This window comes from Trachurus trachurus, assembly GCF_905171665.1.
Source record: "Trachurus trachurus genome assembly, chromosome: 9".
Classification (NCBI taxonomy): Eukaryota; Metazoa; Chordata; class Actinopteri; order Carangiformes; family Carangidae; genus Trachurus; species Trachurus trachurus.
In genome coordinates, this window is record NC_139895.1 from 23,849,578 (window position 1) to 23,904,891 (window position 55,314).

Sequence of the window (55,314 nt, forward strand, 5' to 3'; positions counted from 1 at the left end):
CACTTAACAACACCATTTAAAAATGTATCAGGATCATGCATTGATGTACTCTACGTGTCATTAGAAAAGTAATTTGACAAATGTAATCTTAAATATGTTTGACTTCTATCACGTCTTCTAACTCTAAACTAATTAAACTGTGTAGAGAGGTTTAGTCCTATAACCTGACTTGATTAGAGGTTTGGGTGCATTAAGGGTCAAAGTGCTCCAGGTGATGATGATGATGATGATGATGATGATGATGATGATGATGAAGATGATAATAATGATGGAGATGAAGACAAAGATCTGCTACTTGACTGACTCCACCAGATTCCTCTTGGCTTCCTACAGCACAGAAAACACAGCTGATGTAATCTTTTTAGCCTTATTATGGAGCAATGCCAACACCATCATCTTAATTTCCTTGATGAGAGCAGTCTCCTCTTTGTTATTCCGCTGGTTCTCACCCCAAGAAAACCAGTGTGCTGATATTCACTAACCTGGGACGTCTGGCTGAGAGCAGCAATTGTGAGACTTTTATTGTGAAAGGACATATATAACGGATGTTTAGCATCTTGTCTTTGGTTTGGGTGGAGTTCTGGCAAGCGAGCTATAGGCTGTTACCGTGTTATATTTCATTATTTACAAAGTCCTTCTCAATATTAGAACGTCTACCGTACGGGCGTGTACAAAATTAGGCCAACTATGTTTGAGGAGATCTTCAAGAATTTCAACATAAATGTCAACGCTTTAAATGACAGGAATACTTTCTCCAGCGGCGATCCAGTAACTGGACATGTGTCCTTCGACCTAACGAAAGAGACAAAGATCAATTCGATATCGATGCATGTGAAAGGAGAGGTCAATCTCCAGTGGAAGGGCTACACGGGGAACTTGGAACGGCGAAAGTATCACACAGCCAAAGTGGACTTCTTCGACTTAGAGCATGTCCTCGTGCAAGCCAGCAGTATGTACCTGTTGAATTTGTTTGGATGCAACAACTATTATTATCAACACATTGTCAACCTAACTGTGGTCTTTTTCTCACAGCTACCGACGATTCTGTGACACTACAGCCCGGCGCACACATGTTCCCGTTTTCGAGTCGGCTGCCTGAGGGGTGGGTACGAGCTGCTTTCTCCATTCTTTTTTCATCTGGGGGGTCACGTGGTTTTCCAGAAACCAAACACATAAAGTAGCTGTCATAAATTCTATGGAGAAACAAATGCAGCAGATTAAACCAAAATGTGTAAATAAAGTTAATGCCTGAATTTGATGCATTTTCATCTGAATGTTTTTCTCTTTGTTTGTTTCCACCTTTTATTTTGAATGGATTTGCATCAACGCAGAAGCTTCCCATCCCCCTTCAATGGACATTATGGTCAAATAGTCTATTACATAATTGCGGGCATCAAGCGGCCTTGGCATATGAAGAAGGAGTTTGAGATAGGGCTGAACTATGTAAACCGCATTATTATGGACCAGCCTGAGCTGCAGGTAGGTAATGCATGACTGGATGATGTAACTCACCAAGGATGTCTAGGGTAAATACAAAGAAGCATCTCTGCCAAAGTTCCTGCTACAGGTTTTCTCTACTTTATATTGTGAGCTTTAACAGCAACAATATAAAGGTGTTTGCTTAAACTTGATTAAATCGGCATATATTAGATACCTCAAACCAATAATAACACAAGTTGTAACTTAGTAGTCCAGCAGCGAGTTCACTATAGAAAATAAATGAAACTGAATGTACGAAAAATTTACATCACTGCCCCACTGTGCAAATTTACAATTTAAAAAGCAGGAAATGTATAGGCTACAGTATTTATTTTTTTTTTTTTTAAAGGTGGTGAGAAGATTAGAAACGTTATTTAAAGGTGCAGTTTGATTTAAGTTTGTGGGTGAATGTACATGTATTGTGTTTTTCAGCACAGTAGATAAAATCTGTTGATCAGTGCTTCACCTCTGTAACTCTGTCAACTCGTCTCTTCTGTACAGGCTCCTCTCTCAGGCTCCAACGAAATGACAGTGTGCACTCTGTTTTGCTCCTCCTATCCTGTCTCACTGAAAGCCAGTACAGAGAAGAAAGCCTTCATTCTTGGTACTGTTACCATCCACCCATCGTTTTTTCTGATATGCATGATAATGAAGTTATCAAAAATTGTCCTCCTGACACTGTGTCTGTTCTTCCTCCAGGTGAAACTGTAAAAATAACCTTCATGGTTAATAATGGGTCACCTCGTACAATTACTCCAAATGTGATGCTGCAGCAGACACAGGTCTACAAAATCCCCAACAACATTTCCAACCGGCAGGTTCGCAAGACTTTAGAGTCAGTGAGGCAGGTTCGCGAGACTTTAGAGTCAGTGACTGGACAGCCTATCAGCGCTTACACCTCTGACGAGCACACTGAGATCATGCTCACTATTCCCTCATCTGCAGTGGCCTCCATCTCTAACTGCGAGAACCTGACGGTTCAGTATGAAATTAAGGTTGGTACTAATGGAAGCCGGATACTGGAAGATATGATTCATTTGTTTGTGATCCAGTTTGACTGCAGAAATAAAAATCAATTATGGACTCCTTGAATTGAACATTTGTTCATGTTCATTTCTTGTGTCTCCTGCAGGTGAGCCTCAGTGGGTGGGGTGTCCCCGGCCTTGCAGTTGTGTTTCCAATCGTTCTGTGTGAGCCTCCACCTCATTTATGAGTACATATAGAGGAAGGACTCGCCAGGATCCATTTCCTTGGTCTGGTGTCCACTTCTTTTACCTGTTGGGTCAAATTAACTAACTCCTTGGAGTTGTGAAGTTGCCATTTCAGTTTATTTGCGTTGTTGTTGTTGTTGTTGTTGTTGGGAGCGCCTTATGCTATTTCTCAGGATTTTTTACTCAACCCTAACCTGGGATGACTTCTGCCTTTTAACAGGTCAAGGACATGACTGTTTTGACAACCAAATTTGGTGATTTATTTATATTTTTTAAGATGCCTACTTTTCCTAGTTTGACAAACATATGTTTCAAATGTATGGTGCTAATGAAATGTGGCATTGAAAGCAGCATCTGAATATAATATATGTTGTTCTGAAAACTTTATCGTCAGGAAGTGACGAAGGCTCTCAGCCAAAACGCATCAAAGCGTCTTTTTTTACTATATTTGGCCCTTAATGCAGACATTTTAATATTTTTATTTAAGATGAGTGCCTTGGCACTCTCTTTTTTTCAAAATGTATGTTGTTTCGAAAATTTGAATTAGTACTTGAAAGTATTTGAAATACATTATTTTGAGGGGAGGAGCAAGAAGCCTGACAGGTTCACTAATGTTCGCGCTTATTGCAGTGATCATATCTGTTTTATTTGTTAGGATCCCATTAGCTGCGCTCTAGAACGCCGCTAGTCTTCCTGGGGTCGCCGCTAGTCTTCCCGGGGTCAAATCTAATGTAGAAATTAAATGTATTGTCAGCTTCTACAGTATATACAGCATAGTGCCTCACTTATATAGGAACTGACTCTACAGTATATGAATTACAAGCCAAACAGTGCAACAAGTTTGCTTTGTGGAAACTGCCTTAAAACAACATACAACCATCAGACACAACTGAAACATGAGGGTAGGGATGTTACAGTTTGAATATTATTACCACTTAATACCATTTAAAATGTGCTATGATCATGCATTGATGTACTATAGGCTACATGTCATTAGAAAAGTCACATGAAACATGTTATATTAAATATGAACGTTTTTATTGTTTCATCTCACAGTTGTTTTATGGTATTTAACTGGTATAAAGTGTTCCATGTTTTAGTGCAATATTGCAAAATAATTTATTGTATTCATGAAGCACTTTACCTACATACAGTAATTGGTAAAAAAAAAAAAAAAAAAAAGTGGTAGATATTATGGCATGCCGTTCAGGAAATTAATATTTGAATATGGAATGAACCATATTGAATGAAACTCTGAATATATTGAGTGAACTTTTGAATATATTGAATGAAACTCTGAATATATTGAATGAACCTTGAATATGTGGAATGAACTCTGATTAAATGAAACTCAACTCACTAATAGATTATTCCTTTTTGGGCTATCAATTGTGTTTTTAAATATTTTTTTGTGCATGTTCAGTTGATAACTTGATCTCTATTTACCTATACATGAATAAAGGTTCAATACAATTCTAAAATACATGTCATGTTAAAAGTTAACATGCAATAAATGCAGTAAAAAAAAAAGAAGCAATTATAATGATCTCGTGAATTTGATCATGGTTAGTGGGTCTGAGAAAAAACACCAAAATAGCTGAACAATGTAGTCCTTCACAAAGGAGGCATTGATTTGGACAAGAAACAGTAATCCTAATTTCATACAAGAAAGTTCAATAAAATAGCGTGAGCATATGTAGCCAATTGTTGCACCATTAAGTGTTATTAAACAATGTTTGAAGAGCAGACAACTTGAATAGCTTTTCATGGACTTTGCTTTTATGTCCTGCACTCTTCTCATATTGCACATTCACTAATTGTGAGTGACCACACACAGCAGAAGGAAGTGTCTCAAGTCTTGCAGACCCAGGACCGCAGCCCTCCGGCTCCGCCTTAAATATGGGCTGGGCCCTGGTACATTCTGCGCCTGCGCGGTCTGTAAAGCAGTTTTGTTGACGAAAACTGAGCCAACGTTCCTCAAAGGAGGATAGTAGTTTTGCTGTTGCCACTCTTAAAGCAGATATCAGCTTCACGGCCGTTTCGGCTAATGCTGCGTTCAAGGCAGGCTTTTGAAACCGTAAGTTACAGCTTCAAGTCACAACTACGACTTGGTAGCGTTCCAGGTAACCCGTAGCTCGTGTTTTTACCATCCTGTTGTCTGTGAAAGTTCCCTATAACGGCCACTCGTAACTTCCGACCCGTGAACTCGTACCAGATCGAACTGGTATGACTTCACAGGAAGGAAAAACACAAAGTACGAGTTTCTTTGAACGCACCATGAGTTAGCAGCCCCCGCCCTTGTCAGGCATCAATTGGTCCTCGTGCTACGTCACCACATTCACGCGCATCCATTGGCTGCACACACAGCCCTTCATGCCGTTCTCTCTCCTCATTGGATAACACTTGTATCCCACAAGGAAAATTTTCTCCTCGGGTTACAGCAGAGCAGAGTGACGGAGAGACTCGTGTTTAGGCTGAAATACTTCATGTAAGTGATTGCTGACGGAAAATAGGACTATTTAGGACTTATATTAACAAAAACATTCCACTGATATCTGCTTTAAGTGTCTTTTATCGTAGCTCATCGTTTATTTGGCTTGGCGGTGAGTGTGCGTTGCGCGCGTGTTTTTGTTGTTGTTTTTACTTAACTTAGGTTTTAACGATGTTTCAGGAGACCTTCGAGAATTTCAATATACATTTCAACGCTTTAAATGAGAAGAATACCGTCTCCAGTGGCGATCTAATAACTGGACATGTGACCTTCGACCTCTCGAAAGATACAAAGATAACTTATATATCAACGCATCTGAAAGGAGAGGTCCATGTCCACTGGACCACCGGCGGAGGGGGATCAAGGAAAAGGAGGAGACAGCGGAGGGTTCACAGTTGCAAACTGCAGCTCTTCGATTTAAAAGCCGTCCTCATGCAAAGCAACAACAGTATGCCCTATATTTGTTCGGATGCAACATTGACAATCATCAGCAATAAAAGTCATGGTGAACCTATATTGTCTTTCTCTCACAGCTACCGACGTGACAATTCAGCCTGGCACGCATATGTATCCGTTTTCATGTCAGCTGCCAGTGGGGTGGGTATGCTGCTTTATCCATTCTTGTGTCCATTCTCAACTCAGATGTGTGTTTATAGGCTTTTATCTGATCTTAATGTATTATCATCGAGCTTTTGCAGAACTTTGTGTGTATTTTTTGTTTTTTCTCTCTTGCTTCAAGATCTCTTTGTTTCTTCATTTTTAAGTGGTCCGGTCGTCTTCGCTAATGCTGCGTTCCAGGCAGGCTTTTGAAATCGTAAATTACAGCTTCAAGTCACAACTTACGACTTTGTAGCGTTCCAGGCAACCCACTCGTGTTTTTCCGACCTTCTTTACCGGTGAAAGTCACTATAACGGCCACTCGTAACTTCCGACCGGTGAACTCGTACCAGATCGAACTGGTACGACTTCACGGTCGGAAAAATACGAGTTTCCTTGAACGCACCATAACAGTCCTCGTCACTACGTCGCCACATTCACGGCGTTCCTTGGCTGCACACACAGCCCTGCATGCCGTTCTCTCTCCTCATTGGATAAAAACTGTAGGATACGATAAATGTTTTCTCTTCGGCTCAGAGCAGAGCAGAGTGACTGACAGACCCGTGATTCAGACCAAACACTCTATGTAAGTGATTGCTGTCGGAAGATATAACTATTTAAAGGTGTACAGAAAAGAAAACTGAATTTGAGCCCACTCTGGATCAAAAAATTAATGTGATAACTCATCTATCAGACGATGTGGGCCAAACTTTGTGCAAAATTCTATTTTTGAGTAAATCCGGGATGAAAGTGTGTATTTTTTTTTCCGCATTGGATAATGCAGGCGCACGGATTATACGTCAGCCTGTACACGATTCACCAGCCACTGATATTGGATCCGTCATCCGTCATTCAAACGTCTGAGACACGCACACACACACGGAGCTCGGTCTCGCCCCAAGCTTTGAATATCCCGCCCGCTCGATAACGACCAATCAAATTCGTTTTCCTCACTCGGGTAAACTCGTGTTGCAGCTCGTGACAACTCGGCGCGACAAACAGGACAAACGGCCATTTCTGTACACCTTTAAGACTTATATTAAAGCAGAAGTGAGTGGTCCGGTCGTTTTCGCTAATGCTGCGTTCCAGGCAGGCTTTTGAAATCGTAAATTACAGCTTCAAGTCACAACTTACGACTTTGTAGCGTTCCAGGCAACCCACTCGTGTTTTTCCGACCTGTTTTACCGGTAAAAGTCACTATAACGGCCACTCGTAACTTCCGACCACGGACGTAATTTTAGGGGGGGACGCAGGGGACATGTCCCCCCCACTTTTTCAAAACGCCGTTTTTGTCCCCCGCTGTTTTTACCGTCCACAAACAATGTTACACTGTATTAACACTAGCACCGCCATTGCACACTATATACCTATAACCGCCATGAGTCGTTCATTGGACGAACTGTAATAAAGCGTTAATTAGTGCTGTATAGGTGTTACATTTGTCGTAGTCTTTTAACAGCTACTCTGGGCCATGAAGTAGGCTGCACCCCGCAGCCTCCGCGAGGCAGAGGGGGGGCGGGGGGGCGGGGGGGGGGGGGCATACCGTAGGAACCCCACCCCCGCCTGTAAAGCCAGGTTTCCACCGTATAAACGACCTTTTTTTTCTCTCTCTCTCTCTTTTACGGCAACATCCATAGTCCTTAGTGATCTTTGTTTGATATGTCAGGTGGAGCTGCCCATCATACCGACGCAGGATTGCCCCCCCCCCCGCGTGCGCTCACGTCGGCGCTTTACATGAAGAGCACAGCGACTCTGTTTTTACACTAGTTTGCTCCTAAATACTGGCTTTATAAAACGAATTTCGTTTTCTTTTGATATCATATTGATATTTCCCCCCTGAATGTAGGCTACACCTCTTCTACAACTAGTCTGTCCAGTCTGGAAAATAATTTCTGCACCGTGCGTGTGTGAAGTGTGGACGTGAGTGTGCAGCCTGCGCACGTGTACACACAGAGATACACATTAACACGCACGCACGCACGCACGCACGCACACACACAGAGAGAGAGAGAGAGAGAGGGGGAGAGAGAGCGCATAAGCCCAATAATGTCGGCGCAAATCGGTGAATTCTCTGGTCGTCCAATGAACGAACGTGGCGGTTATAGGTAAAAATGAGAAAACATGATCGATATTTTTTTGTGTGAGTAATATTGATTGTATTTAACAAAACGGGGTGCTGCCCAACATCATTTTAGGAAAAGTCACAGACTGGTGGACTTCAATGTATTTTTTAAATAAAGTTATGCACAAATGAAAATCAAAGTCGTCCGATGAACGGCAGTTGGCGGTTCTAGTGTTCATAGTCACAGCCATAGTCATTGTTCAGTCATTGTTTTATGGTATCTGTGCATCCCTAGTAGAAAACTAAAAGAACTGCTAGAAAACTGTAAGAAACTGAAAGAGTTTGGGTTTTATTAAAAATATGTCCCCCCCACTTCTAAAATCAAAATTTCGTCCATGCTTCCGACCAGTGAACTCGTACCAGATCGAACTGGTACCACTTCACGGTTGGAAAAATACGAGTTTCCTTGAACGCACCATAACAGTCCTCGTCCCTACGTCACCACATTCACGGCGTTCCTTGGCTGCACACACAGCCCTGCATGCCGTTCTCTCTCCTCATTGGATAAAAACTGTAGGATACGATAAATGTTTTCTCTTCGGCTCAGAGCAGAGCAGAGTGACTGAGAGACCCGTGTTTCAGTCCAAATACTCTATGTAAGTGATTGCTGTCGGAAGATATAACTATTTAAGACTTATATTAACACAAATATATCACTTACTTCTGCTTTAATTGTTTTGTATCAATGCAGAGACTTCCCATCCTCCTTCTGCGGAGTTCATGGAAAAATACTTTACAATATGACAGTGGGCATCAAGAGGCCATGGCATATGAAGAAGGAATTTGAGACGGTGCTGAATTTTGTGCACCACATTAATATGAACCAGCCAGAGCTGCAGGTGAGTGATGTGTGACTTGATAATATAACTCACCCAGGACCTTCAGGGCAACTAGCAGCTCTGCCAACCTTCCTTGTCCCTCCCACATTTAGGCTACTTTATATTGTGACCTTTCCCAACAAGAAAATTATGGGTGTGACTGCTTTCATTAACAAAAGCTCTCTGCAGTTATGTGTCTCAGTGCTTGTTTTTACTTGACCACTTTGATGTGTGATGTAACAATAAAACTGAACCGAGGTTTGAGAACTTAGAATTAGACTGAAGGTCATAATTATGCACTACTTCAGTCCTGTTCTAAGTAAAATATCCCTAATTGGTAGAAACACAATCCGAGTCGTAACGCCATACACTAATTCCAGGGAGGATTTGAGTGAGCTCACTATGGTGAAAAGAAATGAAACTGAATATGTATGAAAAATTCTTTAAATGTGTTCATAATTTGTGCTCTTGCTTCACTGTGTAATTCACAATTAAAATGGTGGAGGTATAAAAGCAGCCAATATAAAACTAAATGGTGGTGAGAACATTAGAAACTTTGTTTATGGTGGCATTTTATAGGTGCAGTTAAAGCTCACTGGTGCATATTGTATCATGTTGTTAACACAGTGGATCAAATCTGTTGATTTTTCTCTCCTGTACAGGCTCCTCTCGCAGGCTCCAACCAGACGCAAGTGTGTTCTCTATTTTGTACCTCCAATCATCTCTATATGACAGCCAGAACAGAGAAGAAAGCTTTCATTCCTGGTATAAAAGCAGCCATCCATCCATCCATCCATCCTTGCTTTCTCAAGAAATAACCATTTGCATGAAGCAATCAAAGGTTGTCCTCCTGACACTACGTCTGTTCTTCCTCCAGGTGAAACTGTGAAAGTAATCTGCAAGTTTAGCAACGGGACAACTCGTACAGTTACTCCGAAGGTGAAGCTGCAGCAGAAGCAGAAATACTCTCTCACCAACAGTGCTGCCAAGAGTAACTGTTCCAAGATTCTGGAGTCAACGACCGGACAGCCCATCAGCGCTCACAACTCTGACGTGTACACTGAGCTCATGCTCACTATTCCCTCATCTGCAGCACTCTCCATCTCTAACTGCAGCATCCTGGTGGTTGAATATGTAATTGAGGTTGGTAGTACTAAGGAAAGCCTTATACTGGGAGATATAGTTAATTTGTTTGTGATCCACTGTGACTGCTACTTTAAGGTGGAAACAACTTATTTAGGAACAAATTTTAATTATTGACTCTGTGAGTTTCACATCTGTTTATGTTCATTTCTTGTGTCTCCTGCAGGTGAGCCTTGGTGGATGGTGTGTCCCCGATCTTTCAGTTCTATTTCCCATCATACTGTGTGAGCCCGCTCTACAAATCTATCCCCAACCTCATTTGTGAGTACATATAGAAGGAGGGCTCACCTGGATTTATTTCCTCCTCCCTCTCTCTCCCTCACAACTTGGTCGTGTGTCACAATGTGACTCCACTTACTTTACCAGTTGATTCAAATGAACTACACTCCTTGGAGTTGTGCTGTTGCAACTTCATTTTATTTACACTGTTGTTGGGAGAGCGTTGTGCTATTTCTCAGGATTTTTGACCCAACCCAATCAGGGATGACTTCTGCCTTTTTATAAAAACATTGTCTGGCTGCAAAACCAATTTTTATGGTGTTATTTTGTTTGTTTTTAAAAGTTGCCTCTTTTCCAATTTGTTATGGTAATGAAATGTTGGCATTGAAAGCAGAATCTGGATATTATTGTTTTGAAAAATTTTTTATTAGTATTTCAAGGTATTTGAAAAAGTCTTTTGAGGGCAGAATCTGAATCAGGTCTGACAGCTTCACTCACGTTAGCACTTGTTGCAGTGTACCTATGCCAAAAAATCATAATTAACATGAACCTAGTGTAGTCCCATGTAAGAAAAGCAGCACAGAGAGAAGCAGACTGTGGCTCAGATGAACTTGGTATGTGTTTCTGTTAGACCTTAAAGCAGAAGTAAGCAATCCGGTCGTTTTGGCTAACTTCTTGTCAGCCGATGGAGTTAGCAGTCCCCGCCCTCGTCCCTACGTCACCACATTCACGCGCATCCCTTGGCTGCACACACAGAGAGGACCACCCCTTTATGCCGTTCTCTCTCCTCATTGGATAAAGGTTGTAGAATACAAGGAAAGTTTTCTCCTCGGCTTACAGCAGAGCAGAGTGACTGACAGACCCGTGTTTCGGACCAAACACTCTATATAAGTGATTGCTGTCGGAAGATATAACTATTTAAGACTTATATTAACACAAACATTCCGCTTACTTCTGCTTTAAATAAAGAAACGGACGGGAAAAAAAGAGGTTGAGGCACTATATTGAGATTCTGAGTTAAATATCACCAACTTTCTTGTCAAACACATAAACACTTAGAAAAATAGAAAATGAACCATTAACAAGGAATGGGAGTATGACAAAGCTTTGGCTTCCAGATTTTTCTTCTAAACCTTTTTTCCTGCTGTAAGTGTTTGACCGACTTTTAATTTACTGACAATGCATAGGTTCGGTATGTTTCAGTGATGACCAAATTCTTGATTTTGTGATAGCTGCCAGAGGGCAAATCTAGTAGCTATAGTTAGCGATGCATTGCCTCTTTACATCTGTGACAACTCAGGCACAATCTCTAACTAGTCATTTGTCCATGTCCTACTACCAACCCAAGAAAATCTGATAGTGTAGACACTGCCGGTGGGTCTGTTCCCTTCTCAAACAGAACAAGACAGCAGGTGTGAAATGATCTGCGATCAAGTTCACTTGTGCCTTGAGCTATTAGGCTACATGCCTTGTACTGACAGTTTTAATGGGTCTTTATATGCGTTTTATGGCTGTATTGTGTATCATAACCCCATCAAAGGGCAGTTAGGTAAACCACTTGTTATCAAAGCATAAGACATTATGTTTAAAATGCCACTGTGCAGTTTATTCCTATAGAGCAGCTCTGAAATGACTGAACTGTATCTTAAGGAAATATGACATTTAGGTTTGTAATGTCATGTTAAAGGGATAGTTCACCCTAGAATGATATTTCGCTCATTATCTTCTCACCCTCATGTTGACTAAGGGCTGGAAGAATTATCAGAGTCCACCGTCCCTTCTCTTAGTTACAGGGGGTCTCGGCGTAGCAGTGAATTTCAATGCAACGGTTGCAAAGGGACACCGGAGCTCTTCGTAAAAAAACACACACAAAAAAACATCCAAATACCTCCATGATGCTCGTATGTAATGTCCGTCTTGTGCTGAAGCCCCAAATTGCGTAATTGTCCCGAAAAAAAATTAAATAAGTCTATATTTTAAGCTTGTTTGTAGCGGAAGCTTCTCGTCTTCTTCTTCTTCTCCTATTCCTGGTCCGTCCAAATATCGCGTGATTCGCATTAACCACAATGACGCCGGCGCAAATCACGCGATATTTGGACGGACCAGGAATAGGAGAAGAAGAAGAAGAAGACGAGAAGCTTCCGCTACAAACAAGCTTAAAATATAGACTTATTTAATTTTTTTTCGGGACAATTACGCAATTTGGGGCTTCAGCACAAGACGGACATTACATACGAGCATCATGGAGGTATTTGGATGTTTTTTGTGTGTGTTTCTTTACGAAGAGTTCCGGTGTCCCTTTGCAACCGTTGCATTGAAATTCACTGCTACGCCGAGACCCCCTGTAACTAAGAGAAGGGACGGTGGACTCTGATAATTCTTCCAGCCCTTAGTCAACATGAGGGTGAGTAGATAATGAGCGAAATATCATTCTAGGGTGAACTATCCCTTTAAGTTGTCAGTAAGTCGTGTACAGTCATGGCTTGTTCTGTTTGATCAACATTGAGCATCACAGTCAAGTCTTGAGTGCCATCTAGTGGTTTAATTAAATTGGGCCATAAGGCGAATCGTGGCCCCAGACTCCAGCAGGCCTTCAACAGGACAATGGAACCACATGTGACAGTAAACAAACAGACAAAGCAAAAAAAATAAATAAAAACAATGGCCAAAGCCATATGTCACATGGAGGTTCAGCACATTAAGGGTTTTCAGTATGAGATTTTCCATTTCAAATTGACCCATGCCCCTGAACACTACCGTAATACCCATCATAAATTCAAGAAAGGTCCATCTAAAAACCACTCAATGCTATGACCAGTACAGTTAACAACCAGCAACTTGTTTCCATGAATAAGTTAACAAAGACATTCTGCTTCCTCGCTGCAGGTGAAGCAAAGTTGTAGTTTCTATTAATCTATTTTCAGAAACATCTTCAACCAAATACAGTAAAGGCCTACTACAGAGGTCTGATCAAACTTTGCTTGCGGAAAATTATCGCAAGACCTCCCCCCTCTGCCAGAGTGGAGCTGCGTAAACAAACCTGATACAAACCCAGGAGAGGAGGATGTATTCAGGTGTAGATGACATGTTGTGGTCGTGTCTGATGCTGACCTGGTGGTGGTGGTGGTGGGCTGGACAGGTGGAAGCTGAGCTGCAGGAGGACGGCAGCAGCTGTGTGTTGGAGAACCACCGTCAGTAAACTGGACATGAATGCGGGCACAGTCCGGCCAAACAGCCGATGAATCCACAATGTTGACGACGAAAGAGAGTTTGGACAGGAGCAGCCCCAGGTGAGGGGCAGCCATCTTGAAATGCTCTTGGTAGCTCTCTTGCTAGCTGATGATGGTCGACCTTTCAAGATAACTGTGTAGCCAAAGTTTTTTTATCAGAGTTCCAATAAACCCAGAAACTACACAGTCTTCTTCAATTGTTTCCACAATTTCTCTTAATTGCTCTACTTTTTTCCCCCGTTAGGTCTTGTTTCTTCTTGCTCACTGACACTCACCCACTGACAACTTTCAGAGTAACTTAGCTAACGTTAACTTACATCCATGCCGATTTTAATATTCGTGAATACCCTGAAGATGCCGCCGGGAACTAATTTTGCTGCAACCCTTTAACGAAATATGACTTGCTGTCTTGATATCAAATTCATGTGACATCCACTTGAATCATAGCCTGACGAGTCAGACTATATCATTATAATGTACCTACGGAGCAAATATATTTGCTGCCGATAGGGTGCGTCTAGATTTCTAGGCTACTTGAATCACCCAGATCAGAGCGATTTACTGTTATCTATCGCTCTGACTCTCTGACCCAGATGCCATCAGAAGAAAAAATGTGATTGGTCCATTGTATTAACCCATTGTTTGCCAAGAAAAGTCTACAACAATAATCTAGAAATTATTATTTCAGTAGGTAGCCTAAAAACTAACAAACATGAATTAAAATAAAATACTTTATTAGTAGCCTAAACATTCTTTCAATATTTTATATTAAATGTTAGGCTAAATGACAGAACAAAACGATTCACTATATTATCGCTATAGTCATTTGGAGGAGTGACCATAAAGAAAATGTGGGCAAAAACATTTTAAACCAAAGAAAACATGCAAAATGTAAAGTCTGCAAAGCAACGTGTGAAACATTAATCATGGTACAGTAATATCTGCTTCAGTAAACTTGGATGAGGTGCTTTGGGAGTCACCACTATCATTATAAGCTTAACGTATACTTAAGCGTACTACACTACTTACTTAAAAATGCGCAAGTTTTGAGTAAATGTATAGGCTCATTCAACATGTTCTTTTCTCCTTTATCATGTCCTTTAGATATTCATTCAGTAGGTCTACGCAATATGGACAAAAATATATTATAACCTAACACAATATTTCTGATTACCTTAATCTATAGGCTTACTGTGAGAAAATTTACAAAAATTGTATCACAATGAGAATACACTACCAGTCAAAAGTTTAGGAAACACCATGATTTTTCCATTTTTTTAAAAATTATTTTTATTGAAAATAATGCAGTTTAATGTCTCAGTACTCTGAATGAAATGAAATCGTGGAACAAATGATGGAGTAGTTTAACTATTGGGTCACCAAAATCTATATTTTAACAGCATACTAGACATCCTTTAATACAGTCTAAAAAACATTAATTAAATTTGATCTTTTTATGAGAAATTATATTGTTTTTTCAGTTGACACCACCTATTTTGTCATGTCATTGTCATTTTCAACGCTTTGTGCCCTTTTACAACTGTGTGCTGATTAGAGTTATGGTACATTCCATCTGTTTTCCTAAAGGGGGCAGCAGCATACTGTATCGAGCAACCACCTGTATCTATGTTTTGTCTTTGTACAGTATCGTCCCTCCACCTCCAAACCCCCGCATCAGCATGCCACAATCGTCCATCAACTGTCTGTACCACTGATCTGTGCAGGGGAGGCCATTCCAGCTGACACAGAGCGAGGGCTGCACCACCTGGACAGGTCACTAGTCTGTCATAGGACTGGCTAACAACGCACACACACTCACATTCATATCAACTGGCAATTTAGAGTCTGTAGAGAGCAAACCAGAGTAGACAGAGAGAGAGAGAGCCCACAAAGTTCATACACATGAGCAAACTCCAACCAAAAATGTCCCAGGCCTGGGAATCCAACCTACTGTAAAATGTCAATTTAAAGCTAAACTAAACACATAGTTGTGTGATCTGAAGTCAACAACCTGAGCAAATAGAAGGGGCGGGGACTGCTAACTCCATCGGCTGTCAAGAAGTTAGCCAAAACGACCAGACTGCTTACTTCTTACTTCTTTTTTTCAAATAGTTGTTTCGAAAATTTGAATTAGTACTTGAAAGCATTTGAAATACATTATTTTGAGGGGAGGAGCAAGAAGCACATGATTTATAGAGATTTATTCAGAGGCCTGACAGGTTCACTCATGTTAGCACTTGTTGCAGTGGACCTTTGTCAAAATGCAGTCGTTAACATGATCATATGTAAGAAAAGCAGCACATAAAGAAGCAGACTGTGGCTCAGATGGACTTGGTATACGTGTTTTACAACACGCGTTGATCTGCAAGTGCAGTACAAGTGCCTCCTCGGTATATTAATTACAAGCCAAACGGCACAAAGTTTGCTTTGTAGAAACTGCCTTAAAACAACAAATTACTATCAGACACACTGCCATACAGTTCTTAGTGTGTGTCTATTTTCTTTATCTATGTAGCCTACTGTCAATCTTGGATTATTGCAGATGTTTACAGGACATTCATCCAGTTTCACCAGTTGACCAAGTTAACTGAAATGTGAGGGGAGGAATGTTACAGTTTGAATATTATTAACACTTAACAACACCATTTAAAAATGTATCAGGATCATGCATTGATGTACTCTACGTGTCATTAGAAAAGTAATTTGACAAATGTAATCTTAACCCTTTGATGCACAACATATGCACACCCCCTCTAATGCGCAACATGGGTCTAAAATGACCCGCATTCATTTTCCATGTGAATTCATGCTGGGTGAGTGTTTCTTTGTGGTATCTTTTAAAATCAATATATTTTATGATTGAATCCTCCAAGTATCATTTGAATATCTTGTTTTTAATTAGTACAGGGTGTTATTTCCATTTTTACTTTCTTATTTTATGAACAAATAGACAAAAAGTCTCTGAGAGTGGACCAGTTAGCTAGCTAGCAGTTGACATCTACATTCTACTGTATTAGTTAACTGCAGTAGAACATGTCACCAGCTAGCTAGCTAGGTAGCTGTTGACATGTTCTAGCTGGTGTCTACAATAGAATATTATTCTATTGTAGACACCAGCTAGAACATGTCATCATGTTAACAGTTAGCTAACTTGCTAATATTAAGATATTTCCCTTTATGACAAGTAATGTAGCTACTTATTCAAGGTAACTAAAACCTTATCAATTATGCACAGTTATCTTTAATGAGTCATCAAATGTTTCTTTAGGTAAATTGGAATAATTGTAAAACAAGTAAATATGATTATATGTGCTTAAAAAAGAATATTTACTGAAGAAAATGATAAATACTGTGCAGTGATTTGAAAGATATAACATTGAAATAGCCTACTCAGATAGAATAAACTATGGCTAGCTGTTGACCACAGTAGAATATGTCAACAGAGCTATAAATGGGGGGAAAAGGACAAGTAATGACTAGTCATTATTGTAATCAAGGAAACAATGGTCTGTTGTTGGTATAGATAGTGAGGGAATGCTAAAATCAAAGTATTCTTGCTATACTTGTTTTTTCAACTGGTCCACTCACTGAGACATTTTTGTTCATTTTTGTTCACAAGTAAGAAATGAAAAATGGAAATAATGACCCCACTAATAAACAACAAGATATTAAATAATACTTGGAACATTCAATCATAAAATAGATAGATTTCAAAAGTTACAGCAAAGAAACTATCACTCAGCATGAAATCACATTGGAAATGAATGTGGGTCATTTTAGACCCATGTTGCGCATTAGAGGGGTAGTGATACAAAATGTGTTTTTATTAAAAAAGTGAAAAAGTAAAAAATAAAATAAGGATGTATTATGATCAAAAACAAGTTAATTGAGGAATACCTGGAATTCTATATGATGAAATAAATTTTTCGCAATATAGCACAAAAAAACTCACTCGGGTCTATTTAGACCCATGTTGTGCATCAAAGGGTTAAATATGTTTGACTTCTATCAAGTCTTCTAACTCTAAACTAATTAAACTGTGTAGAGAGGTTTAGATCTATAACCTGACTTGATTAGAGGTTTGGGTGCATTAAGGGTCAAAGTGCTCCAGGTGATGATGATGATGATGATGATGATGATGATGATGATGATGATGATGATGATGATGATGAAGATGAAGATGATAATAATGATGGAGATGAAGACAAAGATCTGCTACTTGACTGACTCCACCAGATTCCTCTTGGCTTCCTACAGCACAGAAAACACTCTGATGTAATCTTTTTAGCCTTATTATGGAGCAATGCCAACACCATCATCTTAATTTCCTTGATGAGAGCAGTCTCCTCTTTGTTATTCCGCTGGTTCTCACCCCAAGAAAACCAGTGTGCTGATATTCACTAACCTGGGACGTCTGGCTGAGAGCAGCAATTGTGAGACTTTTATTGTGAAAGGACATATATAACGGATGTTTAGCATCTTGTCTTTGGTTTGGGTGGAGTTCTGGCAAGCGAGCTATAGGCTGTTACCGTGTTATATTTCATTATTCACAAAGTCCTTCTCAATATTAGAACGTCTACCGTACGGGCGTGTACAAAATTAGGCCAACTATGTTTGAGGAGATCTTCAAGAATTTCAACATAAATGTCAACGCTTTAAATGACAGGAATACTTTCTCCAGCGGCGATCCAGTAACTGGACATGTGTCCTTCGACCTAACGAAAGAGACAAAGATTTATTCTATATCGATGCATGTGAAAGGAGAGGTCAATCTCCAGCCGAAGGGCAATACGGGGAACTTGGGAACGCAACGGCGAAAGTATCAGCCAGCCAAAGTGGACTTCTTCGACTTAGAGCATGTCCTCGTGCAAGCCAGCAGTATGTACCCGTTGAATTTGTTTGGATGCAACAACTATTATTATCAACACATTGTCAACCTAACTGTTGTCTTTTTCTCACAGCTACCGACGACTTTGTGACACTACAGCCCGGCGCACACATGTTCCCGTTTTCGAGTCGGCTGCCTGAGGGGTGGGTACGAGCAGAGCCAGTCTATTGATCTATTGATATCAATATTAGAAATTCTCTGGTACGAGCTGCTTTCTCCATTCTTTTTTCATCAGGGGGGGTCACTGGTTTTCCAGAAACCAAACACATAAAGTAGCTGTCATAAATTCTATGGAGAAACAAATGCAGCAGATTAAACCAAAATGTGTAAATAACGTTAATGCCTGAATTTGATGCATTTTCATCTGAATGGTTTTCTCCTTGTTTGTTTCCACCTTTTATTTTGAATGGATTTGCATCAACGCAGAAGCTTCCCATCCCCCTTCAATGGACGTTTTGGACAAATAGTCTATTACATAATTGTGGGCATCAAGCGGCCTTGGCATATGAAGAAGGAGTTTGAGATAGGGCTGAACTATGTAAACCGCATTATTATGGACCAGCCTGAGCTGCAGGTAGGTAATGCATGATGATGTAACTCACCAAGGATGTCTAGGGTAAATACAAAGAAGCATCTCTGCCAAAGTTCCTGCTACAGGTTTTCTCTACTTTATATTGTGACCTTTAACAGCAACAAAGGTGTTTGCTTAAACTTGATTAAATCGGCCAAACCAATAATAACACAAGTCGTAACTTTACACAGTAGTCCAGCCGCGAGTTCACTATAGTAAATACATGAAACTGAATGTACGAAAAATTTACATCACTGCCCCACTGTGCAAATTTACAATTTAAAAAGCAGGAAAGGTGAGAAGATTAGAAACGTTATTTAAAGGTGCAGTTTGATTTAAGTTTGTGGGTGAATGTACATGTATTGTGTTTTTCAGCACAGTAGATAAAATCTGTTGATCAGTGCTTCACCTCTGTAACTCTGTCAACTCGTCTCTTCTGTACAGGCTCCTCTCTCAGGCTCCAACGAAATGACAGTGTGCACTCTGTTTTGCTCCTCCTATCCTGTCTCACTGAAAGCCAGTACAGAGAAGAAAGCCTTCATTCTTGGTACTGTTACCATCCACCCATCGTTTTTTCTGATATGCATGATAATGAAGTTATCAAAAATTGTCCTCCTGACACTGTGTCTGTTCTTCCTCCAGGTGAAACTGTAAAAATAACCTGCATGGTTAATAATGGGTCACCTCGTACAATTACTCCAAATGTGATGCTGCGGCAGACACAGGTCTACAAAATCAACTATTCCAAGAGGCAGGTTCGCGAGACTTTAGAGTCAGTGACTGGACAGCCTATCAGCGCTTACACCTCTGACGAGCACACTGAGATCATGCTCACTATTCCCTCATCTGCAGTGGCCTCCATCTCTAACTGCCAGAACCTGATGGTTCAGTATGAAATTAAGGTTGGTACTAATGGAAGCCCGATACTGGAAGATATGATTCATTTGTTTGTGATCCAGTTTGACTGCAAAAATAAAAATCAATTATGGACTCCTTGAATTGAACATTTGTTCATGTTCATTTCTTGTGTCTCCTGCAGGTGAGCCTCAGTGGGTGGGGTGTCCCCGGCCTTGCAGTTGTGTTTCCAATCGTTCTGTGTGAGCCTCCTGTACAATTAATCTCCAACCTAATTTATGAGTACATATAGAGAAAGGACTCACCAGGATCCATTTCCTTGGTCTGGTGTCCACTTCTTTTACCTGTTGGGTCAAATTAACTAACTCCTTGGAGTTGTGAAGTTGCCATTTCATTTGCAGTGTTGTTGTTGTTGTTGTTGGGAGCGCCTTATGCTATTTCTCAGGATTTTTTACTCAACCATGACCTGGGATGACTTCTGCCTTTTAACAGGTCAAGGACATGACTGTTTTGACAACCAAATTTTGTGATTTATTTATATTTTTTAAGATGCCTACTTTTCCTAGTTTGACAAACATATGTTTCAAATGTATGGTGCTAATGAAATGTGGCATTGAAAGCAGCATATGAATATAATGTATGTTGTTCTGAAAACTTTATCGTCAGGAAGTGACGAAGGCTCTCAGCCAAAACGCATCAAAGCATCTTTTTTTTTACTATATTTCAGACATTTTAATATTTTTATTTAAGATGAGTGCCTTGGTACTTTCTCTTTTTTTCAAAATGTATGTTGTTTCAAAAATTTGCGCTCTAGAACGCTGCTGGTCTTCCTGGGGTCGCCGCTAGTCATCTAATGTAGAAATTAAATGTATTGTCAGCTTCTACAGTATATACAGCATAGTGCCTCACTTATATAGGAACTGACTCTACAGTATATGAATTACAAGCCAAACAGTGCAACAAGTTTGCTTTGTGGAAACTGCCTTAAAACAACATACAACCATCAGACACTGCCATACAGTTCCTAGTATGTGTCTGTTTTATCTATGTGAAGTTAACTTTGGATTATGTACAGTACAGGACATTTATCCAACCATCTGACTGAGATGACTGAAACATGAGGGTAGGGATGTTACAGTTTGAATATTATTACCACTTAATACCATTTAAAATGTGCTATGATCATGCAATAGGCTACATGTCATTAGAAAAGTCACATGAAACATGTTATATTAAATATGAACGTTTTTATTGTTTCATCTCACAGTTGTTTTATGGTCCATGTTTTAGTGCAATATTGCAAAATAATTTATTGTATTCATGAAGCACTTTACCTACATACAGTAATTGGTTAAAAAAAATGTGGTTGATATTATGGCATGCCGTTCAGGAAATTAATATTTGAATATGGAATGAACCATATTGAATGAAACTCTGAATATATTGAGTGAACTTTTGAATATATTGAATGAAACTCTGAATATATTGAATGAACCTTGAATATGTGAAATGAACTCTGATTGAATGAAACTCAACTCACTAATAGATTATTCCTTTTTGGGCTATCAATTGTGCTTTTAAATATTTTTTTGTGCATGTTCAGTTGATAACTTGATCTCTATCTACCTACATGAATAAAGGTTCAATACAATTCTAAAATACATGTGTCATGTTAAAAGTTAACATGCAATAAATGCAGTAAAAAAAAAAAAAAAAAGCAATAATGGCAAGATCTCAGTGGGTCTGAGAAAAAAACACCAAAATAGCTGAACAATGTAGTCCTTCACAAAGGAGGCATTGATTTGGACAAGAAACAGTAATCCTAATTTTATAGGCCTACAAGAAAGTTAAATAAAATAGCGTGAGCATAAGTATATGTAGCCAATTGTTGCACCATTAAGTGTTATTAAACAATGTTTGAAGAGCAGACAACTTGAATAGCTTTTCATGGCTCGACAGGAATGTCCTGCACTCTTCTCATATTGCACATTCACTAATTGTGAGTGACTCCCACAGCAGAAGGATGTGTCTCAAGTCCCAGGACCGCAGCCCTCCGGCTCCGCCTTAAATATGGGCTGGGCCCTTACACTCTGCGCCTGCGCGGTCTGTAAAGCAGTTTTGTTGACGAAAACTGAGCCAACGTTCCTCAAAGGAGGATAGTAGTTTTGCTGTTGACACTGTCTTTTATCGTAGCTCATCGTTTATTTGGCTTGGCGGTGAGTGTGTGTGTGCGCGCGCACGCGTGTTTTTGTTGGTGTTTTTACTTAACTTAGGTTTTAACGATGTTTCAGGAGACCTTCAAGAATTTCAATATAAATTTCAACGCTTTAAATGAGAAGAATACCGTCTCCAGTGGCGATCTAATAACTGGACATGTGACCTTCGACCTCTCGAAAGATACAAAGATAACTTCAATATCAATGCATCTGAAAGGAGAGGTCCATGTCCACTGGACCACCGGCGGAGGGGGATCAAGGAAAAGGAGGAGACAGCGGAGGGTTCACAGTTGCAAACTGCAGCTCTTCGATTTAAAAGCCGTCCTCATGCAAACCAACAACAGTATGCCCTATATTTGTTCGGATGCAACATTGACAATCATTAGCAATAAAAGTCATGGTGAACCTAACTATTGTCTTTCTCTCACAGCTACCGACGTGACACTTCAGCCTGGCACGCATATGTATCCGTTTTCATGTCAGCTGCCGGTGGGGTGGGTATGAGCTGCTTTATCCATTCTTGTGTCCATTCTCAACTCAGATGTGTGTTTATAGGCTTTTATCTGATCTTAATGTATTATCATCGAGCTTTTGCAGAACTTTGTGTGTATTTTTTCTCTCTCTCTCATGCTTCAATCAAGATCTCTTTGTTTCTTCTTTCATTTTTAATTGTTTTGTGTCAATGCAGAGACTTCCCACCCTCCTTCTGCGGAGTTCATGGAAAAATACTTTACAATATGACAGTGGGCATCAAGAGGCCATGGCATATGAAGAAGGAATTTGAGACGGTGCTGAATTTTGTGCACCGCATTAATATGAACCAGCCAGAGCTGCAGGTGAGTGATGTGTGACTTGATAATATAACTCACCCAGGACCTTCAGGGCAACTAGCAGCTCTGCCAACCTTCCTTGTCCCTCCCACGTTTACTTTATATTGTGACCTTTCCCAACAAGAAAATTATGGGTGTGACTGCTTTCATTAACAAAAGCTCTCTGCAGTTATCTGTCTCAGTGCTTGTTTTTACGTGACCACTTTGATGTGTAATGCAACAATAAAACTGAACCGATGTTTGAGAACTTAGAATTAGACTGAAGGTCATAATTATGCACTACTTTAGTCCTGTTCTAAGTAAAATATCCCTAATTGGTAGAAATACAATCCGAGTCGTAACGCCATACACTAATTCCAGGGAGGATTTGAGTGAGCTCACTATGGTGAAAAGAAATGAAACTGAATATGTATGAAATATTCTTTACAGTAAATGTGTTCATAATTTGTGCTCTTGCTTCACTGTGTAATTCACAATTAAAATGGTGGAGGTATAAAAGCAGCCAATACAAAACTAAATGGTGGTGAGAACATTAGAAACTTTGTTTATGGTGGCATTTTATAGGTGCAGTTAAAGCTCACTGGTGCATATTGTATCATGTTGTTAACACAGTGGATCAAATCTGTTGATTTTTCTCTCCTGTACAGGCTCCTCTCGCAGGCTCCAACCAGACGCAAGTGTGTTCTCTATTTTGTACCTCCAATCATCTCTATATGACAGCCAGAACAGAGAAGAAAGCTTTCATTCCTGGTATAAAAGCAGCCATCCATCCATCCATCCATCCATCCATCCTTGCTTTCTCAAGAAATAACCATTTGCATGAAGCGATCAAAGGTTGTCCTCCTGACACTACGTCTGTTCTTCCTCCAGGTGAAACTGTGAAAGTAATCTGCAAGTTTAGCAACGGGACAACTCGTACAGTTACTCCGAAGGTGAAGCTGCAGCAGAAGCAGAAATACTCTCTCACCAACAGTGCTGCCAAGAATAACTGTTCCAAGATTCTGGAGTCAACGACCGGACAGCCCATCAGCGCTCACACCTCTGACGTGTACACTGAGCTCATGCTCACTATTCCCTCATCTGCAGCACTCTCCATCTCTAACTGCAGCATCCTGGTGGTTGAATATGTAATTGAGGTTGGTAGTACTAAGGAAAGCCTTATACTGGGTGATATGGGTAATTTGTTTGTGATCCACTGTGACTGCGGAAACAACTTATTTAGGAACAAATTTTAATTATTGACTCTGTGAGTTTCACATCTGTTTATGTTCATTTCTTGTGTCTCCTGCAGGTGAGCCTCGGTGGATGGTGTGTCCCCGATCTTTCAGTTCTATTTCCCATCATACTGTGTGAGCCCACTCTACAAATCTATCCCCAACCTCATTTGTGAGTACATATAGAAGAAGGGCTCACCTGGATTTATTTCCTCCTCCCTCTCTCTCCCTCACAACTTGGTCGTGTGTCACTATGTGACTCCACTTACTTTACCTGTTGATTCAAATGAACTACACTCCTTGGAGTTGTGCTGTTGCAACTTCATTTTATTTGCACTGTTGTTGTTGGGAGAGCGTTGTGCTATTTCTCTGGATTTTTGACCCAACCCAATCAGGGATGACTTCTGCCTTTTTATAAAAACATTGTCTGGCTGCAAAACCAATTTTTATGGTGTTATTTTGTTTGTTTTTAAAAGTTGCCTCTTTTCCAATTTGTTATGGTAATGAAATGTTGGCATTGAAAGCTGAATTTGGATATTGTTGTTTTGAAAAAAAAAAAAATAGTATTTCAAGGTATTTGAAAAAGTCTTTTGAGGGCAGAATCTGAATCAGGTCTGACAGCTTCACTCACGTTAGCACTTGTTGCAGTGTACCTATGCCAAAAAATCATAATTAACATGAACCTAGTGTAGTCCCATGTAAGAAAAGCAGCACAGAGAGAAGCAGACTGTGGCTCAGATGAACTTGGTATGTGTTTCTGTTAGACCTTAAAGCAGAAGTAAGCAATCCGGTCGTTTCGGCTAACTTCTTGTCAGCCGATGGAGTTAGCAGTCCCCGCCCTCGTCCCTACGCCACCACATTCATGCGCATCCCTTGGCTGCACACACAGAGAGGACCGCCCCTTTATGCCGTTCTCTCTCCTCATTGGATAAAGGTTGTAGAATACAAGGAAAGTTTTCTCCTCGGCTTACAGCAGAGCAGAGTGACTGACAGACCCGTGTTTCAGACCAAACAATGCTGTCGGAAGATATAACTATTTAAGACTTATATTAACACAAACATTCCGCTTACTTCTGCTTTGAATAAAGAAACAGACCAAACCATTTACAGTACCAGTCAGGCTTTGTTTTCACGAGTGTTTTAAAATGCCAAAATTTTATCTCTTCCCACATTTTGATCTCTACTGTTTGATTTTGATGCCTGTCTCTGTATGTGTGCTGTAACTGCACATTTGACTTTCTTACTTGCAATTAACAGCCTATTGACTGTTACTGGCGACGAAGGACTCGTTTTTTATGGGCAGTTCAAATTAGGAGAGATTGGTGAGGAAATGTACACTGCTCCTTCTTCCTCTCCATGGTCATCCTTAAATCTACACAATTCAGGTTCTCATTGTTAAGAGTTAAACAAGTATTTTGATCTATTGAAGCATAAAATATATGTAGAAATGTATTGTCAGCTTCTGTATACACCACAGTGCTTTGTTTATACAGAAAGTGACTCTTCAGTTCTGTATATAACTAACAGGCCAAAGGAACCAAGTTTGCTTGGTAGAAACTGCCGTAAAACAACATACTACCATCAGACACACTGCCACTGCCATGCCTAGTGTGTGTCTGTGTTGTATCTACAGTATTTACTGTTGCTTTTTAGATTATTGCAGATGTTTAGTTTCATCTAAACACATGAGAGGAGGGATGTTACAGTTTGAATATTATTACCTCTTAATGCTAAAGCCATTTATTTCATATTTCAATTAATGTTATGTATATTTTATTGTTTCATCTCGACTCCTATCATATCTTGTAGCATGATAACTTGTCAAATCAGTTTGCATGTTAACTGTGTAGAGAAGATTTTTATTTTATAAACTGACTTGATTAAAACTTTGGGTGCAGGAAAGGTCAAAGTGGTCCAGGTGATGATGATGATGATGATGATGACAACGTTTTTTAATGTGACTGTTTAATGGGCTGTATAAAGCAGTTTTGCAGTAAGAGCTAACACCTTGACAGCATCCATTCTCAGTGCCTCCTGTGGTCAAATTCGGGCCACCCTGTAGTCAACTGAACTGTGTGCCGATAATCATATTGTGAGTAAATCTTATAATAATGTGTCTATATTGTTGCCTAAAGAGTGACTCTGTCACAGCAGAAGCTGTTTTGACTTAATGAATAATAATTGCTCCCCCATCAGGTGGACTGTAAGGTGTCATTTAAATTCATCATTCTATTGGTGTGCTATGAATGTGACATTTATGGAAAATGTTCATGCTACAGTGATATTACATCATAAAAGTAGGGCATTTCATTAGAAGTAATTTCTTCATTGCAGACAATGCATTGAAACAAAAGCTAACAAAAGTGGTCAGTACACCAAAAAATGTCAATGTCTCAATAACTCATGTGGCCTAAGGAAGTCCATTTCTCTCTATTGCAACCTGCTGATGACGCTCTGTGACACTCTAAGCTCAGTGGCAACTTCCCTCTGACAACATCCCATCATTTTAAGCCTTGCATTGGCCAGGTACTGTTGATCAATTATGTGTTGTCTCGGTCTCATCTCAAAATATGAACAGCATGATGAAGAGGAATGTTTAAATACAAATTTTCATTGAACCAGAACATTTAATGGTGGATTCGTGGATCAGACGCTTGTGATTTTTGTGGTTAATCACCTTGTCAGAGAGGAGCATGTTATGTTATAAGAACTGAAACGTTGAATAGTTGGACATGTGCATAGGGAAGGTCAAATTAAGCTTACCTGTTAACTCTTTCACTGCCAAAGACGAGTTATCTCGTCTTAGCGAATCCAAGCGTAGTCTGCCAAAGACGAGATAACTCGTCTTAGCGTTTTTTAATTGCAACGCCATGTTGAATGTCTTGCCCTACTCCTCTGTGAAGATCAGACTTGTATCATCAAAATAAAGTGCAGAAAAACACATTTGGATTGAGAGATATAAAAAATATAGCGTGTTTCTCCCCCCTCACGGAGCGGAGCGGGTGTCTGACTGCAGCGCAGTGTTGCCAACTCCTCAGTAAGCAAAGTCGCTATTGGCTGTCGTAAAAGTCGCTAAAAGTCGCTAAATGACGTCATTATCTCAGCGGGGGGGGCGTCGGCGGCGGCCAGCGGCGCTCTTTATGTCTGTGGCGTGGAGCAGTGCGTCCCTGAATGCAGCGGAGGCAGCTCCGTGACACTACTGTGTGTAGGCTGAATACCTGTGAGTGCCCGCGGCAGCGCTGCTGCTCGTTGAAAACAGCTGTGATAACGTGATTTCAGGTCCAGAAACGTTTGTAATATCACGGGAAAAAGTCGCTAGATTTGTCGCTAGTCGCTTTTGACAAAAAAAGTCACCAAGAGGGGTTGGAAAGTCGCCAGATTTAGCGACAAAGTCGCCAAGTTGGCAACACTGCTGCAGCGGCGCCGCTCCGTGACACTCTGGCCGCCGGTGAGAGCTTCGGGGGCGGCGGCGGGGCTCATGGCGGCTCGGCAGCTCGTCGAAGCTCCGTGCAGCTCCGTGATACAAAGCACAAACGTTAGTAACAACAACCCCGTTGATCGCTCGTCGTTAGTCCTCAAGAGCGTTTGGAAAGTCGCCAGATTTTGCGAGAAATCACTGGGATAGCAGCTTGAAAATCCCGCGATCTAGTGTGGATGAGGAACGGACGGCGCCGGCGAACGAGACGAGAGCTAAAGATGGTGTCTGTCTGTTGTGAGCGTCAGCGTACTGTCTGTGGCTGAGTTCAGGGGGCACGTCAGCCAGAGCTGCAGGCTGTGTGTAGATGTGTGTGTGTGAGACAGAGAGAGTGAGAGAGACCGCTGCCTGCTGACCAGAGGACGCTGGATCTGATCTAATGCGCCGTGTTTTCGGCTACAAAAACCTGTCGAACTGATCCGCGCACACGCGCACACACACACACAGACAGACACACACGCACGCACACACACACACACGTACGTCACGTACGCACATACACTAAAAAAAGGAAAGAAAAAGTTGTAACTCAAAGAAAAGAAAGAAAAAAGGCTGCAGTAGTGTGTGTCAGTAGCTAAATGTTTTGTTTTTTGTCATCAAAAGTCATTTGTCAGTGTTGATTTAGTTGTTGTTTACAAGAGAACAACTGTACAGATGTTGAGGCATCACTAAAGCAAAATATAAAGGAGCCAATTGTACTGGTCCACCTGAAAATGACGGCCGACACAAAAACCTCTTTTTCTCAAGATTTTGGTGCCAGAATGGCATTTTGGGCTAAAGTAACCTATATTCAACCGCCAATTTCACAAGACTGGAACAAGATAGAAACAAACAGGTTTTTTTGCTGGAAAGTAGAGACCCTCATCTTTCCTTTGATGGGTTGAATGTGTATGTAGTAACAGTACATAATATATGGTGGGTCTACGGAAATCAGTCAAAAAGCTGGAAAATGCCTGGCAAGCTGGAGGAAGCTGCTGTGAGAATGGCTGGCAGTCAAAGAGTTAAGATTATAGTGCATTTTAGGTGTACTCTGAAATTTTATCCAATATACTGTACCTTCTTAACTTTTTGTGAGTAGTGTATCTTGTATGTACTTGTACTCCTTTAATATTTTAAAATATTTTTTCCAATTTTATTTCTGCTTGTGGCCTTTTACAGCTGTGTCTTGGTGGCAATGACAGTACTTTCCATCTGTTTTCCTGTAGGGGGCATAGTTATACTGTGAGGATCAGATTTCAAGTGGAGGCCTGGCTTGCCTTCAATTGTTAACTCACTGTTCCGTATTACACATTTATTTACCGCCTCTATTTCCCTATGTCACAAACATGTCAATTTGATGCTGAAAAAATGTCTTTACCATGAGAAAGTTATCACTATTAAAGGTGAAGAAAGTTACTACTGTAGATCATTACCATGTGTCCAGGATGACTCTTGGACTGGTGACAGTGTCCTGAGAACTACTTTAGCCATATAACTGCAGTTGTTTTAAGGTGTGACCACTCAAACTTTCAAATTACACTTTTTTTTTTGTATACGGAAATGTATTCAACTGTAATACAATAAACATTATTATGTTTCAGTGCACAGGGCACAATATAGCATGTTCTTTGGTAACCATGAAGCACTTTGTAATTATGGTTTATATCAATCAACTTCACTAGGCTATTTAAAGATGATTGGGGGTTAGACACATCCTTGTCAAAATATGTTCTTTATAATATTGCTCCCATTACAATGACAAAAACAGTAGGTGTACAGTAGCTCCTCCCTTGGTTTCCATGGACTCATTATTTCCAGCAACACATCAGCCCACATGATCATTGCAAATGCCTTTGACACGTGGTGGACACTCCCATGTAATGAGGGTCACCTGTAGCTTTTAGCCGCATATATTACCATTAAAGCTGTAAGCACTTCTGTACTGGAAATGTTTAAGCACTGTGTTGATTTATTCAAGAAACATGTATGTGACAGTTCTATCCACAACATTTTGTGACAACCAGTTATTCTTTGTTTATTATGATGGATCAGGTCAGTAAGAAAGATTTATTGAAGTCCCGTGGTTTAATTATTACCAAAACCAGGATGTCTATCTGCACACACAGGCTCACCTCACTATATAAAATCTGTGTCTTTGCTATCTCACCAGACATTCTTGTCTTGTACTCACAGCTTTGCTTTGCAGTCACACAGTGTATCATGTCAAACAGTGTTAAGATATTTTCAGTGGGATATAATCCCATAAACAACAGCAACATCTTCACCAATGGTGATTGGCTTACAGGACAGGTTACTTTGGAGCTGACAAGTGACTGTAAAATAGACTCACTCTGTGTCAAGATGAAGGGAAAAGCAGAAGTTCAATGGACTGAGAATCATGGAAAAACAGTTATAGTATATCATAGCAAGGAGAAGTACTTCAGCGTCAAGCAATTTCTCATTGTGGAGTGCCAGGGTAAGTGCAATACTTACTATGCCATTCAATGTAGCACAATCTGTTGTAATGAGACTTCTTAAATTATATTGTATGAATGTGGTCTTTTGCTTTTCTGTGGTTTATTTAACCTTTTTTTTGTTTTAAATGAGCCTAAATGTCTACCCATGCCTGTCTCATCTCATTTCTTGAACCAAAATAGCTTCTTTTTGAATTTTTTTCTTAAACACGAGTGCATATCAGAGTTTAAATACAGTAAACCTCACCATCTGCATTGAAACAGCAAAATTAAGAAAAATCTACAATAGGCTGTTTGGATTTTAGACCCATTGTATTTCTGTGGCTCAGATGAATAGTATGTCTTAGTTGATTTTATTAGCCATGCTGCAGTTGCTGATGGAAGCCATATTAAATCACTTTGTTTTACAGGCAATAACACTGTTGGTCCAGGAAGCCACGTCTACCCATTCAGCTTTCAGATTCCAGCACAGTGAGTTCTTCTTGAATTACTTTTAAGGGAAAAACAAGAAAGCTTCATGTAAATGCTTATTGTTACTTGTGTGGGCTGTTTCATACATGGTGTTGTCATGTCTTACAGAGAGCTCCCTTCCTCCTTCAAGGGCACTCATGGAAAGATCCTGTACACACTGGAGGCGAACCTGAGCAGGTCCATGAGAATGGACTGCAAAGCTAAGGCCAAGTTCAACGTTATCTACAAAGGAAACCTAAACAGTGATCCCTCGCTGATGGTACAAAACTTACAGTAAACACACACAGACCAAGATCACAACCGCTGTTTGACTTTAATGCACCAATAATAGTTCTGATGAATTTGTAATTTGTCTGTCAGACTCCACAGAAAGATATCATTGATAAGAAATTGAAGCTCTTCACATCAGGAACAGTGAGCATGGATGTAAACATTGCACGAACAGGCTTCTACCAAGGTATTGAATTTATACCTTTACTCCAAAGATTATCTAACAATCACAAGTAGTTCAAAGTCCCTTTCCTTAACATTTTATGGTAAGATAAGAAAACAAGATATCAGAATCGTGGGGACAGGGAGATAATCCAATATATTCTCTAGTTTAGAAGGGCTGCCTCTTTAAATCACACCAAGATGTTAACTTAATAATCAATACATTTTTGAAAGAAGAGAGAAAAAGCATATATTCACTCTAATTCAAATCAAAAGTTGAATTTCAAAATATGAAAATGCAATTACCTACACTGTAACATTGTAAGATTAAAGCAGATATATTTGTGTATGCAGTATGAAACTACTGCCATCACCTCTGTATAGGCTTCAATTTCAGAGTGAGATTATTGTGTACTGAGTGTTTCTTTTCTCTCCAGGGGAAGGCATTAATGTGGTGGCCTCCATTCACAACAAATCATCTCGTGACATTAAGCCCAAGTACTGTTTGTATAAGAAGATCAGCTACTTTGCAAAAAAGAAGAGGAGAGTTGAAACCAAAGACATCCTGAAGGAGGTGGGTGAAGCCATCCCACCTTCTGCAGCTCAGACTGTCACCAGGACCATCACCATCCCTCCCACAGAGTGTGGGTCCATCCTAAACTGCAACATCCTCAAAGTCGAGTACAGGCTCAGGGTGCGTATTTCCCTTTCCAAAACACATCAGAGCATGTCTTTAAATGTCAACAAAACTCCACAATAGACATATTAAGTGCTGATTCTTTCTCTATCACAGGTCTATCTGGACGTTAAGTACGCTTTAGACCCTGAGATCAAGTTCCCTATAGTCATCCTACCCGCTGTGCAGGGGCCTGGTGAGGAGCAGCCACCTCCATATTTTGACAATGGGTTTGGAGCATTTGCAAACTCAGGCTGGGCAGGAGGGACCAGCTTCCTACAAAACCCAACAGCACCAGGCCCGTCTGCTCCACCTCCACCCTATGCTGCATATGGGATGTACCCATCCTTGACTGGTTTTAATGGAAAGTCATGAATCATTTGAAGGTATAGCACATGACTTCATATCAAGGATTGAATACCATTATAATTTAATGAGCAAATGTAGGCTATGCTTTTATTCAGACAAATGGCAATAACAATTCATTAGAAAGAACTCTCAATCTCACTCAATTAAATGCTAAAGCCATCACACGCATCGCAAACACAATAATACAAGACAACACACACCCACTACACCAGTACTTCACATTACTGCCCTCTTGACGGAGAGATAGAGTACTAAGATATGATCACGGTTAATTAACAGCCTCATACCTTCAGCCATCACAGAACTAAATCAGATTTGTTAATCTGCAGGCCATATGTTTATATATGTACTGTGGATGTTGTCCAATGTCACTGCTGTTGCCATTGCATGTAAGGTGCTTCATATCTTTGTTCAGAACCTGTGGAAATGAATTTCCCAAAAGGGACAATAAATGAACTAACTAACTAACTAGCTAAAGATAGTGGATTCCTTTGAATATTTTCTGGAAACTATCTGGGGTTTTTATGTAAAGCACTAAAGAACTGTTATTTATGTCATGAATGGTGCTTATAAATAAAGTTTATTATTAAGTTCAAGCAATATCGAAATGTTATACACCTATATTGTGAACTATAGCCTACTTGGCTTTACTTACTTGTTTTAACACTTCAATGAATTGAATGAAGTATTATTTACAGCCCCATAATCAGGTATCTTATTCCATAAATCATTTAGCATTACTCTGAGAAAACAACTGATAATTTAAACAATCAATGAGTCCTTTGAAAAGTATAATATAGGCCTACAGTGTAATCTTTAATCACAGAATGATATTACTTTTGGATTTGACAATAACAAATAAACTGCACAATTGCTGTGTAACCATAATAATAATAATAATAATAATAATAATAATAATAATAATAATAATAATAATAATAATAATAAACTAATCTAATTTATGATTGATATGGAATATTGTCAATAATGGTTCATTATCTATATCTCCTACTTTACATTTTCAAACCGTAAAACAACAACATCCATAAAACAGCAGGCATCTGTGACTGTGCCCATTCCAGAGTTTCAAATTACAGCCACACCCACTGGCTTCCCTATGAGGATCATCAACTCCAAGTTTTTCCTCGACACAATCAAAACAGAGAGAGATCTGTTGATTACACTACAATCATTTTAGCTACATACTCATTGATTGGAGCAGATAAAATATCACTGGCATCGTCAGTGTTGCTGAAGGTTGCACAAGACCCAGGTCTTTCTTGACGCTAGAGGTCCCAATTTATAATTTCAATATGAATACGTTTTAGTAGAGTTAAGAAACAATAACACCTCAATATTTTTCTGAAGGCAGCAAAATCATAACATAGCGGGAAGTAAATAGCTGATTCCTCCGTGAAGTTAGGACACACCCCATTGAGGAAACTGGAGGAGAGCTTAACGTATTCTTAGCAGCGCAATCATGTCGTCCACTGTGCAGAGCTTAAAAGTTACCTACAACCCTATCAATGCTGCAAACACCTTTACCAACGGCGACTGGGTTTCTGGTCAGGTCACTCTGGAGGTGGCCAAAGACTGCCAGATAGACTCTCTGCTCATCCAGTTCAAAGGGAAAGCCGAGGTGTTGTGGAGCGAGCGGCACGGGCAGACTACTGTTGTCTACCACTCCAAGGACAAGTACTTCAGCCTGAAACATTACTTCGTCCAAGAAAAGTATTCCAGAGGTTTGGCATGTTTTTTTTTTTTTTTCACGCATCGCCACGCGCTGTCATGTTTTTGATGTTTGGTAGGTGTGTGATATCTTGTCTCACGTGCGAAACTTTTTGAAAGGAATTTCAAGAATTTTCAATAAACATAGGGGAGGGGAAGGGGGTTGGTTTTGTGAGGACAAACAAGAGTCTAAATGTAGGAAGTTTAGTTGTGTTGAATCTGTTAGCAGATAGACTATGTTGCACGAGTATTTTACTAGTATTTAGATAGTGGTAGTATTTAAGTGGGTAAAAATACTGGTTGGGATAAACTAAACAAATCGTCTCCCAGTACTTTGTCACAGCCATTACCATTGAATTGAAAAGAGCCTCCCTTATGTTAACTGTCGAGACTGTCAAATAAAAAAGTGTAGAAAACATTTATCAGTCAGCCACAGACCCTTATCAACATCAGAGAATGAGGTTTGACCCTCTGACCAGCCTCCTGCAGAGCCCATGGTTGATAACATGGTCGGTTAGAGTCGTCTGGATCTCATATTTGTGACATTTCTCCTATTTCTTCTTCTTGCCTCTCCTTGTCCTTTTTGTCCTCCACCTCTTGCTCCTTCTCCTGGTTCTCCTACTCTTTCTTGTCCTCCTCCTCTTACATGAACACCTCTGCATCAGATTCTTTCTCCACGGGCCTACATTTATATGCAAACCAAAGAGCAAACAGAATCCTATTTATTGGGTTAAAGTTTTGATTTTCAAGTGATCTCGTTGGTTACAGGTGTTTTCACAGTTGCATTCTGTTTGCAAGTGATTGATAATCGAGTGTGTATTTCTGTGGCAGTGTTTAGCAAACAACACACACAGGCTTGTAGTTTTGAATGATGTGTGTAATGTAGATAACCGTGTGTTTTCATTTGCAAAAAGTGTATTTTAGAATTGCAAGCTCAGTAAAGCAGACAATGCACTCATGATTCAGCAGTAGATTGGCTACATGAGTTAGTGGTTTCAATAGCCGTGCCACAAGCACCAGTTTTTGTGTCTTAGCAATGGAATCAATTAACTGATCAGCCATTTGTTAGCCGTTTTCAGACCAATGCTTAATCTGTAGATTTGTCCTTCAAAAAATGAATGGCGGTAGGCTAATATTTAAGTCAATTGCTCAAACTGACAAGGTGTGCTTCTTTCACTTTAGTTACTGAAGACCAAACAGTTCTGACAAACCAGCATGGAGACACATGTAAGTATCTGACAATTCTGCCTCAGCCTCTGATGTACGTGGCTCAGTTTTGTTTTTCATTGTACTCAGATCCCATGTAGTGGTTTCAAGCCACCTTGGCCCCTATATTATTTTGTTGGCTAGTATTATTACATTACAGTCCAATCACAATCTTCAAATTTGACAAAAACACAGTGTCACTTTTGTTTCTACATTTTCAGACAGCAGAGTTGTTGCCCCAGGATCCCACGTCTACCCATTCACATTTCAAATCCCTCCCCAGTAAGTAATAGGCTAATTTATGAAACTTAAGTATTTTTTTGCTAATGTAGTTCACTTTGAGTTAATAGATTCAATCAAATGATTTTAAAAGCCTTGCAAAAATATATTTTCTTGCCTATTCTGTTCTGATCAGTCTCTCATGCTCCTCTGTCTTACTTTCTCTCATGCTAAAGGGACATGCCCTCCTCCTTTACTGGGAGTGTTGGTAAGATTAAATACTCGCTGATAGCAAAGCTGAGCAGGTCAATGAGGATTTCAACTAAAGATTCCACTAACATCAACTTTGTGACAAGAGCAGATGCTTCCAGTATGCCTGGCATAATGGTACGTTCTGGGTAACATCTTCATTGCAGTCATTCAAAAAATCAGTTCTGGTTGTTGATAGTTGAGTTACCAAAATCCGACCCTGTATAATACTTGCAAGTTGTGTTGGGCAATGTTGTCGATCACATCAGGACTGGCTATTTGATTGTGTATTTTAGTAAAGGGATGAACACACAAATTTGCACTGTTTGGCAATATCCTTAAATTGAAATATGTATGTTTTTTTAAGTATATTTTTGGGGTCTTTTTCGCCTTTAATGAACAGGAGAGTTGAGAGAGAGAGAGACAAGAAATGGGAGGCAGAGAGGGGAGGGGGGGGTGACACGCAGGGTAGGGCTGCTCGATGCGGGATTCGAACCGGGGCCGAGGACTATAGCCTCAACACATGGGGAGGGTGCTCTAACAACTGAGCTAAACACCGCCCCTAAATTGAAATATTTTAGTTTACCTGTGAGAATAGTTGTTTAATTTTAGGGGAAGGCAGTGGGCAGGACAATTTGAGGCACCAGAATAAAGTCTAAAACTGTTTATGTTTATAAGAGTGTTGTATTAATGAATCTGGTCTTTCAGGCACCACAGCATGAATCAAAGGATAAGAAGCTGAAATTCTTCTCTTCAGGAGAAGTATCCATAGATGTAGACATCGAAAAAACTGGATTTTTACAAGGTGAGAGCTCTCATAATGATACTTACCAATTTAATGCTAGGGCTGGGACGATATGCTTTTCTCCCGATTCGATCCTTCTACGATCTTTTGGATGCTGATTCGATTTAAATTTTGATTCTACGATATTGCCGATTTTCTCGATTTTTAGTCTACATTTTTAACACCAGTGAAACAGTTGAATGATTATGATTGTCTACAGCCTATTCCAGGAACCATATTTCCCCAAAAAATACACCTCGGTTTTTAAGATTTATTCAGCAGCAATATATATGTTTACTCTCTTTTCAAAAGCCTGGACTGCATAAAACAGGTAAAAATAAAAGAGTATACAAAAAACAGGCTTCTGAAACCTTTCTGACAAAATGAGATATAGACTGAGGTAAACTGCTACATTTTAACATTTATCTGCACACAAATACTGTAGGAGCCTATAAATTAACGTACTCCATTATAAAGTGAACTTAAACCCTTTTCAAAACCTGGACTCTCTGTATGTAAAAAAAAAAATGCACATTGCACAAAATAAACAATAAAAAATAATAATTTTTGAAAGAAGAAATCGATTTAAAAATCGCCCAAAGAAAAATATTGGATACTTATGTGAATCAATTTTTTCTCCCACCCCTATTTCATGCTAAGGATTACTTTCACATTTCTGGTCTTCTTTTAGGTGAAGGATTGAAAGTTGTGGCCCTCATTCAGAACAACTCCTCTCGTGAAATCAAGCCCAAGTTCTGTGTGTACAGCAAGCACAGCTTCTTTGCCAGAGGGAAGAGAAGACTCCATACTAAGGACCTCTTAAAAGAGGTGGGACAGCCCATCCCCCCTTCTGCTAAAACAAATGTCACAAAGATCATCAACATCCCCCTTGATATGGAGCCCTCCATCTACAACTGCAACATCATCAAAGCAGAGCACAGACTCAGGGTAAGCAGCTCTATGTGTGCACTTTTCACACAACTATACACAAAAAGTATTATGTCTTCTAAAAAAAAGTTTTCTTGATGACAGAGAAATAAGTTGGTCTGTTGTTAGGGAAGAGGGACATTAATGCTCTGGAGACATGAGGCAAAACAAATGAAATCCAACAGTGTAACATTAGCTGTGTTTTCCACAGGTCTACCTCGATGTCAAATATGCTTCAAACCCAACGATCAAATTTGATATAATCATCCTACCGGCCTCTCAGGTTCCTGCTGTGGCACCAGCACCTGTTGCTTCCGACTTTGGTTTTGGACCATTCGGGAACACTAACCCACAGGGGGCAGCTTGGGGCATCCCTCCACCACAGCCACCAGCAGCCTCCCAGGCTTCTGATCCCCCTCCTCCCTATGCAGCACATGGGATGTACCCGCCTTTGGCAGACTATGGTACCAAATATTAGTGACAAAACTGAAGGTATATGCACATTTCAAATAAATGAAATAGAGGTTATATCATTCTTATATTGTGGTGAAGGGTTTTTGTTTTCTAAAGTGAGATTTTTTTCACCATATTCTGATCAGTGAGGCTATTTATTAGACTGCAGTATTTACTGATACAGTACATAATCTATAAAAGGAAGTTTATTGTGCAGTCATGATAAGATGTCTCCAATTGTAACTTGTAAACAAAGTATGACAAGTGGTCTTTCTCCAATTTCAGATACAGCTTTATTTTTTTGTTTGTGAGGTGAGACTGACCATAACTGAGCATTTTGTATATAGTGTTTGTTTTTATCTGGATGATTTGTAACTGGAAATACATTTAAACCTTATTAAACCTTGCCTTTTAAGTTGCATTAAAACACTGTGACACAGTCATTTACCTTTTTCCCCCCAGTGGTTCTTATAATGAATATGTGTGAGCAGTTCATATAACAGTTTTATATCGATATTTGTATCCATGCTAAGAATTCGTTCTAAAGGAAAAGCCTAACCGTAACCCATTGTAAAAAAATGTCTATAAAACCAAAAATTTTAAAATGATAAATATTTTTGATGTGCTAATCACTTGCAAAACTGTCAGTTGGACAAAGCTGTTATCACACACACACACACACACACACACACACACACACACACACACACACACACACACACACACACACACACACACACACACACATTGCATTGCATTGCATTGGTAGGACAACTGTAACTGTAAATGCTATTTCCAAACTTCCTCACTTAGCTGGTTTGCGAGGAACCTGACAGAAAATACATTATTCGGCACTTTTGCAACAGTGTTGAGACACAATGTCAATGACATTTGTGGTTTGTTTGAAGTGTCTGAGGAAATATACCTGTGCAGATAGTAGGCCTAATAATTTAGCTGGAACATTCCTTGATGTAAACTCTCATTATGTACAGCAAATGGACATTTACTTGACATCATAGTGTCATGTGACACACTTAAAAAGCCTCAGCATATGGCAGGTCCAACCTTGATCAAAACAGGTGTTACTCTTCCTTGAATGAATGATAAGAGAAAATTAGCAAGACAAGATGGTAACGTTGTTAATATCAGAGACTACTTTCCAGGTCATGGCGGTGATTCGGAGCAGGTATTAGCGGCAAAAGGCTCACACACTGTATGGCTGTGATCCTGCAACAAAAACTGGTTTGACAACATTTGCATGCTTGTGGTCGGATATCAACAGTCCGGCTGCACTGCTGTCTTCACAAGGCAAGTTTCTTCTTGTTTTTCACCGCTTTTTTTCACCATTTACTTTTGTAAGATGATCATCCAGAACTTGATGCCAGCAGTAATTATACCTTCACATGGAGACACATCAGATTTAGACATTTCTAAAGAAACAAAACGACACTCACACAAATTACATCCACAACTGCAATGTCATCAAAAACATTGCTGCCACCTTGTGACATGTGTTGGTCACTGAACTATAATCATCACACAGCAAGATTATAGTTAACATTTACAGTGTGTAATTTAGATCAGTAAATTAACATTATTTTTTTAAACTGTCAGTGTGAATGAAGTACAACAAAAGCTTTGCATCATGCATATTTCTTATGGGATTAATCTGTGCACAAGAAATGTCATGTCTCCTCGAAAAGTATTATGATACCAGAAAGATAAGTTAATCAGTTGGAAGGGAGAAATGCTCATCATGACTGAACTCGTTGAATTGCTCCTCTTTCTGTGTGATCTGTGACAGGGAAATGAAATGACATGTATGTACAGTTGTTTTTATAATCTATAAGCATTTCATAGCAGTTTGATTGTAGATGTGATTTTTCTATTATGAACTTACGGCCTTTGTAATATTGTTTTGTATCATCTTGTCTCATATGTACTACTAAATGAGTCAAAAAAAATCTCCCATTTTCTACCTACGACGTTCGATGTACGTTTGACCAGTAAGTCTGCCATGGTTATTATCAGGATTAATTTCTGTAAATACAAGATGTGCTGTGAATGCAAATCTACTCAATGTCATGATTGCGCAATATGTCAGGTGACTAAGCATGTGACAGTCTCAAGCCTGGATCAAAGCAGGTGTTACTCCTGCTTGACTGAATGGTATGACTAAATTTGCAAGACAAGATGGTAATGTCATTGATCACTTCATATCAGAGACCACTGTCTGGTCATGTTCTGGGTCATGATAGTGATTTGGTTCTGGTAGAAAACAACCATGCTCCATTCTTCAAGAGGAAAGACAATTTTGGATTCTGGCAGTTAATAGCATTATCTATTGCCCAAATATAGCTACACAGTGATAGCCTCTCATTAAAGTCGTGAGTCAGTATTTGGCATCCAGTGGTCTTTCACCCAGTCATTGTGGACATTGTTGACCTGTAGTTCAGGGTGTGTCTGTGTATCATGCTTTCCTTGAGGGTTGCTCAAGGTCAATGCTGATAGATGTAACACTCTTTTTCACACGCACGCACGCACGCACGCACGCACGCACGCACGCACGCACACACACACACACACACACACACACACACACACACACACACATATGTACATATAGTTCATTTTATAGTGTCTGTGTATCTGTGTGTGTATATATATATATATATTTTATATATATTTTTCTTTCTGAGTGTACTGTCTTTCTCACATTTTTTGTATTACCTTGGTTACAGGTTGTGCGAAAAAGTGTATTATGTCCAGCATCCCCACAATCCTAACACATAAAAGTTATGACGATCAAGGTGTTGTTCTATCATTTGGAAATTTCCTTTCCTTTCCTCATATATCATTACAGGTGTGTATTTCCAAGTCATAGCTGAAATCAGCAACCAGCAACCATCTTTCAGAGGCTCCAATGAGATAATAAAATGAGAAAAGGAGTTTCTTTACCTAGGGCTGCCTGAGAGTTTGCTTACGGTAAAAGATATTCTTAGACTTCTTATTTAGCAAAGAGACTGTGACCAAGGTGAGCTCCATCTTTGGAGAGTCGCAAACTGCTCCAGATAGTCATGCTACAATACAAGCTGAGGTCATCAATCCTGCCAGTATTTTGTTCATAAGCTTGGTTACCATTTTGTTAAAACACCTGCTAATAGGAAGCTTGTAGCAACTTGTGTTCCTGTTTGTACATTTTCTGTTGCTAGTGAAATAAAAAATCTGCTACAAACAAATCAATTATATTAATATTCTTATTACTTCTGCTGTCATGATGTAACATATTGAAAATGGCAAAGAAGTGGGCAAAAGGAAGATGAGTTTTACTGACGGATATTAAATAAATTCTTATTCCAATTAGAAAAACCTAAGCTCTGCCTTGAGCTAGATTGATGCAATTTCTTCCAGTTAAGAATATTAAATGAGCTATTTGAAAGATTTGCTGTTGCTACAACCCACATTTGTACTAATAACTATGTACTCAAAGGTTGTTGTAATGCAACGTAATTGTGAAGTAAACATTGCATGCAGGCTTATGTTAAGGTATTAGTCACTCCACAGTTTATCTAACAGTGAGTCTTTGTAGTTGAATTACAAGTATCTCAAAGTCCTTCTGTGACAATAACCTGAGTTGTATGTAGTCCTAGGCTCTGGTTTAAAAACATTGGGGGTGTATTGGACAACATCAGTTAAACCAGTAAATTTGGGCCATGTAACATTTTACCCAGTGGAATATTTTTTTATGGTCACAGATAAGACAAATGAGATAAAGTAGTGGCAGTGAGATAATCCAAATGTGTTCTCTAATTTAAAAGGACTCCCTCTTCCAAACAAACCAAGCAACACAAATGCTAAATTAATAATCAATAAATTTTGAAAGAAAGAGCACATCCACTCTGATTCAAGCTAAAAGTTTGATTCTTAAAAATGAAAGCACACCTCTGCTCACTTTTGCTTGGATTTGCTTACATGGACTCACTCTGTCTGTTAACAAAGGCTACACGTACTATTTGTATAACAGACAATACTGAATCAGGGGGTGGACTTTGTAACCCCTCCCTGCCTATGCTACTACTGGTTTTAGCATTTGTAATAGGAGTCAGCCTTGCTGCACCAACTACAGCAACAGAAATGGAGCTTGCACCTTAAATCCTAGAAGTCAAATGACAGGATGACTAATGACAGTTAATCTCTACAACTAACGCAGGTGCAAACGCCGACTTACACTGATACCTAGAGCTCTAAATCTATTGTATACGTATGGTTATTGTGTTGTGAAATGCTGCTCTGCTTTCCAGGGGAAACATTAGTAGTAGTATAGTGATATGATGTAATGTGTGATGGCATTTGGAGCACTGGGCCTCATGTAGTTTTTAAACAGGAACCAGTCTAAGCCTTTGCTCTGCATACCTTTTGTATCACTGTAACCCTACCTTTTGTATATTGATGAGGAAAACAAGTATGTCATTAAGTAGATACATTTTTATTTGCTTGCTGGCTGCTGCTGTAACTGGAAAATTTCCTGGCAACATGGGAATCAAATGTTTACTGCAGGCTATAAAATGAACGTTTCGTTCTCATAGATCTTCATCAGGATGGATCCTGATCTTATAGTTTACAATTAAGTACAATTAAGACTTCACCCTTTTTCGAAAAGTCTATTGATAGTCCTGCAATACTGCATGTGCGTGCTCTATCCCACTATTGTGTTCTCAACATCAAACGCACACCCTTAAGGTCGAGACAAAGCTAATCAGACAAACACATGACCATCTTTCTCTGAGCACTGATATTATGGTGTGTGTTGGATTATAACAGTAAAGTACTACAACAAACATCTTAAAGGCTGTGCTGGAACAGAATATGTTACTACTTGGGGTAATCGACTTTCAGAATGAATTTCAGAATGCACCGAAAATGCACTATAGCCTTTACAGGTGAACGTAATGTGACCTTCTCTAAACCTTTGAATGCACGTCATTCCAACTGTTCAATGTTTCAGTATTTATAACCCTAACATGTTGTTTTCTAACAAATGTGATTACCCGCAAAAATCACAACAAGTGTCTGATTGAATCGACCACTAAATGTTCTGGTTCAATGACAGTTTGTATTTAAACAGCCCTCTTCAGTATGCTGTTCATATTTTGACATCATGAGATGAAGACGACACCTAACAATCCATCAGCAGTATCAAGTGGTATACCCGTTGTTAGTTTTTGTTTCAATAAATTGTTTGCGATGAAGAAATTGCCATTCCATAATGGCCTACTTTCCTGATATAATATCACTATTGTGGTGACTATTCAAAAAACAAAACTTGTCACCTGATGGTGGTTTGGGATGGTTCTTAACTCGATTCCAGAGTGAATAAAAAAGAAAGGTTGAGAAGGTTATGATGTCTTTGGGTGAGGTTCCCGTTTATTTCAACAAAAAGGATAAGGCAAGTTGACAAACAAAAAGCTTCTAATGATTCTCTGGCTGTCGTGTAAAAACTGTGTCTCTCCCACCACCACTCAACTCAAACTAATCAGCTCTTCTGATCTCCAACAGCTGGGGCAGATTCTGGGGTAAAGGAAAGGAACTGAAACAATACTGCACCCTTGTGGAAAAGTAAATACCTACACAACATAAAAAATGGCTCCTACAACTATCACATTAACTTTTTACATTGTCCATAAATTTCACCTTAAAGTCAGATATCCCTAACTGTTTGTGAAAAGTGTATGTAGGCTGATAGGATTATGCTGTACTGTAGCAACTACAAACAGCACCAGAACCCAATGAAATACAATTGAAGTGGTGGAATTGCATCTGTGGTGCTCAAAATATTGAAATGAGATTTTTATTTCATGGCTGTGTCAAATAATGGACACCACATCCAACCATTTTAATATTATTGTCTACATAAACTGAGCCATGAATTGGACTAGACTCTTGTACAACAGGAAATACAACAGTAAATGGAAATTAACTGCATGATGTCATGATTGGAAAATGTCATGATCGGAAAATATGTCATGTGACACACTGATAGAGCCTTAGCATGTGACAGTTGCAGACCTTGATTAAAAACAGGTGTTACTCTCAGCTCCCCAGAGTGGTTGTCAGGACAACATGCTCATTCTCACCAACAGTGTGAACATCATTTTCAGTGTTCCCAACCAGTTGCATCCAAGCTGCTGCATTTGATGTCTTAAGAGTAAATAAGTGGTGTTGTGGAGAGTTTAATGATTCTTCCCATCATCGTGTGTGGTTGTGTGTTTATCGGAACAGGTATGCTAAAAAACAGGTTTAACAAGAACTGCATGCTTGAAGTGGTATAAATAGTGTTGAGCAGCGCTGTTCTGCATTTTACACAGCTTGGGTTTCTCTGTGCTTGTAGGACAATCAGATTTTCCTCTGTGCATTTCTCTGTAGGAGATGACCATCAACAACTTCTTCATTGAATACGATGCCGTCAACAGCAAGAACACCTTCACAAATGGAGACACCATCAATGGAAGAATCATTGTGGAGACATCCAAAGAAACTAAAATCCAATCACTTACTTTCAGGGCAGAAGGAAAAGCTCGGGTTTGCTGGCATGAACATTACGGGCAATATCAGCACTATGTTTACTGGGCTGATGAGAAATATTATGAAGTTAAACATCACATCTTGAGAGAAGCAAGACGAGATGGTAATGTATCAAATTAATACAATCTTTACATATAATGCACACAAACTGTTCCAAATATAATGACTACAGTATTGGTGACTCTCATGGTACTGTTTAAGACTTAAAATAAATGATTATTTTTCCAGGCACTGAAGTCATTGGCAAAGGAAGACATGTATTTCCTTTTTCCTTCAATATTCCTGACAGGTGCATATTTTTTTCATTATTATTTTTTTTCATAACTTATTCTTTCTTTTAGCTTGATGTATTATTTCAACTCAGATAATTTACACTTTCTGTTATTGTGCTTCATAGAAAACTCCCATCATCCTTCAAAACCTCAGTAGGCAAAGTTGTTCACAAGTTGAGGGCAGAGCTTAAACAGTCAATGAAGATGACAAAAAAGACCAAAGTCCACTTTGCCTTTGTCTCCAAACCAGACATGAATATTCCTGGGCTTATGGTAAGAAACCATTTATCCATAAAAGTATAATCATTTTTATAATGTATGTTATATGTCCAAGATGAGGAGACAACTGTCATCCTGCTTTAATACATGGTTGGGATTTGTTCTTATAGGAGCCACAGTATGGTAGCAAGGACAAAGCTATTCTTTTTGGCTCTGGAGATGTTTCAATGGATGTTCACACCAAGAGGATGGGATACGTTCAGGGTATTTATATTCACTGTGTTTCTTTATCAACAAACTGAGCAGTCACTCTGAGGGGAACAGATATCGATGTTAACAGTTTTGAAATACTGCTTTTTCACTCTAGCTTTCCATTCTTTATATCACAGGTCGGGATCTCAAAGTCACAGTGGAAATCAGCAACCACGCAAGTCGTTCAGTGAAGCCCAAATTCACACTCTATGAGAAAAAGAGTTATTTTGCTCAGGGGCACAGAAAAGTTTGCACTACTCAGATTCTTAAGGATAAGACTGAGGCTGTTCCACCCTCCAGCAGGGAGAGTGTGACCAAGGTGATCTCCATCCCACGAGAACTCCCTCCCTCTATCTTGAACTGCTCCATCATCAAGCTGGAGTACAGGCTGAAGGTAAAGTTCACTATGGTTAATCCTCATTTGCAGGAATCAAGAAGTTTCCAATCAAGAATACAAGCTTTTACCAGGAGAAAATGGAATAAAGATTGAACACCACTCTTTTTTTCCAGGTTCAGTTGGATATCAAATGTGCAGTAAACCCAGTGGTCAAACTCCCTATAGTTGTCCTGCCTGAGGCTCCTACTGTAACACAACCACCTCTTCCAGCTGAATATGGATTTGCAGCATGTGGAGAGCTCAACCAGCCGAGCTGGGGCACCACACCACAACAAGGAGTACCCCAACTTGGGGATTCCCCACCTCCCTATGATGACTATTCAATGTACCCCTCCTTTACTGATAATGAAAAGAAAATGAAGAGCACTCTGCCTCAAAAGAGGAAATAACACATTTTGTAATAATAGTTTAGTTGGAGATTTGTGGTATGTCGTATTGCAAAAGGCAGTGATGAACAGAAGGCTGAGATCAATTCCTCAGAATGCAAACTGTTGTATAAGTAGGCTTTTGCATACGTCATAATACTACATACATTAGTTGAAGTCCTTGCAGTGGTGTGAGGCAAGAACACCTGTGATAGATTACAGTGCTGCTGAGATAAAGAGAAAAATAATGTATAATAATTATGTATACGGACACTAGAGAGTTGCCACTGTGAGTCCAAAGAATCTTCTTGCTGTGAGGCCACAGTGCTAACCACTGCACCACGGTGCCACCTTGTACATAAGTAATATTAGTAAAAAAGTATTTTTATATTGTAGTTTATACAGTAGGATATAGTAGGATTACTTGAACTAAAAATGCACTGGTGTTGTTTCTTGTTGCTGTATTTACTGTAACTGTCTGTGATTACCCTTATGTTGTTTTCTCTTCTGTCCTGTGGTTTTAATTATGTACCTCTGCACCATACACTTTACGCCCAGGTCACATTTCCCTGTATGGGACATACAAAGTAATATACACTCCATGAAGCACAAATGGTTTAGAGATGATTGTTATGAATTGCATTTTTTAAAAATACATCAGTAAATCAAATAAAGCAAACAAAAGAAACACTTTTTTCCCCCAGATATGCATGTATTCATTATTTTAGGACCTCTTGGTGATGGAAAGTGATTTCATTGATTGCCTTCGGTTGATTTCACAAAAAGTCATTGTTTTGAATAACACTTTTTTTCAGATTGAAATATGTCATCTGGGAAAGTCCCATTCAGGCTCATCACGTGTCCAACAAAATCATTAGAACCCTAGGTTTCCCCTTGTCCAGGGCACTGTCTAGGTTAGTAGCCCATCCCCTATACAAGTTGATAGGATTGATTCTTTTTATATATGAAGAGTTCATTTGCAAAAGCAGATAAGTGCCATTTTGAAAAAAAATGAGCTGAGGCTTTGTAATTACTCTTTGCTAATTATTCTTTTCAATAAAACTTTATTTTTTTGAGATATGTCTGTTTTGTTACATCTCAAAGTCACTCAACTTTGGTTTGACTGATATCACCTTATGTAAATAAAACATTTTAAATGAAGATTCTGGAATTTTTTAAAAACGGAGTTATCTGCTTTTGCAAATGAACTCTTCATATATATATATATATATATATATATATATATATATATATATATATATATATATATATATATATATATATATATATATATATATATATATATATATATATATATATATATATATATATCACATATGAAACTCTCACAACTCAGAATCTGTTTTTATGAAACTGTCCTTAGATAACTTCAGTTATAAGGTAGAAATGTGCTGTCATCGTGTTGGCTACTTAAAGCAGAAGTGAGTGATATATTTGTGTTAATATAAGTCTTAAATAGTTATATCTTCCGACAGCAATCACTTACATAGAGTGTTTGGACTGAAACACGGGTCTGTCAGTCACTCTGCTCTGCTCTGAGACGAAGAGAAAACATTTATCGTATCCTACAGTTTTTATCCAATGAGGAGAGAGAACGGCATGCAGGGCTGTGTGTGCAGCCAAGGAACGCCGTGAATGTGGTGATGTAGCGACGAGGACTGTTATGGTGCGTTCAAGGAAACTCATATTTTTCCGACCGTGAAGTGGTACCAGTTCGATCTGGTACGAGTTCACCGGTCGGAAGTTACGAGTGGCCGTTATAGTGACTTTCACCGGTAAAACATGTCGGAAAAACACGAGTGAGTTGCCTGGAACGCTACAAAGTCGTAAGTTGTGACTTGAAGCTGTAATTTACGATTTCAAAAGCCTGCCTGGAACGCAGCATTAGCGAAAACGACCGGATCACTCACTTCTGCTTTAATTTACACATTATTGTCTTAGTAAACATCATACAGATGTCTTCACATGATTAGCCAATGTCCCCTTTTCTACTCAGGATTCTGCAAAGGAGAGAGCTTTCAAGTGATGTTGACACTCATCAGTCTCATGTCATGGTTACATTTATGTTCTTTTTTCATGTTACTACATAGGCTTGTGTATTATTACGATGGTATAGTTAGTACTTCAGAACAGGAGGTAAAATCAGCACCAGAAGCCTCTCTGAATGTGGTCCAACACCTTACTTAAGACGCTTTTTAAATTGTTTTTCCTTTTTTTTCTACCTCCATAACACAATTAAAGTGATGGGATTTCATTTGCTCAAAATATTTAAAAAATGACATTCTTTAAAAAAAAAAGAAGAAAAAAATGTGGGCGGGGGGGGTTATTTCATGGCTGTGTGAAATAATGGACACTACAGACAGCCACTTTAATATTTTTGTTTGCCTGTACATACAAATTCCAACTGAATACCATTAACAACATTATTCATACACTTGAGCCATGAAACAAAACCTTTTATGAAACCTTTCTTCTATATTATTTCCAATTTCTGTCATGATTTTTAAAGATGAATTCAACTTTCTTTTGGCTAAACTAAATGGACGTGAATGCCGGAGTGGAATCGTTATTATATCAGAATGAGCCGGGCAGCGGTCGGAGATGACATCATCCAGGTCATAATAGGTCAACCTACAGACCCCGGATGTTGATAACACATAACCTTGGACTCAGAGGGGAATAGCACTAGCGTATCATAACAAAATATTGGTGAAATGAACAAGTTTCACAGCAGATAATGTGTTATGTAGAGGCTGCATTCCGATAGACTCGCATTATATGGATATACGCAGCTCTCGGCTGGATCTAATTCTAAATCTAATTGTAAAAAATGGTAATTGTCCTTTAAAGGGACTGAAGCCACTTGAACTGGATCTTGTATTGTGGTAGATACTAATGTATCTTATCTGATGACTAATGGCAGTTTCACAGTGAACACTCCTCGTAATAGTCAATAGTTTTTATTGACCTCCAGTGGTCTTGTCCTGTCATTGTTATGGTTTCATAGTTGGGATCCAAGAGGTGTCAGTGCTTACTGTTTGGAAATACTGCCTTTTCAGTCTAACTTTCCATTCTTCATATCACAGGTCAGGATCTCCAAGTCAAGGTTGATATCAGCAACCACTCTAGCCGTTCAGTGAAGCCCAAATTTATACTCTATGAGAAAAGGAGTTTCTTTGCCCAAGGTCGCAGGAGAGTTTTCACAAATGAGATCCTTAAGGGTAAGACTGAGGCTGTTGAACCCTCCAGCAAGGAGACTGTGACCAAGGTGATCTCCATCCCACGAGAACTCCCTCCCTCTATCTTGAACTGCTCCATCATCAAGCTGGAGTACAGGCTGAAGGTAAAGTTCACTATGGTCATTCCTTATTTGGACAACAAGTTTCCAGTTAACTTATTTAACACCACTTTTTTTTCCTAGATTCAGTTGGATATCAAATGTGCAATAGACCCAGTGGTCAAACTCCCTGTAGTTGTCCTGCCTGAGGCTCCTACAGTAAAACAACCACCTCTTCCTGCTCAATATGGATTTGCAGCATGTGGAGAACTCAACCAACCGAGCTGGAGCACCACACCACAACAAGGAGTACCCCAACCTGGGGATTTCCCACCTCCCTATGGTGCATATTCAATGTACCCCTCCTTTGCTGATAATGAAAAGAAGAGCACTCAATTCTAAATAGGCTACCTTCCTCAAAAGAGGATATCACAAAAATAACAGAGGTACAAACTCCACACAGAAAGGATCAGAGCCAGAACCTTTTTACTAAGGCAATAGTTTAGTTTAGTTTAATAAGTTTATTTGTATCAGGGACAATGTACAAAATAACATTAGTCTCGAGATGAGACAAGATGCCTTGTACCGGATTTAGCTTACTAGCTACTTTCCATCCGTAGTCCCTGTGCTGTGTAGTGCTAACCATGAACCACTGTGCTGCCCAACATCACTGTAAGTCACAATTAGCTATATTGTAGTTAATCATCCCCTAAATCTACAGTATTCCTCTTCACCTTTTTGCAAGCATTTGAATCCTAACTAGTTTTCTCATGGCTTCATTGTTGGTTTGACTTTGTAATTTTAATTTGTTATGGCTTGTGTTTTTATTGTTTAGTTTTTTTCCCATTGCCTTTAAAAATAAATAAATAAGTAAAGGAAAGGAAACAGAACAATTACTGCAAATGTATTAGTTATTCAGACATGTATGTATTAAATGAAAATTAAATAACTTATAATTATATTGATTGATTTCATTGATTGTTTTCACTTGATTCCATTTAAATTGTTTGATTTATTTTATGAATAACATTTTTTTTCCAGACATCACAATATAACTGCTCATCATGTAACCCTTCACGGTAACACTTTACAATAAGGGTCCCTTAATTAACGTCAGTTAGTACATTATTAAGCATTAATATATAAACTAATGTGTTATTTAATGCTGAGTAATGCATACATAATGATAACTAATTACATTATTCAACTTTTATATTTATTAACTAATTTTGAGTAGTAAACATTAATTAACTGCTTACTAATAGGCTACATTAATTAAAGGGCAACTTCGGTTTTTTTCAACCTGGGCCCTGTTTTCATATGTTTTTCTGTATATGTGAGTGATGGATAATATTTTTTTCGAGGTGGCTCCAGTATTGAGCCCGGCAGGCAGCCTGCAGCCCAGCTGACGCTCTTGCATGGGGCAAGTGGCTCCCGTCAATGTTCGCCGTAAACGAGCATTTTTTTTAAACTGACAGGCTCAGATAGTTACAATGAATGTCCGACAACATACTAGAAAGGAGAAATTAACGTATTCAGGGTTTTTTCTGGCCAAAATTTGGGTTGAGGCGGCCGCGGGGATACGTATCTCTCCCTCCGGTCAAACGCCCCGTCCTGATCCACATCCACTGCAAAGTAAAGGTGCCGCCAGCTGTAATAGTGTAACATCCGCGCTTTTACAGCCGATTTTAGGATGAAACTCTGAACATAACGTAAACATAAATTACCATGGAGATCTATCCACGTTAAACAGCCACCTTTGTAGTAGGCTACAGGAGAGCCCAGCTCGCTACAGTAGCTGCAGCCCTCCGTCTCCTTCTCTCTCTACGCTCTGTGCCGGTGGGGTGTGTTTACACTCAGCACCAGGTTTGACCGGAGCGGAGTCTATGAGCCCCAATGAGCCCCGCCCCCGCAGGCACACAAGCAAGCCGCGCAACGTTCTGGCCCGGAGCTGAAATCAAACACACCCCTCCTGCTGCGGTCGAGTTGAACCAGTTGAAAACAGCGCCGCTGAGCTTCCATACCGTAGCCTACATTGAGTTTCAATCAAGATTCCAGCGCGGGGGCTGACAATTTCAGCGAGGCCGTGCCGACCACAGGGTCTGGTATGTTGTCGGACACTCATTGTAACTATCTGAGCCTGTCAGTTTGAAAAAAATGCCTGTTTATACCGCGAACTTTGAGGGGAGCCACTTGCCCCATGTAAGAGCGTTAGCTGGGCTGTAGGCTGCCTGCCGGGCTCAATACTGGAGCCACCTCGAAAAAAATATTATCCATCACTCACATATACAGAAAAACATATGAAAACAGGACCCAGGTTGAAAAAAACCGAAGTTGCCCTTTAATGTATTTCCTAATCCTAAGTAATACATAATAATGATTGTTAATATGTCTGTAAACAGTTAATTAATGCTTAATAATATACTAACTAACGTTAATTAAGGGACCCTTAAGTGTTACCTGAGTAGGCCAGCTGCAGGACATCGTCCTGATCTAGTTGTCAAAGCAACAGTTGCAGCACAACAGTTGCCTTCACATCCAACTGCCTGTGAATTATGACTGAGATGATGTATCATAAGACTTTTATAATATCTGTGCTTTTCTATTCAAGGCATCTAAACATTTGACAACATCTATTTGTTTGATCTTATCTTTTATTGTACATTTTCTAATAGGCTATATTTTCAATTTCCTCAAATATATTTTTGACCATAATTTGAGCCTATAAAATCCAGACTGCTTCAGTGACTTTCAGAGTCAGGTTTAGATGGTGATGGGACAATGTTTCTGGGTTTGTGTGGTATCCTCCTCATGGTCAGTCATCATCAGCGGCGTGGATAGGCCTGCTTGGTGAGCAGTGTTGACATGATGGTGGAAGACATCTCTGACCTCATTAATGAGTTCTCTTACTATGGTCTCGGTGACATCAAAGCTCAGTGAGATGCTCCAAGGCTGGCAACACACTAAATGATTTTAATCAAATTTCCGAAGTGACTCACTGATGACATACTGCTGCTAATATTAAAATCAACAATGGCTAAAGCTCGCATCAACCATCTGCTCCAGAGAAAACTTACAAAACAGTACAGTGTGTGATTCAGTGGCAATCTCATGTTTCTACTCTCTTTTATAATGCATGTTGTGAAACTGACATGCAATAGCCTACTTGTCAGTGGACAAAATAGAAAAAATGCCACAATTTTGTATATACTGTATATAATTCTATATATCGATCGACATCTTCATTAAGCACTACTGTACTGTGGTCTATTGTGTGGTTATTTCATTATTCTTCACTAGAGTAGTAGTGAATTTTTACACTTACAGGCCACTGTGCTGACTTAAGTTACTTATGTGAAAGTGACACCTGCAGCTCATGATCATGTGACCACGTGTGACACAGATACAGGTTCTGCTGCAGTGCATACAAGCCTTTCCAGTACCCTTGTTCATAAGCTCCCACTCCAGTGCCACGGTGGATTCACGCCTGCTTCTAGCTTACACTAACGACAGCTTTTCCTTGTGTTTTCATCACTCACGAGCTTTGGGGAGATTATTTGATGCAATTTTATCATGACAGTAAAGCATCTCTCGGTGGAGTACAACAAGGTCAATGAACGGGGCACTTTCTCTCCTGGGGACATTATCTCTGGAAGGGTCGTAGTGGTGACTAACAAGGAAACTAAAGTGCAGCGTTTTCTGGCCAGAGCTAAAGGAAAAGCTGAGGTGACGTGGTATGAACAGAAAGGACAAACTACAGTTCTTCACAGTAACAGGAAGAAATACTTTTATTTTGAACATATTATTCTTCAGGACAAAAACAAAGGAGATGGTTAGTATGATCTCTTGTGCCAAAAATGACTAAAACCTTCTGAATTGGAGAAAGATGTACTTTTTACACAAATAACTTTTAACACGCTTTCTTTTCTAAAGGTTCAGAAATCATCAGCGCTGGGAGAAATGTGTATCCATTCACCTTTCAGATTCCTAATATGTGTGTGTGCCAATTACCTCACTCCAAATATGGAATTTATATTCAACACTCATTACCAGCTGCTTAAATGCATCTCCCTTACATATGTGGATCATTTCCTTACAGAGATATGCCTTCATCCTATGAGGGCAAATGGGGCAAGATTACGTACAGTCTGCGAGCACAGCTGACTCAGTCAATCTGGCTTGTCCACAAAACCAAGATTGAGTTCCCTTTCCTGACCAAGTCTGAGTTCCCCTTTGCCTCCAAATCAGAAATGATAGTCATCGGTCTTAAGGTACTGAATTGATTTTAGTTTTCTGCTTTACTTTCCAGTTTCCTCTTCTGTCCAGTGAAATGTGTAATGGAAGTGGAACTTATTAATTATATTATAATAATCAACAATCCACCTAATGCCAGTTCAAACTGGTGTTCACTGACATGGCTCATTAACAGCTTGTGTCTTTATTCATTAGGAGCAACAATGTGCGACCAGGATTTCATTTTATGGCTCTGGAAAAGTGACAATGAATGTTACCTCTGAAAAAATGGGAGTGAAACAAGGTGAACACGTTTCGGAAAAAATGTCTGATATCTGTGGAGTGATTGTATCTGAACCATTATGTTTTTTATTGTATTTATTTATTTTTTATCCTACAACCAGGGGAGGCAATAGGAGTCTCAGTGGAAGTACTCAATGACTCAGCGTACACAGTAACACCCAGATTGTACTTGTGTGAGAAGCAGACCTTTGTCGCTCAGTCAGTGAGGACAGTGCACACAAATTGTGTTGTGTCCGCAACCGGAGACTCAGTTCCAGCTGAGACCAGTCGCACCATCACCAAGATTTTGAGTATCCCTCCACAGATCACCCCTACTTTCTTCAACTGCGGCATGATGAAGCTCGAATACAGACTCAAGGTACTGATAATGTGATTACAAGTACTGTACATTGAGATTATTATTACTGTTAATACTTTCCACACTCAACTATGTATATTTATTAAAAACTGCACCTATATCAATATTCACACCCTTAGTAAACACACGATTTTAGCTTTCTACTAATGAGTGTTGATGTAAAAAGGAAAACAGAGATTACACTTGGTTTAGCCAAAGAGTGGTTGCAAAACATTTCTATGGAAGTATTTTGTGACAATAGCACCACAGTGTGGCTGTATGATGCAGTGAGACAGTGGGAGATGGGAGGGGAGGTGGGGTTGAGAAGAAGAGTTCTTACAGTTTGTCCACATTAAGGAAAGAATAAACTGTACGATGGAAATTTCGAACCAGATTTCAATACGTTTTCTTTCACTTGAAATCATTTTTTTTCTGATTCAAATTAGAAGCAGAAAACAGCATTATTCTAATAGTTCTTGTTTCTCTGGTTACAGATCACCCTTGATGTCCCACTAGGAAGAGACCCAGAGATCAAACTTCCTCTGGTTATTTTGTTGGGTTCACCAAAACCACATCAGCAAAAACCCAAGAGATCCATCTGGTTTAGAAAGCTTCCTGGATAAAAGGATACGTAACACCATCAATGCATATGTTGTATGACAGAATTCAAAATAACAGACAACATCAATAAATCTGTTATGTCTGTTCAGTGTAAATGCATTTGACTAAGCAGATGTTTTTCTGGACAGGGTCAAACAAGTTCCTGAGAATTTGCTCACTGTATGTTCTCATGTCCACTAGATGGAGATGTGTCACCTATTTGCTTATCGCATTTATATGAAAGGATGTGACCACTTAAATCCAATAGATGTAAATACTATAGTGAAAATACTCAATTACAGCTACAGGCCCTGTTTTTGAGATTTGACATAAGTAAAAAGTACTTAAGTCTCAGCACTAAACCTTGAATATTGCCTCCCATGATTGACATATCATCATATATTACACGTTTTTCTTTTGCATCTTTAGGTGGAGGTAACTTCTTTGCATATAGTTACGTGGGCTACTTTAGTCCACCTATGAGTCATGAGATGATAAGCAGGGATGGGGGAAGTCCAACAACACAAATCTGTTTGAATTTAAAAAAAATCTTCTCTAATCTTTGCTTCTCATGTAAAATATTGGAACATTTTAGGCCTTTGAGCCTCAAGTTCTCATTTAAACGAAACCATGTGAAAAGTTTTGAGGGGAACTGTCTCTTTTGTAGAACTCCAAACAACTGCCTGACATGTGAGCATGACAAAAGGCCCCCGTCACCGTTGATGTTGTGTATTTTTTTGGGAGCGGGTTCAAAAGCCAAAAAGCTTCAGTTAATCTTTAACCAATTCCCTCCCTTATTAAGTCACAATATGTTTTATGTACATGCAAAATCTGAAACTTAGTAACTATATCATCCATCCATCCATTGTCTACACTGCGTATCCATGTAGGGGGCTGGAGCCATTTCCAGCAGACCCTGGACTCTGGACAGGTCACCAATGTATCATAGGGCTGACCTATAGAGACAAACAACCTAATATGCTCAAGTGACTACAGGCACTAGCATCTTCAACAACCTAATGTGCGTGTCTTTTGGATTGTGAGAGGATCTCAGAGAACCAACACAGGCACAGGGAGAATAAGGGTCACCACAGGCTTCTGTCACTACATTGTGTATATCAAGCTGTATA

The 55,314-nt window shown here is 39.4% G+C and overlaps 7 protein-coding genes across 8 annotated transcripts; all 7 read left to right on the plus strand.

Annotated features, from left to right (window-relative positions):
* The first annotated feature begins 587 nt into the window (after positions 1-587).
* Positions 588-10,173, plus strand: LOC310991034 (uncharacterized protein). The gene is made up of 11 exons (XM_083978603.1): positions 588-949; positions 1,033-1,102; positions 1,332-1,479; positions 1,981-2,083; positions 2,179-2,474; positions 5,362-5,629; positions 5,715-5,778; positions 8,592-8,739; positions 9,381-9,483; positions 9,596-9,861; positions 10,028-10,173. The coding sequence occupies exons 1-11, from the start codon at positions 688-690 to the stop codon at positions 10,124-10,126; spliced, it is 1,827 nt and encodes a 608-aa protein (XP_083834729.1). The 5' UTR covers positions 588-687; the 3' UTR covers positions 10,127-10,173.
* Positions 10,174-17,885: 7,712 nt separating this feature from the next.
* On the plus strand, positions 17,886-20,803 carry LOC310990948 (arrestin domain-containing protein 3-like). The gene is made up of 6 exons (XM_083978514.1): positions 17,886-18,188; positions 18,272-18,341; positions 18,625-18,772; positions 19,214-19,316; positions 19,412-19,671; positions 19,809-20,803. Exons 1-6 carry the CDS (start codon positions 17,921-17,923, stop codon positions 19,914-19,916), a joined length of 957 nt encoding a protein of 318 aa, XP_083834640.1. The 5' UTR covers positions 17,886-17,920; the 3' UTR covers positions 19,917-20,803.
* Positions 20,804-21,866: 1,063 nt separating this feature from the next.
* On the plus strand, positions 21,867-26,641 carry LOC310991662 (arrestin domain-containing protein 3-like). The gene is made up of 6 exons (XM_083979505.1): positions 21,867-22,183; positions 22,271-22,334; positions 22,529-22,676; positions 23,318-23,420; positions 23,541-23,806; positions 23,962-26,641. Exons 1-6 carry the CDS (start codon positions 21,907-21,909, stop codon positions 24,058-24,060), a joined length of 957 nt encoding a protein of 318 aa, XP_083835631.1. The 5' UTR covers positions 21,867-21,906; the 3' UTR covers positions 24,061-26,641.
* Positions 26,642-29,699: 3,058 nt separating this feature from the next.
* LOC310991035 (arrestin domain-containing protein 3-like) lies at positions 29,700-31,766 on the plus strand (the record flags this gene model as incomplete). The annotated part of the gene is made up of 6 exons (XM_083978604.1): positions 29,700-29,814; positions 30,223-30,283; positions 30,392-30,542; positions 30,644-30,740; positions 31,153-31,409; positions 31,509-31,766. The coding sequence occupies 6 exons, from the start codon at positions 29,700-29,702 to the stop codon at positions 31,764-31,766; spliced, it is 939 nt and encodes a 312-aa protein (XP_083834730.1).
* Positions 31,767-33,204: 1,438 nt separating this feature from the next.
* On the plus strand, positions 33,205-37,638 carry LOC310991726 (arrestin domain-containing protein 3-like). Its single transcript, XM_083979612.1, has 7 exons — positions 33,205-33,502; positions 34,671-34,715; positions 34,916-34,976; positions 35,150-35,300; positions 35,871-35,967; positions 36,638-36,894; positions 37,085-37,638. The coding sequence occupies exons 1-7, from the start codon at positions 33,241-33,243 to the stop codon at positions 37,349-37,351; spliced, it is 1,140 nt and encodes a 379-aa protein (XP_083835738.1). The 5' UTR covers positions 33,205-33,240; the 3' UTR covers positions 37,352-37,638.
* A 961-nt stretch (positions 37,639-38,599) lies between these two features.
* LOC310991727 (arrestin domain-containing protein 3-like) lies at positions 38,600-49,207 on the plus strand. Of its 2 annotated transcripts, none has more exons than XM_083979614.1 (7): positions 38,600-38,634; positions 43,750-44,011; positions 44,137-44,197; positions 44,306-44,453; positions 44,570-44,663; positions 48,521-48,777; positions 48,856-49,207. In XM_083979614.1, the coding sequence occupies exons 2-7, from the start codon at positions 43,753-43,755 to the stop codon at positions 49,111-49,113; spliced, it is 1,077 nt and encodes a 358-aa protein (XP_083835740.1). In that variant the 5' UTR covers positions 38,600-38,634; positions 43,750-43,752; the 3' UTR covers positions 49,114-49,207. The 2 variants fall into 2 exon arrangements, with proteins under 2 accessions (XP_083835740.1, XP_083835739.1); XM_083979613.1 differs by lacking the exons at positions 48,521-48,777; positions 48,856-49,207 and adding exons at positions 44,789-45,045; positions 45,162-46,096.
* A 3,077-nt stretch (positions 49,208-52,284) lies between these two features.
* LOC310990858 (arrestin domain-containing protein 3-like) lies at positions 52,285-54,207 on the plus strand (the record flags this gene model as incomplete). Its single annotated transcript, XM_083978390.1, has 6 exons — positions 52,285-52,543; positions 52,645-52,705; positions 52,811-52,982; positions 53,161-53,248; positions 53,349-53,605; positions 54,079-54,207. 6 exons carry the CDS (start codon positions 52,285-52,287, stop codon positions 54,205-54,207), a joined length of 966 nt encoding a protein of 321 aa, XP_083834516.1.
* Positions 54,208-55,314: the final 1,107 nt, after the last annotated feature.

Bases quoted from the DNA above. Each gene is read 5' to 3' on its own strand.
- LOC310991727 (XM_083979613.1), top strand. From the start codon at position 43,753: ATGACCATCAACAACTTCTTCATTGAATACGATGCCGTCAACAGCAAG. The intron at 44,664-44,788 runs GTATTTATATTC...TTTATATCACAG, and splicing joins GAGGATGGGATACGTTCAGG to GTCGGGATCTCAAAGTCACA. The intron at 45,046-45,161 runs GTAAAGTTCACT...CTTTTTTTCCAG, and splicing joins AGCTGGAGTACAGGCTGAAG to GTTCAGTTGGATATCAAATG.
- LOC310991726 (XM_083979612.1), top strand. From the start codon at position 33,241: ATGTCGTCCACTGTGCAGAGCTTAAAAGTTACCTACAACCCTATCAAT. The intron at 34,716-34,915 runs GTAAGTATCTGA...CTACATTTTCAG, and splicing joins AAACCAGCATGGAGACACAT to ACAGCAGAGTTGTTGCCCCA. The intron at 36,895-37,084 runs GTAAGCAGCTCT...TGTTTTCCACAG, and splicing joins AAGCAGAGCACAGACTCAGG to GTCTACCTCGATGTCAAATA.
- LOC310990948 (XM_083978514.1), top strand. From the start codon at position 17,921: ATGTTTGAGGAGATCTTCAAGAATTTCAACATAAATGTCAACGCTTTA. The intron at 18,342-18,624 runs GTGGGTACGAGC...GCATCAACGCAG, and splicing joins TCGAGTCGGCTGCCTGAGGG to AAGCTTCCCATCCCCCTTCA. The intron at 19,317-19,411 runs GTACTGTTACCA...TTCTTCCTCCAG, and splicing joins GAAGAAAGCCTTCATTCTTG to GTGAAACTGTAAAAATAACC.
- LOC310991034 (XM_083978603.1), top strand. From the start codon at position 688: ATGTTTGAGGAGATCTTCAAGAATTTCAACATAAATGTCAACGCTTTA. The intron at 2,475-5,361 runs GTTGGTACTAAT...ACGATGTTTCAG, and splicing joins CGGTTCAGTATGAAATTAAG to GAGACCTTCGAGAATTTCAA. The intron at 5,779-8,591 runs GTGGGTATGCTG...GTATCAATGCAG, and splicing joins TCATGTCAGCTGCCAGTGGG to AGACTTCCCATCCTCCTTCT.
- LOC310991662 (XM_083979505.1), top strand. From the start codon at position 21,907: ATGTTTCAGGAGACCTTCAAGAATTTCAATATAAATTTCAACGCTTTA. The intron at 22,184-22,270 runs GTATGCCCTATA...TTTCTCTCACAG, and splicing joins CCTCATGCAAACCAACAACA to CTACCGACGTGACACTTCAG. The intron at 22,335-22,528 runs GTGGGTATGAGC...GTGTCAATGCAG, and splicing joins TCATGTCAGCTGCCGGTGGG to AGACTTCCCACCCTCCTTCT.